Source organism: Psammomys obesus, unplaced genomic scaffold (assembly GCF_907164565.1).
Source record: "Psammomys obesus unplaced genomic scaffold, mPsaObe1.curated_primary_1811, whole genome shotgun sequence".
Classification (NCBI taxonomy): domain Eukaryota; kingdom Metazoa; phylum Chordata; class Mammalia; order Rodentia; family Muridae; genus Psammomys; species Psammomys obesus.
Window position 1 is genome coordinate 15527207 of NW_026596109.1, and position 67520 is coordinate 15594726.

At 40.8% G+C, this 67520-nt stretch overlaps 1 long non-coding RNA gene across 1 annotated transcript; it reads right to left on the bottom strand.

Annotated features, from left to right (window-relative positions):
* Window positions 1-31984: 31984 nt before the first annotated feature.
* Window positions 31985-55025, bottom strand: LOC129692568 (uncharacterized). Its single transcript, XR_008722721.1, has 3 exons — window positions 54947-55025; window positions 49630-49704; window positions 31985-32658 (listed from the first exon to the last, which is right to left on the bottom strand). It is a non-coding gene; the product is annotated as an uncharacterized LOC129692568 (long non-coding RNA).
* Between the last annotated feature and the right edge of the window lie 12495 nt (window positions 55026-67520).

The window sequence follows — 67520 nt, forward strand, 5'->3', positions numbered from 1 at the left end:
TATAGCTGAGCTAAACAAACTTTCTATTTAGTTACCCATCATAGGCTTAACCATGAAAACATGAAACTAGAGACTAGACAAAGCTTAATCTTATAATTAGCTGCATCAGTTTTTTTTTTTTCTTTTGGGGGGGGGAGTGATGGTTATTGTTTAAAAGTTATATTTTTATTTTATGTGCATTGGTGTTTTGCCTGCATGGAGGTCTGTGTGGGACTGTCAGATCTTGGAGTTACAGACAGCTATGAGCTGCCTTGTGGTTGCTGGGATTTGAACCTGGGTCCTCTGGAAGAGCAGTCAGTGCCCTTAACCACTGAGCCATCTCTCCAGCCTCACTGTATCAGTTCTTGATATGATTTTATTATAAATATATTTGAATATATATTTTTGAACTTATTGATGATCATCCATAAGGTGACTGAGCATCAATTTGCATTTCTTAGTTATCCTCAACAGTCTGCAATAAATAGTTATTTGTCTTTGTTTAACTTTGAAAACAAATATAGGAAGCCAAATGAAGTCAATCCTCGCACTCAGTCCTGACCATAAGCATAATCATGGATATTTTAAAGAATACAATAATTTCCGAGGCAGCTAAAAATCAACCTGCATGCCCAATCATCTTTAACAGTCCATAATAAAATGACAACCGTTGAACTAAGCTCCTTGAGCATCAAGATCTCTAAATATAGAAATGGGGACTTTTTTAAAAAAAACTTTTTATAGTGCAACATTATAGACTATAATAGTTTCTTGTATGATTTAGTTTGTAAGAAAAGCTACAGTTTAACAATGCTGGCAGAAGCAAAGTTAGATATGTATCTTTAACTCAGCCGCTGTTAGCCTGAATAGGACTTATGAGCCAGTGATTACTATTGTTATTTTAATGTTGTAGCTCTTTAATATACATTCTCTGTTGTGGTGGTGGTAACATCAAATACCTGATTTGCAGGCAATCCTCAGCTAAAAAAAAAAAAAAAAAAAAAAAAGTCTTTTGACCTCCCCCAAAGGGTGGAGAAACTGTTTTAAGTTCTTTGTTAGACTGGCCAAGGTAATTGTTTATTATATCACAGCGTATAACTCTGTAGTCTCCTGTGTGTAGCTCCAATCTTTAGCTTTTTATCTATTAGTGTATTAGCATAATATATTAATAAAGACATTATAATAAAATATTTCGTAAACTTTAAATGTCTCATAACCTTATATATTTAAAATTTTTAAAAGCTATTTTGCAATATTAAGCTAACCTACCTTTTTAAATAGTAAAGTCATAGTGCATAATTATAATTTTTAGAAGACAAAACCAAATTTCAAAAGTGTACATAATTTATTGTTTCTAAAATCAATACCAATTATTTTGGTGTTACAAAGTTTTGCTGCTAACAAGAAAAGTTCTTGAATATGAACACATGGAGGTGCAGTTTTAATATCTCATTAATCAAGCATAGTTTTAAATCTTATTTTTTATAAATCTGATTTCTCTTAAAGACAGGACTGTAGACATAAGGTTATTGTGTAATTCAAATGTTGATTTCTGTACCCCCATGTCTGGCTGCAATCCTTGTTCTGAGAATCTACTCTCTCAATGTCGTGCAAAAACTGCTCCCCCAAATGTCCCCTGATATGCCAATAAAGCAGCTTATAGCCAATCATTGAGTAGGGGATAGAATAGGGATAGAATAGTCAGGGGAGGAGGAGTTAGAAAAAGAAGTTGGGGATTCATTCATGGGCAGATGTCCAAGAGGGACCAGGGAGAGAGACCTTATCAAGGAAAGCTATGCAGTGCAAGTATCTCTAAGATATATGCTGAGAGGAAACCAGATTAGTTTAGAGGATTAAGAATAAAGTTGATATTGATCAGGATTGTTCTCTAAAGCTTGTTAAAATATTATAATAGAGTCCCAATTATTTGTGTGATAGTCAGGTTAAGCCTCAACTCTTCCCTTGCAGGAGTGGCCAGTGTGGATGGCTTAGTTAGGGTGCATGTTCCCTTCTCATTAACTGAACTTTCTCCGGTAGAATAGAATCTAGGATCCTATACCTCCAATCCTTCTTTCATTAAAGAATATCATTATCTCACTCATTTTACAGTCTTAGATTCGATGATATTCATACATATATATGAATATACATCTATTTAGACGTGAGGCCACATCCAAAATTCCAGAAGGAGGGACATTGGGGTGTTGACTGCCACCATTTCTCTCATGAAATGGGGGCATCACTCCCAGATCACCTTCTGGCCGAAATCCTGGGCCTGGCTATGGATGACTGAAGGTGCCGGGTTCCCTTGACCTGACCACTGCCATCACTAGCAGGGAGCCACAGGTAATTATCATGGAATTGGTGCAGCCCATGTCCTTCCTTGTGGACACCTGAGCCACTTGCTCAGTCCTGATGGAGTATTAGGGACCAACCTCTCCTTCTAGTTCCTCTATTGTCAGGGTAGGGGACAGCCTTGCCATCCTTGCCGGACTCCACCACTTAATTGTATTTTCAGGGGTGTTCCCTTGACTCATTCCTTTTTAGTGATGCCAACCTGTCCAGTTCCCTTACTGGGAAGGGACTTTTTAGCCAAAGTGGGAGCCTCTATCTCCTTTACTCCAACCATTCACCTGACCCCAAGCTCACCAGTGTTTTCTCTGCTCCTCCTCCTAGCTACCGTATCTATCAGTTGTGACACTTTGCTTCCTTTACCAGCCTCTTGGTGCAACCCCAAGTCTGGGATGGCCAAAATCCCTGTGTTGCTAGGCACCATTACCCTGTGGTCATTCAACTACAGGATCCCACTGTAGAGAGCTACTTGTTTGTCAAGCTGCTTTGTTATTTATTGAAAAATGTGTTTTCACCCTGGCCTTGTTTTTTGGATGGTCTTTAATTAGAGACAGTCTGTATCTATGGCATGAGATAAGGAAAGTGCAACTTTCAGGGTCAGAGAGAGAAAGGAAAGAAAAACAGGAGGCTTTGAGACAAAATAAGACTAAACCACCTGCTCCTCCCAAAGACTTCTGTTTCCTCTGATGACAATAATTCTTTGTTAAGAGAAGACTCTGAGGATGACTTAGATCCTGATGAGGTTGCAGAGCTGGAGTATTCTGAGAGATATCCTCCAATTCAGGTTATGAGTGTTAAAAAACACTTGGCAAAAAGAAATTAAGAAGTTGGAATGGGGCTTGGAGGAAGTAAACAGAAAAATTGGAGAATTAACAGTTAAGGAAAATGAGGCTCAATCCCCCACTCTAACTCCCTCATTGATTACAGACTTGGACCCTCCTCCTGAGATGGCTACAGCTGCTACAGCTCAAAACACGAGTGGGCCTTTTCCTTTGTCCACTGTGCGGGCACCTGTATCCCCGTTGCAAGCTTCTTTACAACAAATTAGGCAGAAAGGAGAAGATATAACTGAGTATTGTGGTTTTCCGGTTATAGAGCAACCTGATGGACCAGGTAATATGGTGAGAGTCCATGCACAATTAAAAGAATTAAAAACTGCATGCTCTCAATATGGTCCTACGGCACCTTCTACTTGGTTGTTAGAGTCCTTGTTTACTGAGACCTTTTGCCCAAGGAATTGGAAGAAATTAGCAAGAGCATGTTTATCATTTATTAGGGAGTCCAAATGTGCTGAGCAGTGTCAAGCTACAGCTAAAATCACTCAAAAAAAAAAAAAAAGACAGCTTCTCAGTTTTTCTGGGAAGAAAGCTAATAGTTAATCCTGTTACAAAGCCTCTGTAGTCATAAAAAATTGGATTCAACAAATAGCAAGATGTTTTGCCTGTCTGTTTCATATGTATAAGTTTATCATGTTCTATATGTCTTGGTTATAGATTATTGGTCACTGTGTATGTTTAAAATCTGTAACATAAATTTAACATACTGAAAAGCTAGGGTTAGAACCATTTCAAACAACAAATGTACATTACTCATCCCCAAATTTGGAAAACTAACATATGTTCATGTAACAATTGATACTTTTTCAGGATTTATCATGGCAACTTCCTTAACAGGAGAAGCCACCAAACATGTTATAAGTCATTGCTTAAAATGTTTTGCTACAATTGGTATTCCTTATAAAGGCTGATAATAGCTCGGGATATACGAGTCAACCCTTTCAGCATTTTTGTGCACAAATGATTATAAGTCATAAAACAGATATTCCATATAATCCTCAAGGCCAAGAAATTATGGAGCCTGTCCATGGATCTCTTTAAGAACTAATTGCAAAAAAAATAAAAGGGAAAGTCATATCCTCGAATATTAATCATGTTCTTTTTATTTTAAATTTTTTGAATGTGGATCTATAAGGCTGTTCTGCGGCTGATTGATGGTGGCACCCTAATACCAAAGATAATTATGCCCAAGTGAAATGGAAAGATCCAATTACTGGAATGTGGCAGGGCTCTGATCCTGTGTTAATATGGGGAAGAGGGCATGTCTATGTTTTTCTGCAGGGTGCAGAAGGAGCTAGGTGGATTCCAGATGGTTGGTGTGATTTGCAGGAAATATTCCCCAGAATGGGGATGCTGTTGCTGCAGACCATGGTGAATTCTGTCCTGATGGTGACAGAGAGCTGCATTGGGCTTATGCTCCTGACTCACCTTTGCTACATTCTGCTCACGGGAGAAGATATAGTGCAGAGAAACCTTTTAGATACAATGTGACTGGACTTGATTAGTCTGGTGTTCAGGACAATTCTCAACAAAATTGGGAAGACTGGGAAAGAGGACTGACTACGGGACTTTGGTCTGATTCTGGTTTTCAGCAGACCTATATTTGGAAGCTTGCCACAAAAACTCTCCAGAGGCTCTGTAACTGCCTATGTATATTATTGGGATCCGTAAGCAGGCATCTCTACAGCCAGCCCCAAGGGACCTGACAAACCGGATATCAGGCATCTATGAAGCCACCTACAGACCACCTGGAACCACCTGTGCATGCTCTGGGTCATCTTATAAGAGAACTCGAAGCTCCTCCTCTCTCTCTTTTTTCTCTCCTGCCCTGCCCAGAGACAGTCTCTGTGACCCCTTCCCCCTTCCCCCTTCCCTTAATAAGCCTCCCTTGTGGAACCAGATGCGTGGCATGGTTTGTGAACCCACCATGTAACACAATCCTAACATATATTCTCCTTATGTTTTGTTGTTTGGGTATGTTAACATTGGTATTCTGATAAGGGATTATAAGTGCCAGAAGCAGACCTAAAAGAATGGTTGGGTTAATTATTGCAGGTATTATGGTCCTCCTGGTCGTCTTTTCATGTCAACTTTATAGGACTTGGCTTATTAGGAGCATGTCTCCTACAAGGGATAATTAAAACCTTCATCAAGGCCTTCTGGAATGTTAAAGCTGATCTGCATAAGATTAAACTCCAGTGTCTACCCTAGTGGAGGTTGGTAGTCAGAGACTGGTAAGATATCCCTGAGGTGTATTCAACCTAAGACAGGGAGGGCATGAATGATGGAATTCATGTACCAACGGTGGATAAGAATATATCTTTCAAGAGAGGCAACCTAAGACAGGCACAATCTTCTGCTCCACAGCTCTGAAGCTATGGTCTTTTAAAGTATAAAAAAGGGAGACCTGTGGAGAGCTGCTTGTTTATCAAGTCGATTTGTTATTTATTGAAAAACATGTTTTCACCTTAGCCTTCATCTTGAGACAGAGAAAAGAAATTTTGCCAAGTTCTGTAAAACTTGTTCCAAGTTCCTTAAAGTTTGTTTGTGTGACCTTGGGCCATATCTGCTATAGGGAAGTAGTTTTAGAAAAGAAGTTTGGCAGTTCCACAAACAAACTTCTTTATGTATTGGTGTGACTTGTTTTTGCTTTGCCTATAAAAAATTAATCGTGGAATAAACCCATATTGCAGTGTTACTGACAGTCCTCTCAAGCTGATCTGGTGTGCACTGTGATTTGTTTTAATTATTTTAATCCTCACTACCCACTCAGGAACTGTTTGGCTCTGCCAGTGGGCTCCAGCATTCCACCCAGTATATTACCTAATCCCTAGGGATGGGAGAAGTAGAGAAGATAATTAAATACTCCTGTAAGGTCATTGCCTCTCCTACATCTCCTCTCCTAAATAATATAAACCTGTCATTTCATCTCCTCTTCTAGCTCTGACTTTGGCCTACAAGCTCCTTAATGTGGCCCAACTGGTTTTAAAGCTTTCTGGCTGTGTGTCCCATCTGGGACCAACTCAGAACTACCACTAACAGCTTCTCTGGTCAAGTAACCTGACTTCACTATTCCCTAACTGCCTTGACTCTGATGTTGCCACAATCCCCTATCCTTTTCATATCACCCTCTTTGGCATGGCAAACTGTTTCAAGGCATCCGAGGTCACACTCTGTAGGAATGCTAAGTTCCTTAGACTGTAATAAAACTATAATCCTTGATACCTCATCTCAACCCCAGTGCCCTACTGCTAATAGCTGGATTCTTTGTGGCACTCAGGTCTACCATCGTCTGCGTCTGCCTGCTGGTTGGTCAGGAGTGTGCACGCTGGGGGGTGATAAATGGAAAGGAGCCCCTACCAGTCCCGGTCATGGACTCAATAGCTGCCCAGCAGGATAAAAAGGCAATTCAAATCTTGCCCTTCTGGGCTGTTGCAGGAAACATGGCAGCTGTCGGAGGAGGACAGCAAGACTAGCCACTTCACTAACTTTGTATTATCAGCTTTCTTTCCAGTTCATCCAGGACCTCCAGCAAGTGGCTCAGACAATACTAACTCTCCAAGGACAGACTGACTCGCTGGCAGCAGTAGTACTTCAAAACCGACGTGGATTGGATTGTTATGGGAGGATCATGGGACCCTCAGAGACCACCAGGAGACGACTTGATGCAAGAGCAAGAGAGCTTTAGTATGAGAGCAATTGAACTCTGGACCCAAGTCTCAATGACGCAGCAGCAGTAGAGAAATGGGACCCCAAGCCCTGAGCGAGCAGGGTTTTTAAAGGTGAAAGATCCCCGGAGGGTATCTTCCGTCTGAGAGACCCCCTCCCAAGGAACAACGAGGCCATTCGGATGTAAACAGCAAGAGGCTTTTATTTTGATACACGGGTACCCAGGGCAGCAAGGTCATTCGGATGACTTTGCGCGCCCCCTGGGTGAAAAGCTGGGGTTTTTATAGGGTTTTAGAGCAGAAGCGTGGGTACAGAAGCGAGAAGCATGGTTACAGGGGGCTGATTGGTATGTTTACATGAGACCACAGTTTTCGTCAAAGTTTGGCAGGGACACCAAGATTCTAGGAACTGGGTGGTCGAAACAATCATGATGACCCCTTGACGTGGCCCGCCATCTGTTGTTTTCCTTAGGACCCTTATCTTAACTGGAACACTCTCACAGATATCCATGAGGGTGATTAACACAAACTGTTTTTAGCTCAACTGGGGCAGCCTGACCGCAGATATCCCAAGTGGGTGACACAGCTGGGTTTCTTAGTAATTTTTCAGTTTCCCATTAGCCTTTAGAGTTTTACAAAACAGTGGTGTCCCACAAAATGGCGTTAGCTATGTTTAACTTAGTGTGAGGCTGGGGTCTTTCAAAAGGGAAAGACTGCAAGCAGGGGGTTTCCATGACAGCAAGCAGGGGGGGCACATGCCTTGGCATTACAGGATTGGGTAAAAGTCAGAGGGGCAAGGTGACCTTCTCTGAGGCACATAATCACAATTGCTATTCTTCTAAACTATATCTGGAACATTGGGGAGAATTTTCCCAACCGATTCCCAACCAATTCTCATTGATTGCTGCCAGGGGAAATTGTCTCCATTTTTTACTAAGTATTTATTCTGTGATATTTCCTGGAGACTGTTGCTAGGAGAGGTAACTTTGTTTTCTGCCAAGTGTACATTCTGTGATATTTCCTGGCACCTGATTTCAGCTCCCAGTCAAGATGGCTTCTCATTTCAAAATGGAGTTATACCCAGGCTAACTTAAACTCTTCAGGATCTTCTTATAGCTAAAGAAGGTGGCCTTTGCATCTTCCTCCAGGAGGAATGCTGTTTTTATGTCAACCAGTTGCGTATAGTAAAAGACAAAATCCAACAACTCCAGACAAATCTACAAAAGTGAAGGGAAAAGTTCAAGGCCTCTAGCTCTTGGGCCTTCAAGAACCCCTTATGGAAATGGATTCTGCCCTTCCTCACACCTCTCCTGCTCATCTTTTGCTTTTGCTTTTTACACGCTGCTTTATTAACTTCCTTTCTACATTCTTCCAACAACAAATGCAAGAATTCTCTAACCAAACTATTAATCAGTTACTCTTACAGTACTATCAACCTCTGCCCACAGAACCAGATGACCATGACCTTCCAATGCATTCTGATGGTGAGGACCAGCTGTACCCTGAGAAAGACACACCCCTAATCAGCAGGAAGTAGCTTGAAGAGCAAAGGTCGCCCCTATGCCCTCCCTACCATCACCCCTTCTTAGCTCCTCACTTTTTAATAAAACAAAAAGGGAGGAATGTTGGGATCCATAAGCAGACATCTTTATGGCCAGCCCCAAGGGACCTGACAAACCGGATATCAGGCATCTGTGAAGCCACCTATGGACCACCTGAAACTACCTGCGCATGCTCTGTGTCACCTTATAAGAGAACTTGCACCCCCACTCTTGCCCTACCCAGAGATGGTCTCAGTGACCTCTTCCCTTAATAAACCTTCCATGTGGATCCAGTCATGTAACTTTGCTGCACAATCCTTACATTAGCATGTCTAAACATTGCTAGAAGAGCCCTCTCCTGTTTCAGCACCAAATGTTAGTATCTATTTAAAAATGATGCCACATACACAACAGGTATTATATGAATAGAGATTTATTGGATGGAGGTGGAGAGATAGAGAAAGAGAGAGAGAGAGAGAGAGACATGGTGGTGGTGGGGACAGGGCACCCTGACAGAAAGGGGAGAGAGCAAGAAGGTAGGGGCAACAATGTGGTGGGTTGGTCCTCTTATAGCCCCTGCACAACTGAACCTCACCTAAGTGTGTCTACCTGGTGGGATGACATCATAGGTTAGTAGGCAACCCAGAGGCAGGCTGCCTAAATACTAACACTTTTTACCCGCAAACCTTTCAAGATTCGAAGGGCATGCACTCTAGTTTCACGCAGGTAAGTCCGTGAGTCAAGGGATTTCACAGGCATTTGGGTGCTATTCCTGGCTCAACTCTCACAGAGCTGCTGTGAGCAACTGCAGAGACATGACAGGTTAGAGAGGTGGACCTGGGAAGCTAGCAGCCTTCTAGGTCAAGCTAGGGAGTAGAGTTGACTGACTAGATTTACAAATGAAGGCTACTATTGTCTCTCTTGGACCAAAGCCTAAAGGCACAGCTACAGGATTAAAAACATGCTAGAGAACTAGGCCTAGAACAGTGCCCAAGATAAAAAGTGCCATGGAAGGGAGTGCTTGCATCTTTTATGGCTTTGTTTTAATTTTTTAATTAAATTTTTATTTTTTATATTAATTACAGTTTATTCACTTTGTATCCCAGCTGTAGCCCCCTTCCTTATTCCCTCACAATCCCACCCTCCCTCCCTCTTCTCCTTCTATGCCTCTCTTCAAGTCCACTGATAGGGGATGTCCTCCTCCCTTTCCATCTAACCCTAGCCTATCAGGTCTCATCAGGAGTGGCTGCATTGTTCTCCTCTGTGGACTGGCAAGGATGCTCCCCCATTGGGGGTGGGGGAGGTCAAAGAGCCAGCCACCGAGTTCATGTCCGAAACAGCCTCTGTTCCCCTTGCTAGGGTACCCACTTGGATACTGAGCTGCCATGGGCTACATCTGAGCAGGGGTTCTAGGTTATATCCATGAACGGTCCTTGGTTGGAGTATCAGTCTCAGAAAAGACCCCTGGGCCCAGATATTTTGGTACTGTTGCTCTTCTTGTGGAGCTCCTGTCCTCTCCAGGTCTATCTTCCCCTTCTTTCATAAAATTCTCTGCACCCTGCCCAAAGTTTGGTTATGAGTCTTAGCATCTGCTTTTATACATTGCTGGGTAGAGTTTTTCAGAGGCCCTCTGTGGTAGGCTCCTGTCCTGTTTCCTGTTTTCTCCTTCTTCCAATATCCATCCCCTTTGTCTTTCTGAGTGAGGATTGATCATCTTACCCAGGGTCCTCCTTCTTGCTTAGCTTCTTTATGTGTACAGATTTTAGTATGATTATCCTATATTATATGTCTAGTATCCACTTATAAGTGAGGATATACCATGTGTGTCTTTCTGCTTCTGGGATACCTCACTCAGGATGAGCTTTTCTAGTTCCCACCATTTGCCTGCAAATTTCATGATTTCCTTGTTTTTAATTGTTGAGTAGTATTAAAATTTTATTAGTTTAATTGTGTAAATATACCACAATTTCCATATCCATTCCTCCGTTGAGGGACATCTGGGTTGTTTATAGGTTCTGGCTGTTATGAATAAAGCTGCCATGATCATGGTGGAACAAATGTCCTTGTTGTGTACTTGAGCCTCTTTTGGATATATGCCTAGGAGTGGTATAGCTGGATCTTGAGGAAGCGCTATTCCTAATTGTCTGAGAAAGCACCAGATTGATTTCCAGAGTGGTTTATATTCCCACCAGCAGTGGAGGAGGGTTTAGTTTTCGTTTTTGCTGGACCTGGTTACAATGTATTCAGTGGTGATGATGCTTCTCTATGTCCTCACTAAGAAAGCTCAAGGATGAAGTGAGGTGAAAGCCAGGAAATGCTAAGTAACTGGCTGTGAAAATGGAGGAAGAAATGATTAGAGCTCAGAGCTTTCTAGGAGTGAGATGATTGTTGAGTCTTCTGGAAAGGGTTGACGAATACATTTTGGCATTGCCTAGATTCCAAGGAATGATTGACAGGGCTTCTCCATTGCAGCCTAAATTGGCATAACTGGCCCAAATCTTGAGATGAAATATTTAAGCAGGGTGGGGATGACTCATGCCTTTAATCCCAACACAAAGGAGACACAGACAGGCAGATTTCTGTACATTCAAGACCAGCCTGGTTTACACAATGAAGTCAGGATGGGACCTCATGCTGATAAGATAAGCAGTCCCACTAAATTTAGGGACAAGACAAGTCTGTCCACTCTCTCCATATCTCTTCAAAATAGTACTTGAATTCTAGCTACAGTAAAAAAGACAACTGAAGGACATCAAGGGGATACAAATTGGAAAGGAATAAGCCAAAGTATCCCTATTTGCAGATGATATGATAATATACATAAACAACCTCCAAAATTCTACCTGAGAACTGCAGCTGATAAACAACTTCAGCAAAGTGACTGGATATGAAATTAACTAAAAAAAAAAAAAAAAAATCAGCAGCCCTCCAGTATACAAATGACAAATGGCCTGAGCACAAAATTAGAAAAACAACATCTTTCAAACGGCATAAGTAATATAAAGTATCTTGGTGTAACTCTTACCAAGCAAGTGAAAAACATTTATGACAAGAACTTCAAGTCTCTGAAAAGAATTGAAGAAGCTATTAGAAGATGGAATGATCTCCCATGTTCAGTGATCAACATGAACTAACCTAGCAAAAATGGCCATCTTACCAAAAGCAATCTTTAGAGTCAATGCAACTCCATCACAATACTAACACAATTTTTACAGACCTCAAAAGAACAATTTTCGACTTCATATGGAATGATACAAAATCCAGAGTAGCCAAAACAATCCTCTATAATAAAAGAACTTCAGGAGGTATCTCCATCCCTGACTTCAAGCTGTTATACAGAGCAATGGTAATAAAAACTGCATGGCACTGGCATAGAAACAGACTGGTGGATCAGGCCTGGTGGGACATGGCTGGGTGGGGCATAAATCTCAGGCAGCTATGGTGGCAGGCTGATGTTGTTATGAGGTATGCAGCACCCAGTATATTTATTTGAAACTAGGGATTCATAAACCTTGGGCAGTGGGAGGGACTTTGAGGGTGAATGTGTTTTATTCAACAGGGTCAGGGGTTCTTGATTTACATGTGGTGGTACAGCACCTCATTTACATGTAGTAGCACAGTCCTATCAGAAGAGAGCACAGTACTTAATTATCTGATGGGAGGGAGACTCTCCAAGTACAATTGAAGGACACTGCTGAAAACTAAGATCTCCGTAGCATGGTAGGACAGTTCTAGGGATTCCCAGATGCTTGCTGGATGGCTTTTCTTATCAGGAAAAGGTCTAGCCTGTCATCTTCCCTGAAGGCTATGTGATGCTTCTTATAAAATCTGGGGCTGCTTAGATGGGGAGGGGGACCCCACTGAGCTCAGTTTGGCAACCAGGATGCATCAGACTTCAACCTTATCCAGCAGAGTTCCACACCTATTCACCTTCTTTTTCTCCTTCCTAAGGTCGGTGGGTTGGGAGGGAGGGAGGTAGAGGCATTTAGGAACCCAATGCCAATGACCCTAACCAGCAGGAAATAACTAAAGAGAACTTGACCCCTCTCCCCACTAATCTTCTTTATCTCCTACGTGGTGTTGGGGTATTGGAAGGGATTGCAGTGGAGAAGGGAGAAAGAGACATAAGGAACCCCAAATAAGGTAGCTTTAAAAAAAAATCAAAGCCTACACTGGTGGTTCTGGCTGAACTCCAATTAACTAAAAATAACTAGGAGGGGCCATGGGATGTCTCCCTTTGTCCTGAACAGGAGCATAGACCTTGTAAGATCCTCTCCATTCCCAGATCAGTGTACCCCATCACCAGAATCCAAAAATGAGGCAGGAAAATGTCATAGGAAACTTAAAAAGACTCTGTGACTCACCAAAAAGAGGCCTTTATAAGAAATAATTATCTCCTTTTTCAAGCAAGTCTGCTTACTGTGGTTTCAGGAGTAAGGGGTTGGGTGGGGGTTCCCTGGAGCCAGAGTGAAGGGCCCAACTCCATAATTTGGGGTAGAATGGTCTTATCTTGCTAAAGGGTTCCAAATGTTAATCCTGAGATTCTCAAGAGAAAAACCAGTTTCACAATATTGAGCTGAATTTGAAGCAAGCTGATCAGGATAGGCTCTGGTCAGGTCCACTCTCTGGGACTTCTGTGAGTGACAATGAGAACTTCATTGTAGGGACTTTTTAAGGACAGAATCACACAGCCACAGAATTTCCCTTGTGACGCTGTTATTTTTCAAGAACTACAATTCCCAGCATTCCAGGAAGTTACTTGTTCTTTGGGTAGGTAGGATTTACAGATTAACTTTGGCTCTTACACATAGAGGAATTTTAATTCGGCATATGACTGCTTTGTGAGAAAATCACATCCGAAGACCTTCTAGGTCTGTGTGATCTGGCTAGAATGCAAACATGCTTTTAATCCAGGAGACAGAGGCAAGTTCAAGACCATTCTGGTATAGAACAAGTTTCAGGTAAAGAAAAGCTTAGTTCCAGGCATGGTGCTACATGCCTTTAAGCCCAAATCATGAAGACAAAGTTAGTTTGTAGCAGGAAGCACGCATGTTTGAAAGTGATGTCTAATTGAGTTGGCAAGAAAAGTGATGAATTAGAAAATGATTTGACAGACTAGATTATGTCCAACTCTTATGAGAAGAGAGAAGAAAGGGAGACTACTTAAGGGGCAATGCAAAGTGAGAGAGAGAGGAAGAAGAAAGAAGAAGAAGAAGAAGGAGGAGGAGGAGGAGGAGGAGGAGGAGGAGGAGGAGGAGAAGAGAACAGGCAGTTTTATCCAGAGAGCTTTACAGAGAGAGAGATTGAAGGCAGAAGATTAGAAAAGATTTCTGAAGTTAGTTTGAAGCAAAGCAGAGCAATTAAGAGGCTAAGAGAAAAGTCAGAATGAGTTAAATCAGCTGGGCAAGAACTCTGAGCCAGAACAGCTGAGTTGAACCAGCCAGCCCAGAGCTCAGTAAGAACAAGAAAGGGCGAGCCTTATTAAGCAGTAAGTCTCAGAAGCTGAAAACATTCTAGAACTAGTTTAGATTGTATGGAGGCTAGAAGCTTCCAGGACTAGGTCTAGGTTAGCAGAGGCAATTTGCTTCAGAGACAATTAAAACAGGCAAATAAAAGTCCTCTTATGGGGGCTTAGAGAGATGGCTCAGAGGCTAAGAGCACTGGATGTTCTTCTTGAGTTTAATTCCAAGCAACCACATGGTGGCTCACAATCACCTGTAATGAGATTTGGTGCCCTCTTCTGGCATTTAGGTATACATGCAGACAAAAGAATTTTTTTTTTTTTTTTAAAGTCCTTTAACATTTACACAAGCAGGCTGCTGAAGAATTGACTGGCCTTCTTCGTCTTCGTCTCTCAGATTCGTCAAACATAGGAATCATATTCAGGGTGTGGAATCAGAAGGCCAATACTGGCCTGTGTGGCAGCGAAAGAGTTAATGCTGTCCTGTGTGTTGTTTGAAGACTGTTACTACCCTGGGAACTCTGATCCCGACCGAACTAATTGAAACTATTAACATCACCATAGAGGAGCCTAGGGTAACTGCTAGGTAGTCTTTATCATTTTAATTGACTCAGCTGTATTCTGGTTTGTACTTGTTGCTCAAATTTATCTTTCTTAGATCTCTGATGACTGACTGTAGCTTTATCGGTTTAACAGTAGCAAGCACCCAGCTTCTCCCTGAAGGCTGAACCTGCCAACTTTGTCCATTTCAAATGTAAAAACCAGGGCTTGCTTTTTCCAGAACTACTTGGACTCCTGCTAAAATAAAGAAGGCAAACACCACACTAAAAGAGATAAACTCACAAAACAGGTTTTAATATATCTTTTAGTATTTAAATAAAAAACAACTTAATTTCCAATGACTGCTCTCAGTACTTAACTATCTATGTCTCATGGTAAATGCTGGATGAAAAAAAAGACTTAACGTTTATAAAAGCTTATGAGGGTGTGGGGAAATGATTTGGGGTATGTAAATGCAACTTGTGAGGATCTAGAAAAATGATTGGGGTATATGCAAGATACAAAGGTCTGAAAAAGTAATTTAAGGTATAAAAATGCAAGTTATAAAGGTCTGAGGATATGAAAACTTTAATAATTTGTGAGGATCTGAGAATTCGATTTGAGGTATCTAAAGGAATTTTAATTCAGAACATGGCTGTTCTGGCAAGACCTTCTAGGTCTTTGTTATCTGGCTGGGTTATAGACATGCCTTTAATCCCAGGAGATGGAGGCAAGCAGATCTCTGAGCTCAAGGCCAACCTGGTATAGAACAAGTTTTAAGTAAAGAAAAGCTTAAGTCCAGGCTTGGAAGTACATGATTTTAATCCCAGCATTTAGGAGACAGGCATGCAGATCTAGGCGTTCTGTTTAAGCAGTTCAGTTGAGTCAGGAATTGAGAGGCAGTCCAGTGGAGCTGAGTTTGTGTGGGGGGCTTGCTAGCTCCATGCCAAATCCTCCAGGGGTTTGTATGGTCTGTGTGGGACACCAGGGGTTTGGCATGGAACTATTGAGATAGAGCGCGTTCAAACCCCAGAAATCTCAAACTTGAGATTTAAAATCTCTTCCTGAGAATGGAGGGTGTGGGACAAAGCTCTCTCTCTCTCTGTTTCTGTACCTGCCTCAGGATCACGTGACACAGCCCCAAGGTGGTTACAGTTGGTCAGTCGCTTAAGCTTGTGACCCTCTAACTTCCCCACCCTAGTCTGAGCCTAAGAAATGCACTCAAACCCAAAGGGCCTCCTTCTGGTTTACTAGTCCCTGTTTCACACACTATCAAGCGTGCCATCTACGTAACCAAAGATCATCTGGGACTGGCTGTTTTCTTCTGAGTTATAACGTTGGGGAAAGAAGGGCTCCCCTGATCCCTGAAGATTTCATTGCTGGACCCCTGGACTTGACTTCCGGCCAGACTGTCCCTGTGGGACTGTCAAAACCACTGTAGAAGCTCATCTTGTCTCAAGGGCGTCAGCTGTACAACAGTGAGTCGGCGCAGATTGCTGCTGCCATCTTTCGAGCCACTCTGCTCCCAGCAGCACCCATCTGCAGTAGCAAGCTGTTGACTGTTCCCAAAGCAGCCGTTCTGTTCACTCGAATCAGGTCAGGCTTCCGCTGCTGTCTGGTGCTGGCTGTCTAACTAAAAGGGCCATAGCACTTTGCTGCAGAGAAATCGTTTTCTCCTGCGTCATCAGCCAAACCAGAAATCCTGCAGCACAGACCTCGTTCCGTGCTCCACTTTTCCGCAGCTAGAGCTCGCTGTTCCTGAAGGAAGTGAAACCCTCTGGTGCTTCATCCTTTTCTGCCTGGAGACAGATGACACTGGGGCGCCCTTCTGTGCCTGGCAGCGTCTGGGCATTTCCGGGGAACGCAGAACCCCATTTGTGGCGGTTCACTTCGTGGAATTCAGAAGCAAGTTTTACTAGGAGAGTTTTACAGAGCGGTTGAAGAGAGATCAAACTAGACACAGGTGTATGCAGAACAAGCCAGAGAATGAGAAGGAGTCAGAAGATTAAAACAGACTTCGGCCACTGCCCTAACAGCCAGTACCACAGACCTGGAAATTTCACAGGTATACCCAAAATAATAATTTCCCCCCTAAGTTCTTTAACTATAACTTCTATTCCTATACCTGTTTCAGCAAATATCCAATCAACTGAAGACTACAAACTGCTCTAAACATGCCAGCTTCAGGTCCTTTGGAATCAGCAAGCCTGGACTTGAGAAAAGAAAAGAAAAAAAAAAAAAAAAGATGGTGTAAACCAGATGCTTCGGATTGAATTTCCTGTTAGCTTGAGCCTCCACCTTGGACCAGCATTCCAGACAGCCCCAAAGCCACTTGCCCTTCACTAGCCTCAGGCGCCAGCAGAACCTACAGGGCAGACTAGATGTACCCGTCCCCTCCCAGCCTTTGAATGCCAGTCCAGCATTCCCAGGCCCGGACAACATCCTTATTTCAGCTGAAAATCAGTTACGAAAGAGAATAATGCCCCTTATCATTAACAAAAGCTGCAGTGTCGACCCCAAAGAAAACTAGTTTCTTTCTACGAAAAGGAGCTGCTTGTCCTCTCTCTGGCGGAAGCTACTTGTGGAGCCTATCAGCATACCTAAGCTCATGCTGGCCTCCAGGCTCCTAAGCATCCAAAATACCTACTAAAGTCAGAGTTAACAGAGCACTTACAAAAAGATTTGCTTGAGATGGTGGCTGGCGTTGGTTAAGTGGATCTTATTAATTTTGCACGAGTAAAGCAAATGTTTATTTTCTCTGTCTCCCCGCTTTATGTTTCCTAATGCTGATTTATAAATGTCAGTGTCTACTCCTTTGAATTCCCTACCTCCTTCCCACAGGCCAATCAGAAAAATTAAATTCCTCAGCTCATTCCCTTAGAGGCTGTGGGGAACGCGATGTGCTAAAAACACTCTCCTTCTGTAACTTCTGTGTGTTTCCATTGTCCCCTGTATCATAAACTGGCTGAAAACATCATCAATGATTTCCTTCATAGGATCTAAAGCCGGTAGAGATTGTGATGACTAAAGAAACTCCATTTTATGCTAGACATCGCTTTTTGTACAAGTTTCCAGTAACCCTGACTCAGTGACCTTGATCTGGAAATGTACAGCGTGTTACTACCTGCTTTGTTAGGATATGACTGATGGCTTTTTGGCTTTTATAACCAGCTTACACAGATATTCATGTACTATTTTGAGGTCATCTTGACCATCTAATCTTGACAGAGAAAAACAGCTCCTGGTTCGCTTGTGCAGATACTCAAGGTTGTCCTGTGATTTTTACCTTTATAAATTCTTCCCTCGTCCCCCTTCACATGCAGTCTCTGTTTGGTTCAGAGATCATGGTCCTGCTAGCAACTTCATTAAATTTAACTAATTACAATCTGGATTGAGTCTGTGGTCTATTCCTGGGATCTCACTCCATAAGAAAGCTTCTTTGATAATGGTTGAGCAAGGCAGTGTTTTATGGGTATAGCAGAATATATTTAAGAGTCATTTTGTTGCTATGTTCCTTACAAAAATGTAATATTTGATTTCGCCTAAGTCCCTGGCCTGTCTAGTCCCACGATCTTGGCCACCCGAGCAGTGTCGGGCACGGGTTCATCTCATGGGCCTTAAATCCAATCAGATATTGGTTAGCTACACCTACAGGAGAAGCACCAGCAGCATTTTTTTTTTTTTTGAGCTCCCTTTCTCTCTCTCTGGGCTCTGGCCTTTATTCCCTCTCAGAGTCCTCAGAATTAAACTGTCTGCAGCTGGCAAAGAGCACCTCTCAGAGCCTGCATGAGGCAAATAGTCTGCTGCCGTGGACAGTCTGAATCAGTCCCATATCCCACACCTGGGATTAAAGCAAAACCACGTTTATATATCAGAAACTCAAACTTTCACAACACTATGCCGTCCTCCTATACTCATGTGCACACAACCACACACATGCACGCAAAATTAAAATAAACTTTTTTTCCTTGTGAGCCCTTATGTTTATACAAGACTTCTATAAATTAGTATTTTTCTCTTTTTTTATGTTCTGGCTGTTGAACTAGGGCCTTACACGCACTATTCATGCTAGCTGTACACTTGAGCTATATGTTCAATACTTTCTTTTAATTTTTTTTTTTTTTTTTTTTAATTTTGAAACAAAGGTCTTGCTTTGTTGCCAGTTTTGGCCTTGTACCTGCAGCTCTCCTTCCTCAGTCTCATGAGTAACTAAGATTACAGACATGGCCCATTAAAACAAAATTGAATAAAGTTTATAAATGAAGAATTGCCAGGGAGAACATAGCCCAGTGGTTAAGCACTTGTCTAACACACAAGATTCTGGGGTTGATCTTCATCATTGCAAAAGTAAAGGAAACAAATAAAAATAAAAATTCAGTTTCACATTCAACATGGGCACATTAAAAAAGAGTAGCTTATAGAATATGGTCCATTGTAAAATGTCTCTTTAATATATATGTTATACATACATATCTATCTATCATCTATCTATCTATCTATCTATCTATCTATCTATCAATCTATCAATCTCTATATACTGTCTAATCTGAGGTTTTATATTGGTAGTTTAGGTTGGAATTAAAGAACCTGTGTATGCCATGGCTACCTATCAAGGGAGATAAGGACTACTTAGCAAATTGCAGCCGGTGAAAATAATGTACCTTGTGAATTTATTATTATTTAATACGTTTTGACATTGTGGAAAGACACAAATAGATCCATTTATACTTCTGACATACAGTTCCACTTTGACCATGAACACCATAAAGACAAGGGACAGGACTTGATCCAAATGCATGGAGAGATGAACAAAAAGACAGCATTTCCAGATGTATGAATGCACAGCTGAGGAGCAATTAAGTATCAAACAGGCCATACCAATAGTGAAGACTGAGTTGAGCTAAGCCTGTGGCATAGCTGGTAGTTACCTGTTTATTCTTTGATGTACACACTGTAGTCAGGTGACAGGCTGGCAGAGGACACAGCCACAGAAGTATTAGTTGTCTTCATTTATATGGGTCCAGAAGAAGGTGCTAGGCCCTTCCTTGGTCTGGTGTGTTTATTAAGTTCTTGGGCCTAGTTTTTTTTTTTGTATGATTTTAATATGCCCACATGCTCACATGATCTAAATTTACTTAGATAAATTTAGAAGGTGATTTTTTTTCTGCTTTTAGGAATAGATTATATATCAACCTGAGAGTTATAGATGGTACTGGACACAAAGTTATTTATGTACTGAACTGTGGAATACTCCTGTCTCTATATTTAAATTAAAAATAACACCCAAGCTGGACATGAAATCCCTTAAGGCAAATCATAGCTTGCTATACACCATTTTTCATAAAGCAGAAGTCCCAGAACAGCGTATATAGCTTGATCTCAACATTGTAGTGAGAATTTTGGTTTCTTTAAAAACACAGACATGTTATGTAAATACATTTTTTGTTTAATCCCAGGTGTAGGATATGGGGCTGCTCCAGACTGTCCACAGCAGCTACCTATGATTTGTTTTGTGCTCTGGCAGGGGCATGATTTTTGTCAGCTGAAGATATTTTACGTTTGGAACTCTGGGGACCTGCAAACGGTATGTAAATGCCAGAGCCCCGAGAGCCACAGCAGCTGCTGCTCCCTCTGCAGGAGCATGCCGCTGCTGGTTGCTGGATCACTGCTGATTGGCGATATCCTGACACTGAAGATCAAACTTGCCCCCAGGAGCTCAACGCCCCTACTCAGGATATTAATGCCCCCTCTGTCCTCTAATCTTTTTTCTCTCCTATCTAGTGTTGGGAGGTTGAATGGGATAGAAGTGGTATAGTGGAGTAGGAAAAAAAGAATAAAGTGGCCAAAAGTCCGGCTATACGATATAATCCTCTGCCTTACCCTTCCAAATTCTGGGATTGCATCTAGTTCTTTGACCACAAATACATCCTTCACTCAGATTTTTGCTTGCCTTGAAACAGGCCCTTAGCCGTTGTGAAAGGACAGGGGAAGAGCTCCATGCTGTCACTCTCACTAGCCTAAAGAGTTTGCCTAATTTTTTAGGGACCTTGGCTAGGGCCAAACTAGGATCCATGGCTTTGATAAAGGGGATACTTTCAGGACTAAAAATATGAAGCCTAGTTAAAAATACAATGAGCAGTACTCAAGCAAAGAGTAAAAGCAGATAAGGGCATGGCTGTGGGCTTCTCAAATATGCAAGTTCAAGGGGAAAAGGCATTTCGGGGGAGGGGGAAGTGTGCTGATGGACTCCTCAAGGAGAGTCAAAGTTACCACTTTGGTTGCTAAAGAAACTTTTTTTTTTTCTTTTATTTTGACAAGTGAGATTACAGGGTGCATTCAGAAGTACCTTGTATGAAATTACAATTTGATAAGGTAAAAATCAGGAGCCACTAACATTATATCAAGGGTTTCTTGTAAGGTTTCTAGAAAATTGCAGTGTTTTTTTATTTAAAAAATTTTAAGCCCAGCCTAATCTATGTAGAGAGTTCCAGGATAGCCTAGACATAAGTTGAATCATTTTTTAAAACACTTGTCTGCATACTGACAATGAGGGACCCTAGGTGTTTTGTAACAGGTCTCTCAAGTATGATCAAGTATGATTTACATTTCTTGTGACTTGACTAGGGGTTGTGGGACTGGGAGAGAAAAACTTCAGACTGTCCCACTTTTAACCCAGGGGTACATGTTAGCTACATGACTTATAGCTGTTGTTTACTTTGGTGAGGTCATGCTTAACAGGTTTCTTACTGGTCATTATTTTCAAAACATGTTCAGTATTTTTTTTTCATTTCTTATACATTTCAAAATTATATGCTTATAAAAAATTAAGGTTGGAAAGATGGTTCAGTGTCTTCATTGTTTAGAGGTGGCTGGGGGGGTTGATGTGGGGGTAGATTTTGGCAGGGGCTTGGAACTCAACTTCTGGACAGAGAATGGGGGTTCTTGTTTCTCTCAGGAGCAGCTCGAGTGCTTTAGAGAGAGGCCGATGCTCACTCAGCCAGGGTGTGCAAAGAATTTCTCATGGAGTGTCAGAGATCTCTTTCAGAATGAGATCTCTGGTGTTAGTGGAAACTCAGGTGTTCCAAAGCCTATGGAGACACCAAAGTGTTACAGCTCTTGGTTAAGCTGCTGTATTAAGCACGGCAGAGGTTTGGATGAAAGCCCATGCCTGGTGGGCTTGTAGCTGAGACACAGGCCTGGCAAGGCCCAGGCCCAGTAGGCTGGAGGGCAGGCTGGGTTAGACTTGGCCAGGCAGGGGATAAATGACGAGTCTCGGGTGGCCATGGTGGAAGGCAGATGGTATCATGAAGTGTGTAGCACACACCCATAGCATTTGTTTATTTGAAGTTGGGGATTTATAAACCTTTGGGCGGTGGAAGGGATTTCTAGGGTGAATATGTTTGATTCTTTGTGGTCAGGGGTCAGGGATACTCGGTTTAAATGTGTAAGGTGGTACAACACCTCTTTTACATGCAGGAACACTGTCCTAGCATAAGAAGGAGAACAGAGTACTCATGTATCCTACTGGTGGAGGAAATCTGTAAGTACAATGAGAGTCACTGCTGAAAACTAAGATCCTTAGCAGAGTGGAGCATTTCTAGGAGCAGCATTCTGACGCAGAGTCAACTTCAAATCTAGGTTGTTGCTGAGGAGAGAATGCAGAGAACACTGAAGATCTTGATATTTGGGCCTATATGTCAAAGATTTGTTATGGTAGCAGATTTGTGGCAGTAGATCACGACTGTGCCTTTTGATTACGCATGACCTCTCCTTCTCTTGATATCAAGGGGAAAATACATTATACAAATGAGCATCCCCTGTAGTCAGGAGTAGAGTTTTTATGTCTGCTCCTGTCTGTCATGCATGTGTCAGTCTGTCAAGACCTACTCACAGGACATTAGCAAAAATGAATTGCTGGACCAGATTCTGAAAACTGGAGATTCATTTCTGATGTTCTGTTCCCTGACCAGCTCCTGCTGCATTTGCTGGATGAGAAATAGCTGTTTCCCTGCCAAGTCCCCATTATTGTTGTGATATAAAGTGTTTTTCCCCAACTCTCTAGCTCACCAACTAGTAGCACTGCTACTAGAGAGGAGACTGCATCAGGTCAACCCACGGTTGAGTTTATGCTGCAGGGCTAGTAAGTAAGAGCCAGAGCCCGACTGGAAGAAGTATGTCCCTGGGTGTTTACCTTTGAGGGGTGTCTTAGTTAGGGTTTTATTGCTATGGTGAAACACCATGACCAAAAAGCAAGTTGGAGAGAAAAGGGTTTATTTGCCTTATACTTCCAGATTAGAGTCCATCATTGGAGGAAGTCAGGACAGGAACTCAAGCAGGGCTTGGAACCTTGAAGCAGGGGCTGATGCAGAGGCCATGGAGAGGTGCTGCTTATGTTATGCCCAATTTGTGAGATCCCCAAAAGACCACCAGGGAGTGGAGTCTGCTGCAAAACACATGAGGATCTTTATTCGAAGCTCCAGCTGGACTCTCACAGACACCAAGTCATTGGTGTCCACCAGAGAGCTCTGACCTCCAGACTGTGGGTGATTTACAGATCCCAGTCCCTCCCAGCATGCCTAAAGCAGGGGATTCTAGCCTGGCAAGCTTCTATTGGTTAATACAGAAAAGGGGGATGCTACATTTCAAAACTATTTGCATTGGGAAAGTGCCAGAATCATGACTGGTTCTGGCTTTCTTTATCCTCCGCTGGTATAATGTTCTTTTGGAATGTATACAATTTACCCTTGTTCATTCAAATGCTGATTTCTCTACCCCACCATCGGCTTTCAATCCAGATATTGCATTGTGATGCTTATTGTAAGCATCACCTGTCTCAAGTTTGTGTAAACATGCCGCCATTTGTTCTGTTCTCTAAATTGTCAATTAAACAACCAGCCCCAACGCTCAGCAATGCAGAGAACAAGGTGGGACATCCTGGTTGGGAGGGAAGAGGAGAAAGTTAAGGGAGGAGAGTGGAGAATCCAGAGGAGAGGTCTTGGAACCATGTGGAGAGATGGACTGGACCTAAGATATGACTAAAAGCAAGTAGAATGGGTGAAATCTGAATGTTAGGAAACCATGTGGGCTTGGAGGTTTAGGATGGAATAACTATTGCCCAGCATTGTGCTCTAGGTTAATTAAATACATCCCAGTCTCTGTGTGGTGATTTGGGTATAGGACTAACCGCTGCTTAACTAAAAGATAAATCAATAATAAATATTAATGCCCACAACAGTTCTCTCTCTTGTTAAGGGTGTGTGTGTGTGGGGGGTAGTCTGTGCTATTTCCAGGAGCAAGGCCATCTGGGCCAGTTTCCTGGCAATAGTACCTCTCATGGGCAGCAAGGTCAGCTCTTCCCTGCAGTTGGCTGCATCTGCCTAGAAGCAGCAAGGTCAACTGTCCTGATATGTTTTAAACTTTTTAGCTCAGTACCCCCAAAACCTAGTTTTTAATTCTTTGGTCTCTCACTTACTGTCTTGCTTAACATCGGTTATTCAGCCCTGCTTTCTGACAGAACCCGGACCACCAGCCCAAGGATGGCTTCACCCACCATCGACTGGGCCCTCCCCCATTTACCACTGATTTAGAAAATGCCTAACAGATACATGTCACGGAGGCATTTCCGAAACTGAGGCTCCTTTCACTCGATCTGTGTCAAGTTGCCACACAAAATCAACCAGCCCAAGAGGCATATCTTGTTAAGTTCTTTCTGTCTCCACTTTCCAAACACCACGAGAAAAGCAAAACTTCTTAGTGCTTTGTTTTTGTTTTTGAAACAAGGTCCCATCCTAACCCAGGCTGGCACAGGTTGGCTTGGAATATCATGTTAACTTTTCCATACTGGACCCCCTTAAACTGAGATTACAGGCAGAAGCCACCTTGCCCAGCAAGTGAGTAGGTTTTCTCTGCCATCTGCTGCCATGATGTTCTAGGTGTAAATTAGATGGAGTAAGATGCCCACAATGAAATCCCTGGAACCATGAACCAAAATAAGTTTTTCTTCCATTAAATTGTTTGCTTAGACATTTTGTCACAGAGATGAAGGGGCTACCACAAAAATTGGTACAGGATATAGGGTTGGAATCTGGAGGAAAATCTGTGAAAGGTTGATGTATGAAGTCATGTAAGAGGGAAGCCTAAGATGCAGTGGAGAACAAAGGAGCATATAGATTCCAGGAACATGGAATATCTTCTGGGAAGATTCACAGTCATCAAGCTAATCCAGTCCGGAAGGAAGGCTGAAGGATGGGGATCATATCATGTTACTATGTGCTTCAGATAGGAGAGATAGAACTCAGGCTTTCTGATTTGCCTTGCTGAGCCTTGATCTTATTTTGAACTCACTCATTTTTTTTTTTTTTTTGCTACTTTTTCTATTTCTTCCTTTGGAAATAGGTTTCTTCTATTGTCTGTTAGAAGTATTTACCTTATTTTTCAATTTACAGTCTCAAAGCTAGGAGTTTTTCCTGACTCTTAGAAGTGACTTTGAATTCTGACTTTGGAGATATTCTGTAATTGTTGAGACTTTAGGGACTCTTGGTTTTTCCTTGAGAGATGGTATCATCTTGGAGGGGTCAGAAATGAAGAATTATAGTTTAAATTTGAAGTGTGCCTTGCCAGAGGGTGGACTTTTGGAAAGTAACTGGGTCTTGAGAGCTGTGACCTCAGCAGCAGGTTATCCTCTGATAAGTTCATACTTGGATAGCATTATTGAGAGATGGTGTCAGTGAGGGGATGAGGCCTAGATGGTGAAAGGAAGATGTTAGTACATGCCTTTGAAGGAATCCTTGTAATAGACCCCTAGACCTTAACTCTATAATGGAAGTACCATTCTGGTCCTAAACCTCAGCATGTAGATAGCACTACCTGCCAAAATGAAAACAGAAACCTAGTTCATCATCAAAACCTGTTCTGCAAAGGTATCTAAATGTACTAACCTTACTTCTTGGCTTCTATAGTTCTACTTCTGGCTGTTTTTGTTAACTGAAGTACGTCAACCCAGGATATCTTTTTGTTTGTTTGTTTGTTGTTGCCTCCCCCACTTTGCAAGCTCACTTTGAGCCTCTGCTGGTACCCTGAACATTCAGTAAAGTCACCAGCCAGCTAACAAAGACTTCCTGTTGGTTTAAACCCTTGCCCAAGTAGTCTTCTCTGGTGGGTATCCTGCACCATCTTTTCTTGGCCTCCCACTATTTCTGTCAGTCTCTCAACATGTAAACAATCTGCAAACAGAAGAGGTATGGTAATGGGGGAGGATTCTTACTCTTTTAGGATCATTGTTTGGCCACAATTTTGTATTCAGCAAGCAGAAAGAGAGGTAGATAGTGTTATCTGTATTTTGCCTGAGGAAACATACTTATTAGAGACTTTACTCTAGCTAATCTTATGCTGGAGGCCAGTGAGAACCAAGAAACAGAGTACAGGATCAGCAGCCAATCTATGGAGCCTACCAACACCAGCACACCCATCTTTTCTACCTCCCCAAAACTTAAATATAGCAGACAGTGTTTTGCCTACCTCACTCTACTAACAGTCCATGCACATCATGACCACGACCTGACCAAAGCATCATTCTATGTGGTCATGAACCTTAGTGAAAGTGGAGTGTGTGTATGTTTGTGTGTGCTATTTTAAAACTAGTGACCTAAAAATAGATGTGTACAAATAGAAAATACATACTTGTTGAATTCAGGCTTGCCAAGTTCTGAAACTCAGCTGAGAAGAGAGCAAGTATATCTTGTCCTAACACCAGGTAAAATGACCCAAGAAGAATCAAAGGGAATCTAGTGTGTAAGCAAGCCTCTTTTCTTCAGACCAGTAGGGTTGTATGCCTTTTTTGGCTGTTGTTTGGGATTGGTGGGTGTATTTTTGGTTATCACGATGATTGAATGCATTTGAACTGGCATTTGGTGGCTGAGGGCCAGGACTGACAGATGAGTGGAACAGTTCACAGAACAAAGCTCTCCTGTCTGACTTTCAAATGCCCTGCAGGGTGCTGATATAGCAAAGAGTCTGTAATTATTTCAACATAAACCGCGATTCTAATTTTTCTTCTCCTTTATATTACACTGACAGCATATATTATTATATTTTTTTTGGCCTGTGTGTAAATAGATCATATTATATACTCATTTAATTCCAGGAAAATCAGGAGTATTTATTTTAGAACTTTATTTTTAAACTGGGTCTGATAGGATTGAGAACTACCGTCCTTGAAATTTGCATGTATATAGGTATCCGTTCCATGAAAACTTTGCAGGTCTTCTGTAAACTTATCTAATCTTAGCTGTTGATGAGGTATAGAGTCACGCTATTCCCAGCAGTCCACATTTAAATCCTAATGTGTGAATAGTCTCAGTTTGGGCTGGCTGTGATTCCTTCTTAACACACAGGAGGAGGGAACCAAAAATAGGAACCACCAAGTTTCACATGGAAAAGGAAACCACAGTGTGTGTGTGTGTGTGTGTGTGTGTGTGTGTGTGTGTGGGTGGATGCGTGGGTGGGTGTTTGGATGGAAAAATAGGGTATGGGAAGAGGAAGAAGGGGAAAAGAGTCTGGGTTAGGCATCAGGTTAGGCCAAAAGCGTACTGAAACACAGGCACATCTGTTTGCAGTGCAGACCTTCACCAGCACAGAGGTTCACACAGAGCTTGTTCTGGTCTCCAGAATGTAAACTTCATGTCACCATTACTCTGAATACCCCACAAACAGCCTCCTTTGTTCTCAGGATATGTGCTGAATGGAAAAAGGTTTACTTTAGGGTATGTCATCCATTAAGTTCAGTCTTTCACTCACCGAAGTGCTAAGTGAAAGGCTTGGGAAGATCTCCAAAGGAAAATGCAGAAAAGTCAAGGTACCTGCGATTGCAAGCATCTGAGGCCCTTTTTCATCGTCAGAGTGTAACAGCTCAGATAGTCCCAGGAAGGAGCAGGCCCCAGGAGATGCTTAAAAATTCACTGGTAAAATGATTGAAGTTTGTTTTGACGATTTTCGAAGACAGGATCTCATTCTGCAGCTTAAGCAAGTATACAATGTGTAGTAATCCTCTTGTCTCTGATAATAAGATTGCAGGTATGGATCATCATTCCAGACTTGTTGTTTATTTAAAAAAGGAATCAGACTAAGAGCAGAGAAGGCTTGATATTTAGAATTTATTTAAAATTATGGAGACACTTTGCTACAGAGTGTAATAATAAAGTTTAATTTGATAATTCCAAGGATTAGCTGAGATGTCTCTGTTTGTGTCCAGGCTTCATATACACAGGACAGTAAGTAAGATCATGGCTTGGACAAAATACTTACCGAATTAGGTTGAAACATGAGAATAAGGACCTGATAAAGGCAGTCAATTTGGTGCCAACATTAAATAAAAACTCATAAGAAAATACTTTGTTTTGAGTCAAATACAAATGGCCATGCCCTAAGAGCACACAAATTCATGTTGGCCTGAACAACCTTGTTTCTCAATAGGAGTTACAGAAAGCTTTTATAGTTATAAAAGTAAGCTGATGGGGGCTCGAGGATGGAGCCCAGTTGGTAGCATGCGTGAAACTGTGTTCAAAAGCAAACAAAAATAAAGCAAAACAAACAAGAAATCAAGTGGAGGAGGAGGATATAGAGGTGAGGAAGTCTCTTCTATGAGAGAAGAGAATCTTTTTCTTTTTTGAGATACCGTTTCACTTATACATTTCTGGCTGTCCTGAACTCACTACATGGACCAAGCTGGCCTTGAACTCACAGAAATCTGCCTCTCTGGTAGAGAATGTTTTATAAGACTTCTTTTATGGAATTTGGATTCAATTAGTTTTCTCAGCTTTAGGGTTGGCATAGGCCAGAGCTCTGTGAGATTTAAACAGTAAAGAGTCTTATTTAGTTATCACAAAATGCTGTTTCAGATGTAGAGGTTGTTAGCACATGACTATAAAGGAGACTAAAAAGCCCAGAGGGGTAGCGTACTCCTGTAACTCCAGTACATAGGTTGGTGATGAAGAGAATGATTTGGAGACCATTCCGGACCCCACACCAAAGAGCAAAGGGCGGTAAGCACTGAGAAGGGGGAGATGGCACAAAATAACTCTTGGCTTTTTTTTTCTTAAATATTTATTATTTTATTTTATGTGTAACGTGTGAGTGCCTGAGTGTATGTCTATGCAGGCCAAAGCCTAGTGAGGTCTGAACAGGCCTTGGATCAGCTGGAATTGGAGTTAGAGGTGGTTAGGAGTGTCACGTAAATGCTGGGAACCAATCTCGGGCCTCTTAAGACCACTAAGTGCTCTTAATCCCTGAGCCATCTCTCCAGTTCCAACTTTGATTTCTTGACCTGCAGCATCCCCTCTTTCTACAGTCTTGAGCCTTTGTCCTTTTTCCTCCAATTAGTCTGCAGGCTCTTGAGTGGCTGCTGAGGGGAACTTTACCCAGCTCACGCTGGTACGGAGTATGTGACTGCCCTGAGCAGGGCTCCACTCTCTCTTGATGTTATCAGTCAGCGTGTGTGGTACTGGGAACCCAACCCACAGTATGCATACGAGGTCAGAATTCTTTCACTAACCAGGATCCCCCAGCCTTGAAATCATTAATAAGTTTTTTGAACAAGAGGTCTTGAGCTTTCATATTGCACTGGATCCTTCAATTATGTAACCAGTCCTGGTCTAAGGAATGACCCTGAGTCTTTGAGACCTGCTTCTAATCCATATTCCACCATTAGCCAGTTGTATTATCTTGGGAAATTTATTTAAACTGCCTCCATTTGTATAATAGGAGCCATAATCAGACTATTTTTAAGACAAAAACAAAGTGTGGAGCAGTTTTCAGTAGGTATTTTTGGTCTTGTCATTAATGACAACAATTTAGAAGAATTTGCAAAGTCCAAGAATAGAGCCGTTTTCAAAATTCATTTTTGCTAACACATTTATGATCTGGATATGTAGACTGACATCACCATCCTGTGGTAAGACAGGAGAAGATAATTTTCTGAATTGCAGGCTTCACTGATACATTTTGTGCTAGAACCGAAGGAGAGTAGGTATAATTTCAAATCTGATTAATCATCAAACATTCCTGCATAGCATATTTCTTATAGACTTAAAAGAGCTGGACTGCAACCAAGATAATGAAGACATTATTTTAGAATATAAAAATATGCCCTTATATAAAGGCATTTTGCTATTAAAAATACTTCCTTGACAGTGCGAGCCAGTCATTTTATTTGCCATGTAATTATTGGCCACAATATTCTTAACCAAAGAAGATACAAATAAAAAAAGTATTGCTAGGCCCATTTTGCTAAGAGTGAATGCTAATTATTACTTCGCCGTGAATAAAACAGTTGGGTTCTTTAGACTTTGGCTTGGACTAAGTTAGGAATGAAAAATGGAGGTAAGGCCAAGTGGGATAATTTTCTTCCATTTTTACTGAATGTGTTAGCTCCTTGCTCATTATTCTTGGGAGGTGTTTGTCAACAACTATTTCTGAAGTTGATACCAAGTTTTTAAAATGTAAAATAGATATTTTAAAAATTCGCTGGGGCTGGGGAAGGGCTTAGCACATTATGCTGATCTTGCAAAGGGCAGAGTTTGCTCCTAGCACCCACTTCAGGTGACTCACAACGTTCTGAATTACCAGCTCCGGAGGATCTGACATCTTCTTCTGTCTTCCTCAGGCACTGTGGGTGCATATACCCACACACAGACACACATCCATAGCATAAATTAGAAAAAAAAAAAAAAAAGAAAAGAAAAGAAAAGAAAAAAATAATTTAAAAATGAGCATGTTGGCATGTGGTATTTTTTTTCCCTGTAATATCCCAGTACTTGGAGGCTGAGGATTGCTGTGAGTTCTAGCCAACCTGAACAGCCTGAGTTATACAGTAAGACCCCATTGAAAAGAACAGTCAAAAAAATTGTAATACCGTATTGTTTTAGCTTTTGCTGTTGTTGCTGCTGCTGTGTTAAAACACTCTTGACCAAAAGGATCTTGGGAAGAAAGGGTTTACTAGGCTTGTATTTTCAGGACACAGTCCATCACTGAGGGAAGTCAGGCCAAGAGCTAACAGCTAGAATTTGAAACAGAAACCATGGAGGAGTGCTGCCTGGTGGCTTTCTTTCTGCTTAGCTAACTGTTTGTTTGTTTCTTAAATATATAGGACCACTTTCTTGAGGAATGGTGCCGCTCCCAAAGGGTTGGACCCTCCTACATCAATTAATAATCAAGACAACATCTCACAGGCCAATCGGACCTAGGCCATTGCTTAATTGAGGCTTCTCTCAGCTGACATTAGGCTGTGTTAAATTGACCATTGACGCTAACCAGGAAAAGTCTGTTTAATATATCAGGATTGTTAGTGGAATCAGCTTGGCTGCAATATTATGGTAAGAAAACCCTCCCTTAAAGAGTTGAGTCATAATTCAGTAAGAAAGCTCTTCAGTGGTTTTAGAGACAGAGTTGATCTGTGTTTTACAACATGAGTTCAAGGCTGGTTCCCTGGGAAAATCAAAGTCATTTTCAAGGCTCCAAGCATTCTAACTTTGGTGGGCCAAGGATATAGCTCAGTGGTATAGCACAGGTTTCCTAAGCCTAAGGTCCTAAGTTAGATTCCCTAGAAACACACACACACACACACACACACACACACACACACACACACTATAGTTAATTCATTAATTAAACTTCACCTTGAGCTTTATATATCATCATTTTTTTTTCAAGACCAGTTTACAATTCTTTTTCTCTAATAACAGCTGTTCATAGAATGAGATGGAATTATGAGCTGTAATCTGACCTAATCCAGAGAGGGGAAGGAGGAAGATTACAAGGTCCAGGCCTGAGCTATCAATGAGTTCAAGGCCAACATGAGACCCTGTATCAAAACAAAACATAAATAGAAGTTTGGGAAAATAGCTCTGTGGTAGAGTGTCATTACTCTGGAGGCAGTGGGGCCTGGGAGAGTGGAGCCAATAAAATCTCATACAATAGCCAACTTTATTCAGAGCCTCAAAAAAATTTATATTCTGAGGGTTATGAAGGGCCACACTAATAATGTTATCCTGAGTTCAAGCTGTGCATAATCACAAGGATGAGCCACACATGGTAAAACCAGTTTTTTCATAGAGGCATAGAAAGGGATAGTTTAAACAGTTAATTGAATAGCAACAGCACGAGATAATGAGTGATCAGAAGTAAACTCAGTCCTATCTGCTACACCTGGGAGCAGCAGAAAACACATCTCTGAAACGGTCTTTTGTTTTGAAGAAACTGAGGCCACAAGGCTCTTGCCTGGTTTTCTTGGAGTGTTCTCACAAGCATTCAGAATTCTCCTCAGATGACTCCATTCCCTGACAAAGTTCTAATATCTCTCCTACCCGCCCCCCCCCTTTTTTAATTTTGTAAACACAAGATATTCAGAGTGGTTTTGAGATATTGTAGATAAATTTAATTATCATTTGAAGCATGATTATGCTGTAAGCAAGCAAACTATAAACATAAAACAGTGAAAACATTGTATGTAATAATACTTTGCCACCGAGAATAGGGCTCTAAACTATGTCCAGTAATATTGGTTACATTATTTATCAGAAAAAAATAGAGAATAGTTTGAAAAAAAGACCCATATAATTATTAGATCTGGTATCCTGTAGAACATAAGCCTATATTTGCTTTTAATAGGAATACAAATGTAATGTCCAGTGTTAATAGGAAGTGATTTAAATACCAACAAAAAATTAAACACACTCCCTTCTCCAGATGAATGAATGAGTCTGTTGTTGTCCCAAGGTCAAATCATAAACACAGAGTCATTAATAAAGGTAACAGGAGTTACCTTTATTGGGTCCGTCCAATCTACAAGTTGAAGCAAAGCCTCCTTTGCTTTAAAAAGAATGTAAGATTAGTGCCCGTGTTCAGAGGCACTCAGCACAGATGCACAGATCAGAGCACCTAACATCACCAAAAAGACATTCTCATGTGACATAGGCTCTGTATATTTCATAGAATAACTTCTCCCTTGGTGCATAGGGCCTTAACTTGACTCCATCTGGGCAGACTTGACTACTTACAATGTAATCAATAGCTCCTTTTGCCCTTTGCGACTCTCCCTATCTCTTTGCCCTCCACCATTGTACCTTGGTGTTCAGGGGCCAGAGAAGCCCAAGAGGAATTCATAATGTTTCAGTAGATCCGTCTGCAATGACAGACACATACAGCTTCCCAATTTTCTTCAGCCAACCAGGCTTCCAGGTCTCAAATTGTTTAAACCACAGTCTTGTCTGAAGGCAGTTCGGAGTGTCCTGTAGAGAAATGTTTATTGTTTGTTTGTTTGTTTTAGCTCTCAAACATAATATATCACCTTGAGGCAAATTTTAAAAATAAAGAATAGCTAAGAAAAGTGCAATCCCCCTTTTTAATTTTTTTTAATAATTGTTTAAATATTCTATGTGATCTTTCAATTATATTCTGGTCTTGAGGATTATAACGAATGCCTGCAATATGATTTATATTCTATTCTTTACAGAAGTTCTTAAATTTTTTACTATTTTAGGCTGGTCCGTGTTCAGTTTTTATCAAAGTAAACACTTACCTAACAGCAAAAGTTTGTATAAGAGAAGAGCATACTACAGAAGCATTCTCGGGGGACTGAGGCACAGACCAAAGACATTTAGAACATGCGTCTATGCAAATGTGCGGGGATGGTGTCTGAGGCACCAGAGCAAAGTGAGTAACATCCATGGACCATAATTCATCAGTATTTTTACCTCTGGGTAAACTCCAGCTATATGACTATGATGGAGTAAGAAAGCACAACTTTTATAGCTTGTCTAAGTGGCATTATACACGAAGTCTATTAGTGTGTGTGTGTATTGATCTTCTTGTCCTGGAGAAGTAGAAACAGAAACAGGGCAGGTTAGTGCATCAGCTTGCTTATTTCCTTATGCAATAAAACCAGAGGGGTTAGAGTGTGCATAAATATTAGTAACGAGCAAATGATGTGTGTGAGCTTTAACTAGGTATGGTAGTTTTTGTAGTAATGGGAGCATAACTGAATAAAACAGTTTCAATTGTTAGAACTAACACTAGAACATATGCAAAATCTGAAACAATATGAATTAACTATAATAGATGATTCAAAACAGCCAGTTCCACTTGTTAGGCTGAAGAGAAAAAAAAAAAAAGTATTCATAGATTGATGACTGTTTGGACATGAATCCCTACTATACCCTTAAATGAACCATCAATAAAATAAGTATCTGCCTGTGAAATGGGAGAAAGCTGGACAACTTTTGTAATCACAAATTCAGTTTTATGAGAAAAATCCCGTAGTTTAATTAGTTGGATAATGAATTTCTATCCATAGTAATTTGCAAATGAAATCTGGAAATCCTTAAAGTTTTGAAACAATCTTAAAAACTGACTGTCAAATAATTGTAATATAATACAGGAGGGATCAAATCCATATAATTGTTAACACCAGGTCCTCTCCTAATTTCTAATTGAGCAAGAAGAGTAAGGTAAGCAATTAGTATTTTATGGCGCTTATGGTATAAATAAATCCATCCAAAAGTTAATCCTCTTATGCTATCATATCTGTAGGAAACCATTTTAGTGGGAAAAATAAGTAAGTTTAAGGAGTCACAGGATACACAAATGACACTTTTGGTCTGGATTCAAATACCTTTAGTTCTTTTCTTGTTTTTCGAGGTAATATTCAAGGACTATCCAATGCGGTCTCCTCTTCGAGAGTTTTAAATTGATTGGTTAGTGCATAAGTAATTTCTAAAGTTGGCTATGGCCGATTAATATCCCATAATAATTTCTAAAAGTCATTAAGCATTTTTAAGTTTTTTTTTTCTAATGGGCTTTTTTGTGGTTCAAACGTTTTGATTTTGTTGGAATTCTACTGGAAATAACAAGCGCAGCTCATAAGGCCAGGAGGAAGGAGTCCTCTTCTCTGCAGTGCCCTCGCTAGCCTACATTGTAAAGCCAGCATTTTCATAGGCTCTCCTAAGTCTTCATGTGGAGAGAATTAAAGATTAGATTGATTATCAAGTTCCTCACTCCATGCTTTGGGATAATCTTCAGGCAATGGAGATATGTAACTAAAGGAGACAGCTAAGGGAGTCATAGTTGGTGGTGGTCATGTTTTTACTTTTGGTTTTGCCTGAACAGGGAAAAATCTTTTTTTTTTTTTTTTTTTTTTTTGTCTCGTTTACCAATTTTAATGTTTCATCATCCAGTTTATGTGCATTCTAGGAATTAGCCATCTTTTCCTCACGAACAATATTCTCCTAGTCTTTCCTTTCTTGATACCTTTTTTTCTCACTCCAAGCCCTGTTTAACCACCTGGTTGCTCTCCCAAGCTGTGTGGCTAAGCATGCAATGGTCAGAGCCAGACGGGAACCGTTACTGCTATGCACACCTGCTCCTGCCAGGGACGGCCTCAGACCAAGTCTCAAATTTGACCACTGCTGAGGTATGTGTGAATCATTTATCTGTAAATTTGATCCCAAATTCCTGATTAAGAGTCCAATTCCTCCACATGGTTCTCAGTCTTGACCTGGCCACTGGAACCTACTTACTCCTCCTGCAGCTGGTCTGCAAGTTCACGCTTTCCCTCCCTACCCCTCCTTCAACGAACTAGCTCTCTGTTACAGGAGCCTGGCTACATTCAAAGCTTAAAAGTCGGTGTACCAAATTTCCAAAGTCTTACCACCATAATAATTATAGGGCTAATAATAAGCATTATTAGACCATACCATTACATTAACAGCGACTTATTGGAGCCCAACTAATTTAATGTGTTCACACCCTTTAAAATTATATATTTTTTTCCATAGTTTGGCAGGGGAATAAGCTTCCAGAGATACAACCCAAGCTTCAAACCTGCTGCGGACCGACAGGAGACAAACTGAATGGACTTAGCAGAGCAGAGCTGGCTAATGCAATCACAGCTGCCTCCGCCTCTAACGGATCCTGCCACACCTGCCCAGGAAACACCAGCTGTTTTCCACGCTTCAGCTATTGGGAAGGTGGAGGGGAGGAACGGTTCCTTAGCAAGGGTGCTCCGTCCTTCTCCCTCCCCCCAAATCTTTCGCGGTTTGAAAGGCATGCACACATGCCTTAGTTAACACACATTCATTCATCCATGGGTCAGGGCATTTCACAGGGGCTGCTCCAGGCTGCTGCTTGAGGCTCATCTCTCACAGAGCAATGGAGGCTGCAGAGGCATGGTGGGTTAGAGATGGAACTGGCAGGCCGGCAGCCTTCTGGACTGAGCTGGGGAACTGAATTAACCACATTGATTAAAAAATAAAGACTGCTATGGTCTTTCTCCAAGATGCCACGGCAGAGGGCTCTTGGACCTTTGATGTCTTTGTTCTTTTTTGTTGTTGTCATTGTTATGTTGTGCAAGCAATTCAGTTGACCTTCCCTTAGCTGTCTTTAGGGTCCTGACAATGTTCTGTGTCAGTGCCTGATCCCATGACATCATTTGGGCCAGGTACATTGTTACCTGTCGGCCGCTCCCCCTCTCTCTTACTCTTGGTCTCTTCCCCTCTCCTGCTCTCTCCCCTCTCTCTGTTGGGGCACCTTCTCCCCCCACCAGGTCTCTTTCTTCTTTCCCCTCTTTCTCTCCGTCTCCATCTAATAAACCCCATTGGGTTTAAGATCGGTTGTGTGCATGGCATTTTAGAATAAATGCTAACATTTGGTGCCGAAACCTGGGAGTGCTCTTCTAGTAACGTTTAGACAAGCTAGAATCCCTCTTCACATGGCCGCCCACAACAAATCTTTCTTTTGCACCCTCATCTCTTGCTCCTTTCATGATCACTTAACCTGCCCCTGCAGCTGCTACACGCATCTGTCACGCTTCTGGCGGCTGCTCAGACGGGCTCAGACGGGTGTGCAGCCCACAACAGAACCTTTTCTTGCTGATACCCTCATCAGCTCTGGGCTTTTACGATTGCTCACTAGCTCTGGACTTCACTGTTAGGTAAGCCAGGCCTCGGGACCGGCTGCACAGCACTGAGGGTTTTACAACTGCCCTCAAACAGCTTACATTTTTTCCAAGTTTAGAACTGCTGCCAGTCGGGGACTGCCATGCTGTCAGCAAGGCCCTGGATCCTGCAATCTCAGTTGTTGGTCTGCCATGTTGATTTTGGGATAAAGAGGGTAGAGCCACAGCTTCACTGCCATCTCCACTAAGGGCAATCACATGGTTTCACAGCCATCTTAACTTCAGGCAATCAAGGGCAGTCACATGATTGGCAGCCATCTGCTTATAAAAAAAAAAAAAAGATGTGCTCCCTACCCCTCTGCCTTACTGCTGAGAAAGCCCTGGTACCAGGCACCAAGGTTCTCTGTCTTACCCAGGCTAAGCCCTTGACCTGCTGTGCTATTTGGTTGACAAATCGCTAGCCATATGGTCCATTTCCATTTCCCCTTTCTCATTTGCAGGAATGGCTTCCTCATGTTCTCTCCTCTTTGGGAAACCTCTGGTCTCTACACTTGTATTTGTCCTACTCAAATTTCTAATATCCAGTAACACTATGAGCAATCAGTGACATAAAGAGTGATTCCCTATTTCTCTTTTTTCAAAGTCCTGTCTGTTTCTCTCTGCCTGCTATCCCCCTAAATAAAAATACTCTCTGGTTTCTTTTTATACTCTCAAAAATAATCTTAAGATTAAACTGTAAACCTTAAGGTGACCACAGGGTATGAACTATTTTAATCATGATTAATTCTCTGTTTATTTTATCTCCTTTTAGACTAAGACAGCAACAAGTCTCATTTTAAATGGGTATGGATTTTTAAATTCAAAGTTTTTACAATGTGCTACATGCATAATCCAACCTGGTTCAAAATAATTTTTATGTGATGCTGACATTTCAAGGTTATAGAGATCTATTCAAATTAAGCTAATTTATACATAATACGTAATTTAAAATGTCTGTCTAACTGCCTATGTCTTTATCAATTCCTAAATTAATAAATAAATGCTGTTTCTCTCATCACAAGCTGCCTGTGATCTGGATTCACCACTAGGCTTTCTGGCTAATAGATTTGGCATAATAAATTCAAATGTAACTTTAAATTGTTTTATACTGTTCTATATTCATAACTTGGGGGTTACTAAGTAAAAGTTTTTTCCTAGATACTTTTAAACTATATGATATAATTCCAAGGATACTCTAAATTAAGCTCTATTAATTTTAGAGGCATTTATTTATTTTAAAACTTAGCCATTGTGCTGTATCTTCACTATCAAGGTTAAAATATGCTTTGTCTTGTTTTCTAAACCATACAGAAAACTGTTATGCTCTCTTTCTTTATGGACTATGTTTATGACTTAAGGCTCCAAATTCACAAGAATGAAACCTGAAATACTAATATATACTGGTTAACAAGTGCAAGTTAATAGTCATCTTATACATGACCAAGTCCTTTAACATGTTCAAAATATATTTATAGTCCTACAGATGCAAACATGGTCTCACTGCTATCTTAATTATACAGTTTAAATAATTAAACAGCTGATGATGGTCCCTGAGTCACCATATAGGAGTTGGTAAAAATAATGAGAGGAGTCTTCCCAAAGGCTCATTTACAGCAAAAACTATGCTCCAGACCTCGGCTGCTGCTCTGAGGCTGTCAGCATTCCTGCAAAACAAAACAAAACAAAACAAAACAAACAAACAAAAAAACAACAACAACAACAACAAAACAAAACCAAGAGGTTTGCAATGCCCCATCCTGCCAGGGTATATCCAAAAGTCAACTCTGCTAGGTAACAGTTTCAGATGCAGCAAGAAGGACTGGTCCCATGACTGCCTCAACAAGCCACACCCTGCCTGCTGCCAGACTGGCTTCTGGAACTCAAAATGCTCCCATTCAGGCTTGTCTTCTTTGCCCAGCCATGGAGCCACAGACACCTCCAGCCTTCGAGCTCCTTGGCCTGGTGGAGGACAAATGATGGCTCCTAGATTCAGCGACCTCTGCTAGTCTTGCCAAGCCCAGATAAGGCTGTAGGTCTGTTTTAAGTTCACACTCGGGTCCCAGGGACATATTGCCAACTTCTGTATTGGGAGACTTCAGATGACTTCTCTTCATATGCAGGAGACCAGTATTTAAGCAGTTAACTGACAGCCTGCTTTGTTGCCAGACTCAAAAAACAGGCTTCAACTGAAACCTTTTACCATCCCTTTAAGTAAAGGATAATAAATGTTCATAGCAGTCTCTCCTATGTCTAATGGTAAATAACTAGATACAAAGGCCTAAAGAAAATGTTAAGGGTCTAAGAAAATTTTTTAAGGTTGATAAACACAAGTTATAAGTGTATGAGGGTCTAAGAAAATGTTTTAATACAAAAGTCTAAGGAAAATATTGTTTATGGGTCTAAGAAAGTGTTGTAAGTTTGGTAGACACAGGTTATAAATGAGGGTCTAAGAAAGTGTTTTAAAGTTGGTAAATGTAAGTTATAAACGTTGCAAGGCCTAAGGTGATTTAAGTTATCCTAAATAGGTAAAAATGCTTAATATTTACTTCTGTTGCTATGCTACTGTTGTATTGACTGTCCAGAGCTTTGACCTTTATCAATAAAGCTCTGATTTATTAATCTAACTCTAAAAAACCCACATTCCACTCTACCACCCACTATCATGGTTCCAAGCTCAAGATTTTAAATCTCCTTTGGTTTGTCTTTTAAGTATAGACTTAAAAAATGCTTCTCATTATGCTAGACTTATGTACATACAGTTTTTTCTGGAGAGAGAGGAAAAAAAAGCCTCTCTTCTATAATGTGTAATCATACTAAAGGTTAAGCTCAAGTGAGCTTTTGTCCCTTCTACTTCACAGAAGGCCTCTGCCTTTCCAGAGGACACCTTAAAGAGTGTTGATACTGTTAACACAAATGTGTGTGTCTGCTGTCTTTTTCCATAGTGTAGTTTCACTGCAAATTACAATAGTGAGGCTACCATGTCTAAAGTTTTATCTCCTTTGTAAAACTTAAAAGGGATTCTTGGAAGCTGTAGGAAATCCATCTGAATCCACCTCTCAGGTCAGCTGGGCTCCAGATAAGTACTACATCTATTGCCTATCTCAGAGGGTGGCATTTCTTTCCCTTCCCTGGTTTTGGGACTTCCCTTTCCTGGCTACTTAATTGCCATATTCCTATACCCAACACCACCTGATTGGAGACTCTTCACTTCTGGTTGGCACAAATGCTTTCTTCTGCTCGCCAACCTACATCCAAACCCTTCATCTAGGACCTTCTTCTCTCCTGGGTAAGATTTTCTCTCTACCAGCACAGTTTTGCTCCCTCCCCCTCTTGCTTATCTATGCAATCTTAGCTAGGTAAACCATGTCTGCAACGGACAACTGTACCTCTGGTCTTTGGCCAACGCTGATGAGCTGTTGGAACAGATTGTACGCTGCTAATCTACTGAGTCAAACCTTGCTCTTGGGGCGCCTTGACAGGTCACTGACTCCTACCTGTCCAATGGGAATAGCCATTCATCCATTCCTCCAGATTCTCCTCTGGGATGTCTTCTGGAGAATTTCAGATTTCCACACCTAGCACCCGCTTTAAGGGCCTCTAAGCTTACACACCTCTCGTAACCAAACTTGGCCTCAATTCCTTAGATGACAGATCCAAAGCAAAACCTTTTTAATTACTGTCAGCAATCGGGTAAATGGAGGTTCCCATGTTCAAGACTCTTCTTGATCCAAACCTTTCACTTGTGTTCGCTCTCCCAAGTTTTAAATGTACACCTAAAGGAATTATCTCCATAACCAACCTAAATTTGTCTTCTGCCTATATATATGTTCCAGTATCCTGCCAGATCCAGGTGTTTCCTATATCCACGACAGTGCCAAAGCAGCTACCACAGGTGTTCCAGTCTGACCTCGCAGACTTCTGTCAAGCTGGACCTGCACTTTCCCTCACTGCCACAAATGTTCTCACAGACCCTGGACAGCATCAAAACAGCCTGTTCTTCCTGGACCTGGCCAGCATTTCAGCCTTTGACCTCCCTACAGTGGCTCCAGTGTCAGCAGGAAGTAGCCAGAAGAGAATCTCTGCCTGTTAATCGCTTATTATTAACAAAAGGCTGGAATGGTGTGCTTCAGGCCCAGAACAAGCAGCTCCAGGTTCTCCCAGCATTCCTCAGTCCCTATCTGCTTCAGTGCTTGGCTGGCAAACTCTACCCTCTGTCCTGAACTTTCCAGGGCAGGGGCTTCCCCTCCTCCCCTCTCTAATTTCAAGTCAATTTTTATTAAATTAAATAAGAATACGCCTGCTTATTTCTACATTATTTACTTATTTGAAAAATAGTATCTTATGTGTCGTGCCTGAAAGGGTTTTAATTGTCAGTTGCCTCCTTCTTTAGCAGCTCTCTAATACATTGCCTATAAAGAAGCAGTGTGAGATAGTTTACCAAACCCTTCCTTAGACTAACATTAATTCCATTTGCAAAAATTAAAAGGTTATTGACATTATTTAAACACACATAAAATAGTCTTCTGGTATGCTTTCACCAAGCATTTATGTTGATGAGAAAGGAATATGAGTTTTGATTGAAATGATAAACTCGACTATGTAGGTTGATTTCAGCCTATTCTTTGGGTTTCCTGGTGACAAATTTTTCTCTTGTAAAGAAATGACTTGGGGGCTGGAAAGATAGCTCAGAGATTAAGAACATTGGCTGTTCTTCCAAAGGTCCTGAGTTCAATTCCCAGCAACCACATGGTGGCTAACAACCATCTACAGCGAGAACTGGTGCCCTCACACATGCAGATAGAATGGTGTATACATAATAAATAAATAGGTCTTTAAAAAATAATAAATAATAATAATAAAAAGAAATGACGAGGACTGCAGAGATGTCTCAGTTGCTAAGAACATTTGAAGAACTGATTCCTAGAGACCATGTCAGCTCACAACCATCTGTAATTCCAGCTATAGAGAGAACCAAGACCTCTGACCTCTGAGGACACCCACATATATATATATAATTAAAATATTAAAAATAAATGTCCATTGAATTTATTTTTGACTAATTCAAGTCTAGGCTAATTGCTCACTCTCACATAAGCACAAATGGACTGGATTACTCAACCCACAAGAAAAGTACATTTCACTGGATATGTTGTAAATGTGTTTGTGTTAGTAGGTTCTGAATGTACAAACTGTGATACCCATTTGTTAACAAAATACATACAATATTGATAGGGAGAGTGAATATTGACAGTTTATAGGGTAAGATGTGGAAATTATTCAAATGAGAAATCAGAGCCGAGAAGGCAATGAATGATGTAACAAGGTCACAGATTTGGTGGGGATTGTGTGACAACTGGCTACAACAGAACAGAGCCTTTGGAACTTCTGGTTTGGCCATCAGGTAGCAAATGTGGTGTAGTCAATGAGGAGAATAAACGAATATGTGGAAAACCAACCTGTTAAACTTCTACTTCATGCTTTGGGATATTCCCTTATGCACAGAGGAAGCAGGAAAGAATGTTCCCCTAGTGAGGATTTCTTTAAAAATTCAGATGTCAGTCCCTGGGAGACACAGTGCCAATGCAGCACTAGGCAAATGTTGGGTGTCTGGGGAGAACTCATTCTAAGTGGACGGTTAGCATCAGACCCATGAGGAAAGCCAAACTGTAAAGGGTATCTGGGTTCGTTCTCACTTGTGATTTTAGGGAGAGAAGCTGTAAAATAATTTTTTTTTTTCACATTTGAAAGTACTAACACTGAATTTATTTTAAAAATAATTTTTCAACCTTTTTACTAATTTATACTGATTTTCTTTTCTTTTTCTCCATTGCCAGTTCTTAGATGGAATTTTTAACATTGAAAAAATATTTTTCAACTATAATACAGTCTGATTATGGTTGCCCTACTGCAGCTCCTTCCGGATTCTCCCCAGCTCCCACTCATCTAAATCTATAAAATTTTAAAACAGAGTCATGCACAATATTAAATAGTACTATAAAGCCTATTTTTTTTCTGGCTCCATATTATTCTACTGAATGCCAGGCTTACTCTATATCCCAAGATTTCTTAGAATTCATTACACAGTTTGGCTTTAAATCCCCTGTGAGTTTTGTGTTTCAGACTCTTGATTGCCGGGATTACAGGTATGTGATACACACCCAGCTCATGAGTGTTATACACTTCGTTTTCTTTTTCCTGGCTTTTGTATTTTTCTTCTTTTTGCATCAATCATTCATTGTACCAGGAATTTCCTTTAGCAATGTATTGGTGAGTTGGTATGAGGCAGGAAAATTGAGAGTGTGAGGCTAGTCTGGGCTACATAATGAGAACTTTTCTCAATAAAGCAAAAACAAAAACAAAAAGTGTATTAGCCTATCACTATATAAATAGCTAGGACAGCTTTGGAGGTCAAAGGCAATGGGACTTGACCTAGTTCTTTTTACAATTTCACACATGTATGCAATGTTCTGATCACTCCCCACCTCCATCTCCATCTTACCCTGCTAGATCCAATTCTTCCATACAATCTATTTCCTATATTTATGAATTTGTTGTTGCTGCTGCTGTTGTTTTATCTTCCACTGACTTTAACTAGGGCTGTCTGTGCTACCTTGGGTTTAGAACTATGCACTAGAGCTTGATGGGCTCATCAGCAGGTACAAAAGATGACAATTTCTCTAGGGATGTAACTATTATATAGGTTAAAGGGAGACAACATTACTTGCTGGGGAAATTTCACTTATTTGAAAAGTCCTATTTCACATCACAACACTGCTCATTGTATTGAATCTCTAACAGAAATATATAACACTATATATATGTAGTCATAGCGGCGGTTCCATTCAGTGGTTCTAGCCCCAAATAGAGCCTCAACAACTGAGACTTTACATTTTTGGTAGCTATTACATCATAATGTATACTTTGTTTGTTTGTTTTTGGTTTTTTTGGAGACAGGGTCTACGTAGCCACAGATGACCCTGGGCTTCTTATCCTCCTGCCTCTACCTCCAGAGTGCTGATATTACAGCCACGCCCATCACTGTTTGTAAGTATAATTTATTTACTCTTTATTTTGTATTCTTAGATCTTAATATTAGTTTGGTAACATTTTGTTAAGATTCCATTACTTATTAATTCCACTTCAAGTCAGTAAAGGAGGCACTGCAACATATTTTACACAAGACTTTTGGTTCAATACCTAGTACTAAGTGTTTGTGTTTGGGCGAGGAGGTCATTGGCCTGATGGAGTCTGTGGTGGTTTGGATGGAAATGGTTCCCACAGGCCCACAGAGAGTGGCACCATTAGGAGGTATGCCCTTGTTGGAGGTAGTTTGTCACTGGAGGTGGGCTTTGAGTTTAAGAAGCTTAAGCCAGGACCAGTCTCTCTCTCTCTCTCTCTCTCTCTCTCTCTCTCTCCTGCTGCCTGCCTGCAGATTGAGATGTAGAATTCTCAGCTACCTCTCCATCACCATGTCTGTCTGTGTGCTACCATGCTTCCCACCATAACAACGGGACAAACCTCTGAACTGTAAGCCAGTCTCAATTAAAAGCTTTCTTTTATAAGAGTTGCCATGATATGGTGTCTCTTCACAGCACTAAAACTCTAAGACAGAGCCATAGCTCATAACTATAAGACAATCTACAAGGCTTCTAGAGTAACACTGTGTGTATGACACATGAAGGCATGAGTTCATTTGAGCTTGAAGCCTTGATGATGCTCAGAAGCTGTTTTATGAGAGTCATTGCCTTGACTCTAACTTCCCGCACCAGGCATCTCTGTTCAGCTTCTATCTTATTCCCAAGGTGACATTGGGTATGAGTATTTTTAGATGCTGATACCAGATAAACATATTAAAAATGAGTCTGGTTCTGCTTTTCACTTCCTGTACAGGATAACATTAGCATATCTTCCATATGAATAGGGACTGCTGTGTGCCATATGTTCAGTACCATATGGTGCTGTGCCTATTTGAAGCCTTTAAAACAGTACAAAAGCAAAGTGGCTTGGACTAAAACATTTATTGTGTTTTGTGGCTTAAAGTTTCTGGGCATTACGGAGCTTAAATTAGCTTTCTATATATATGTCATGAAATGTGCTATTAATAACTAGAAAGGCTAACTGAGAAAGAGCAGCTTTGGGCAAAATAAAAGTAAGTCAGTACAATTTAAGTTAAATGTAGGCAAAAATCTGAGAGGTCTTGAAATCAGAGGTAATTTTAGTGGGTAGTCAAAGAAGGCAAACTGGGAAACAACAGGGCTAACAAAAAATTAGGGAATATTTTCCCCCCAAATGGCTCAAAATTAGATGCTGTCAATTATTAATATTTACTATTGATTTATCTTTTAGTTAAAGAGCAGTTATTCCTAAACCAGCTGTATACCCAAATCACCACACAGAGACTAGGAATTATTTAATTCACCTAGAGCAAAATTCTGGGCAATAGTTACTGCATCCTAAACCTCTAAGCATGCAAAGTTTCCTCCCAGTCAGATTTCACCCATTATACTTGCTTTGAGTCATATCTTAGGTCCAGTTCATCTCTCTTCCTGGTTCCAAGTCCTGCTCATCTCTGCTCTCCTCCCACTCACTTTCTTCTCTTCCCCTCTGGACCAGAATGTCCCACCCTATTCTCTCCATTGCTCAGCTTTGTGGCTGGTTGTTTTATTGACAATATAAAGAACAAATGGTGGTATGTTTACACACACTTGAGACAGGTGATGCTTAGAATAAACATCACAATGCAGTGTCTGGATTGAAGCCAGATAGTGGGGGAGAGAAATCAGCATTTGAATGAACAAGGGTAAGTTGTATGCATTCCACAAGAACATTATACCAACAATTAGATTTGGTGGAAAATACTTTTGAGACAGGGTTTCTCTGAATAGCTCTTGGTAACACAGAATTTACTATGCAATTTGGGCAGCCTTAAATTTGTTGCAATTTTCCTCCACTATGCTTGATTAATTTCTTTTTTTTAGATCAGGTTATACTGTATGGACCTGGTTGGCCTGCTGTGTGCCACTTTACCCAGCAAGTGTCAGAGCCCTTAAGCACAGCGCTCCACATTGAACATACATGCAGGAATATCAGTTGCGGCTATTTTACCTTATTTTATCTGTGTTTTTAGTGCATGTATATATGTGTGTGCACACACAGGAGTCAAAGTTGGAAGTCTGATGTCTTCCTCAGTCACTTCTCCACCCTATTTTTTTTTCAGACACTAGTCTCTTACCAAACCTGGTACTTGTTGATTTGGCTAGACTAGCTGGTTAGGCTCCCCAGTCCTAGAATCTGAATTGATATCCTTGTACCTATGTGACAATCACTCTACCCACTGAGCCTTCTTCATAGCCCATTTTATTTTCTGATAAAAGGTCTCCTGTTTTCTAGGTTGGCTTTGAATTTGGTATGTGGCTGAAGATGACTTGGAGCTTCTGGTCCCCCTGCCTCCACCTTCGAGTGCTAGAATTACAGGCATTTGTCACCAATCCTATTTATGTGATACTGAGGACTGAAACCAGGGTATCCTGCATATCAGGCATGCACCCTAATAAACTGAGCTATATCTCTAGCCTAAACAAAGTTCTTCTACATATCAGATATTATGCTGGTTCCTAGAGAAATAAGACTAAGAAACCACAGATGAATGCTTGACCTCAATGGGTTTACAATCTAGTGGGGAAGGAAGACAATAATTTTTAGTTACTTATGATTATAAAGTTATAAGTAGAATCAAATACTGTTAAAGAGAGAGGTGTAGCCCATTAGCATCATGGTTGGAAGTATGGCAGCATGCAGGCAGGTATGGTGCTAGAGGAGCTGAGAGTTCCACATCTTCATCCACAGGCAGCAAAAGGAAACTGTGTGCCACACTGGGCATTAGCTTAAGCATATATGACCACAAAGCTGGCCTTGACAGTGACCCTTTTTCTCCCACAAGACACACCTACTCCAACAAATGCCACACTTCTTAATAGTGCCACTCCCCATGGGCCAAGCATTCAAACACACAAATCTATGGGAATTAAACCTATTCAGACCACCCTATACATGGCTGATGAATAAAGCATTTAAGAAGCAGTGGCTGGAAAGGGGACATGCAATGTCTCCATCTCTGAGAAGGCTCTTTGTTTTCTGTTGAAGGTCTGTTGTATAGGATTATAAGCCAAATAGCTGCCATCTTTACTTCTGCTGAGTCTGCTCACAAAAGAGCATCACAGCTAAGCCTACTAACTATTTAACTTTTCTCATAGAAGAAAGGGGCAGGGAAGGTCATGGGACTCTTACTCACGTAGCCAGTCATCTTCCCAAACAGCAGAATGCAATTCTGTCCTATTGCACATGGTCTTGAGGAAGGGGCTAGGGGGTATAGTAGGGATGGATGAGGAGAGCCAACATTCTTGATGGGTGTAGACCTTCCAGTGTGGCTGCTTCCATGCTCCTGTCCTTAGGTTTGTGAGTAAGCATAACTCATTGGTTCCTCTGGATGCACCTTGGAAGAATCACACCTTAGTTTGACGTTGAGTCTTTCAGAGTAGAATAAACACTGCTTACATCTTCCAGTGAAAAGGGTTCTAGTACAGGCTATTGCTTCTTCGATGAGCAAACTTGAATGAATTTTCATCCAAGTTCCATGTTGTGAGCTTTTAGGCTAGAATTTAATATCCAAAAATTATAAAACTAGTGTTTTCTGCTTTCTGGTGTTCACAGCCTCCTCAATGTAAGTCAAACTGTATTTAATTTTTTCCAAATACAACATATTTACAGCTTTCCCTAGCCAATGCCATGAAGTTTCCATTTAGTCTATGTTTATTTCATATTGGTTACTTTGTGAACCAGTAATACAACACACACACGCAGAGAGTTCCAAACACATGCTGTCCATCACCCACATGTTAATATTGATTTAGCTTTTTTACTGTAATTTGTGAAATTAGTAGATGATCCCATTTTACACACATGAGAACTGAGGTCCACATTTAGAAGTCCTAAAATGAAACCAGTTATATTTTGCTAGACCTCTGCCAAACCACTGTACCACAGAATCACAAACCTGACTTTCATTTCTCTACTTTACTCTGTGTTCTTTCAACTGTGCAATGCTTCCACAGTATTTTGAAATTAAAGACATCTTTATTACATGGTAACAAAAGTATAAATATATAAGAAATAATAAGGCGAAGTTGTAATTAAAGAAATGTAAAATTTAAGTCACTAAAGGAAGTTATTGACATCTGATCTATTTTTATTTCTTAAATGTGTATGGCTGTTTTGTCTGCATGTGTTTCTGTGTACCTCATGGGTACCTGGTGCCTACAGAGGCCAGGTAAGGGTGTTGGATCCTCTGAGACAGTTTTGAGCCACCATATGGGTGCTGGGAACTGAACATGGGTCCTTTGGGAGAACAGGCAGTGCCCTTAGCCACTGACCAATCTCCCCAGCCCAGCCAAACACTCTTCAACGAGTCTTCTATTTAAGTCCAATATTATAAATTAGGGTGTGGAGCTCAACTGATAAAGGATAAGGAGATGGCCTGGTGGTTAAGTGCATTTCCTGCTCTTCCAGATGATCAGAGTTCAATTTCCAGCACACAACTACCTGTAACTTCAGCTCCAGGCAATCTTAAACTCTCTTCTGGCCACATGTACACACAAAGACACAGAGACATATTAAATGAACCCTTAAAATAAGGAACTGGATTAAGAGCTTTTCTAAACATCAGAGGTTTGCTAATACAATAAACTGGACCCCATGTCAAAAGGTAGGATTTGAATCTAAGTTTCAAATCTTGTTTTTTTCAAGGCTGATGTAGTGGGATCAGTGAGTTTGAGGCCAGCCTAGGCTATATAATAAGTTCCAAGATAGCCTGGGCTATGGAGTGAGAATATCTCTTAAAATTAAACAAATGAAAAGAAAATAAAATGCCAGCTATTTGAGCATTTGGCAGGTAGAGGCAGGATGATCAAGAGTTCAAGGCTGAACTCATTTCTATTTTTTATTATGAATTGTGTATATTTGGGTAAATCATTTGACTTCTTAGAACCTTCTTCAGTGGTAAAACTTTACTATATACAGCATAGAAAACATGAACATTTCTGGGGCATTATAGAAGTACAGATATTATTAACTTACTTGGGGCCCTAGAGGAGGCCAAAGCCAAAAGAAATAATGCTTCTGACCCTATAAGCAGACCCTTATCAGAACAGCAGTTATATATAATGGAAATTTTTTTATCTGTTGAATTTTCACATTTTTGTATCGTTACAGGTTGTGACATCATTGTATACTATCAATACAAGAAACTGAAATGAGTTGTCCATGGTCAGAGATAATAGAGATAACATTAAAATTTATTTCTACCCTGCCACATACATTTCCCTCTTTAGAATACCTTTGTTTAACATCATTTATGGTGTTCAACTTCAAATTTTTATCTGTAAGTGACTTAGTTTTTCTTTCTATTCTTACAGGTGCAACCACATGGTAGGCCAGCAAGTCCTCAGGAGACAGTGGAGCCTAAGAACACAACAAACGGGACAGTGTGGAGGCTATAGGAAGTCAGTATCCAAGTTGTTTGCCTCTTCCATATAAAGCTAATGACAGGTGTGACTTTAATCCCAGCACTGAGGAGGCTAAAGTAAAAGGATTGCTGTTTGTCTGATGCCAATCTGTACTACAGTGAGTAAGCCAATCTGTACTACAGGTACACAGATACTACACTGACTGGGTTACTTCCAAAAAAAAAAAAAAAATTAAAGCAGGGCTAGAAAGATGACTCAATAGGTAAAGGAACAGAAGAACACATTGTCAAGTTTGACGTCCTGAATCCAATCCCTGGGACCCATATGGTGGAAGGAGAGAACCCACTTTGACAGGTTGTCCTTTGAAATAAATAAATAAAAATATAATAAAAATTGAAAAAATAATAACAAAAAGAAATGAAGACTATGGGAATAAGTTGATTAAATGATTTTGGTTATTTTAAGTATAAAAGAGTTTTAGCCCTATTTGCAAAACTCAAAGGATTTAAGCAAAATATCAAGAGCTAGCATACTTAGTATTAAATTTTATTCTACAGTGTATTTTGTTGTTTGTTTGTTGAAACAAGATCTCATGTAGTCCAGGCTGTGCTCAAACTTTCTATGTAATCTACAGTGGCAGCCTTGATCCTACTCAAGGGTTGATAGTCATGCCTAATATGCCTCACTTTGCTATGTATTTTGGCAGGGACGCCCAGTGAGACGCATTATTGACAAGATAGCTAACTTACTGTTTCCTATTCATGGTGAGGACCTGGTGTTTTTTAATAGCTTGAGATTTTGTCTGCTCTTCCAGTTACTTCACCCTAGAAGAGAAGGGATGATTTGTTATTTTATTGCATGGGAGAGAAGAACTGGGTTTGGTGGTCCTAGCTATTTGTGGTAGGTATTATTTGGCACATCTTTCTAACCACCAAAAATTAACAAGGACGTATTTACTTGAATGCTTCCTTTTTACTGGCATAGACTGTAGGCAGAAGGCTGCTTATGTCTAGTCTCAAGCAGACACATGATCCAGTTGAGCCAATAAGCCTTTTCTCTTTTTAAGGATTAAGAGAGAAGAATAAAGAAAGTCAGTCTAGACAGGAGGCATTATTTGGAGATGGCCATTGCTTTTCTCTGATGAGGACAGAAAAGGGACAATCATCCTGCAGAAAGAAAAATAGAGGTTGAGTCTAATTGGAATTTTTTCAGTTTTTCACGACTTTTTGGATCTCATTTTCAGTCTTTTTCTGGGGCCTAGTGGACATTCTTAACTTCCGTATTATGAGATATCAGTGTATCCTCGTAACAAATGCCCTTATTTTGTTTTTACTAAAGGGAGCATTTGTTTTCTCTTGCATTTATGAAGCATTTTAACCAATACCCTGTTAGTTGTGGTTAATAAGTGTGTAGTGTTGCACAGAAGAACACATAAACTACATGAGAGTCATTCCGCAAGGTGATTTGTTTTTGTTAAAAGGGTGTACGCGACCCCAAAACAAGCACACTTGGCTGAAATGGCCTCTGTTTTTTTTTTTTTTTTTTTTTTTTACCCCTGACACAGTGGGATGATGACTGCATATCATCCTACTGGTAGGAGCTTGACTTCACAATCTGACATGATTGGTTAATCAAAACAAAGAGGAAGGGGGAGGTTCAGTAAAAGAGACTCATTGGTAGATGAAACATGCTGGGGACTGGGAAGATCTCTCAAGCTTGTCGGGGGCATTGATAAACTGCTTAAATCAAGGTGGGGAAAGTGTGAGGATATTTATGCAAAATGGAACAAGTGTGTGTCTCAGTCTTTGTGTGTGTGCGTGCGCGCGCATGCACCTGTGCTGGGAATTCTTCTGTAGGACTTGCTAAAACTCAAAATATGATGTATTTCTGAAGGAAAAAAATACACATGGGAATCTTTTCTGAAACAGTCCTATCATAATTAACAAAAGTCTTGTTATTAAAAATTTTAAACCCCAATTAGAGTTAAACCACTACAAGGATTTAAACTGAAGCCAAACGTTTGATAAGTGATTTCCTAAGAATGAATCTAAGACAACACGAGATCTGCTGCACTTGGCACTTTAAATTGTGCTTCTAGAAGTGATGATCTGTCCCCACTTCTTAGTTCTCCCACGCATCCTCAGTCCCAGGATGTGTCATATACCATTTGAAAGTCGATAAAGACTACACCATTAAGCGCTCCGAGTTCCAGAGAAACCTTTTAGTAAGCCTCGTTACTTTAGAAGCTGGAGTGTAACTTTAAAGTATATCTAAGTGAAAATAAAATATATTCCAGGAGCTGGCTGTGGTGGCACGTACCTGTAGTCCCAGCACTCAGGGAGGCAGAGATAGGCAATCTCTGTGAGTTCGAGGCCAGCCTGGTCTACAAAGCAAGACTAGGGCAGCCAAGGATACACAGAGAAACCCTGTCTCAAAAAAACAACAACAACAAAATTATTCCTGGTCACTTTAAGAGCAATTCTTAAGCTGGTGAGACGGCTCAGCAGGTAAAGGTACTTACTGATTAGCTTGATGACCTGAGTTCAGGGTTAGAACTTACCTGATAAAAGATCCAATTCTTGAATGTCCTCTCACCTCCACACAAGGGCTGTGGCAAGAGCAGGCACAGACACACACAAACACATGCATGTATGCACACACACATACAACAAATTAACAATACATAAATGGGTGCATGTGAAGGTTTTAAAAAAGCTGTTCTTTGAGAAACCCAATATCATAACATGTAATGAATTAGGGAAAGAAAAGAATTTTCTCAACCTAACAGAAGGCCTCCTTGAAAGGCCACAGAGAACTTAATACTTAATGGCAGAGGATTGTAAACTTCTTTCTGAGATCAGGAAGAGACACGATGTTTGTTTTCTTCACTGTCACTGAAAATTGTACAAGATATTCTAGTCAAACCATTATGTAAAAAAAAAAAAAAAAAAAAAAAAAAGGGATCACAACTGAAAAAGGAGGGCATAAAACAATCTCTACAAACTGCATAATCTTGTATGTAGAAAATTCAAACAATTCAACCACAAAACCTCCTGAACTTGTATGAAAGTTCAATAAGGTTCGCACAAAATCAGTTCCCAGCTGGGCATGGAAGCACACGTCCCTGTGTGCTTCAGAAGGCTGAGGCACTAATTTGAGGCCAGTCTGGGCTGCATCTCAAGACTGTTCAAACCACGTAACCTCCAGAAGAAAATCATCTCCAGCTGGTCTAAGCTCAGCGACAGAGCCGGCCAGGTGTGAGGTTCCACGTTCAGTCGTTAGCCCTGAAGAGGGAAAGAAAAGATAGAAAAGAATTCCCCACACAGGAGAGATCTGTCTCTTTCTGGTTTTGGTTCTGGAATGCCTGGGATTGCGTCTGGGACTTGCTTGTGTTCAGAAGTACCGGATCTCTTGGACCTCCTCCAGCTGGACTTACAGGCAGCTCTTTCCTTCTGCCGTGTGGGATCAAAGTGAGGAAGCTTGGGGAAAATCGTTCTTACTCATAACTCATCAGATCACATTTCCCTTCTTGATGAAAAACAAGAGTAAAGGGCTCAAATATTCTGTTTTGAGACTTTTTACAAAGGTGCATTGATCAGAATAGTGTGGCACTGGAGATCAATAGGCGAGACTTGAGAATTCAGAAATAAATTATGTATGGTTCTTGAATTTTCAACAAAGTTTCTGAGACAATTAATTGGGGGAAATAATATTTCAATAGATAGGCTGGAACAACTGAATATCTATTTTCAAAAGAATGAAGCTGGATTTTTACCTCATTCCATATATAAAAACTAAAAAGCTGGGGCCAGTGAAATGGCTCCGCCAGTAAGGGCTTTTGACATAAGCCTGACAACACGAGTTAAATTTTTAGAACTCAAATAGAAAGGAGAGAGAAAAGGAGAAAGCCAACTCCTTCATACAAATTGTCCTCTGACCTTCTACCCATGTGCTGAATACAAAGTGAGTTCAAGGCCAGCCTGGGCTTCATGAGATGCTGCCTCAAAATAAATTATAGCAGTAAGCTAAAGATGTAAGATTAATCAAAGACCTTTAAGAGCTGAAAGATACAAATTCTTAAAAATAAACCCAAAAACCCCATAAGATTTCCAAAGTATGAAACCAAAGCACAAGCAAAAAGAGAACAATAAATAAATTAGATTTCACCAAAATAAAATGGCATATGTGCTGCCAAGAACATCAAGACAGTAAAAAAAAAAAGAGTTCACAAAGAATTATCTAAATCTTAAACATAGAATTATCTAAATCTTAAACATTAAACATTATAATGATATACATAAACATTAAAAGCATAAACATTAAAATGATAATCAGAACTACAAAACGATAATATTTCACATTAAGATGGCTATAATTAAAAACAATGGACAATACTGAGCTGATTTGGATTGAAATATTAGAGCCCTAATACTCTATTGGTTACAATGTAAAATGATGCAACTCTTCTAGAGATGGGTTGGTGTTTCTTGATGAGGTTAAACAGAGCAATTTCACTACCAAGAACATACCAAAAAGAAATTAACACAGACAGACATCCATATACAGCAACACAGACACACAGCACACATACACAGACAGATAGACACACACACACACACACACACACACACACACACACACTTTCATAGCACCACAATAAAAAGTATAGATCAGCAGTGATAGCATATGCCCCTCAGGAGACTGAAACAGGAAGATGGAGAACTCAAGGACCACTTGAGTCACAATAGTGAGTCCTGTCACAAGGAAGCAAACAAGCGTAATCCTATGTGCTACATTGTTTACAATGACATCACAAACAAGATTATGTGTGAAGTATACATTTTGCTATAGGGTTACAATGGCGACAGCGTCATAAGGGAATAGGAATCTCTCAGCGCTTGTATAATCTCCTGGGACCTCTCTTATTTATGAATCTCGTTATTTGTATTTGACTAAGTAGGCTGCAGCTGTGTTGATGCTTTAAGAAACAGAACAATACATTGTTTTTATATGTGGAAAGAGTAATTAAGTAATTAGATCACATGATGAAGGAGGCTGGCTAGTCCAGAATCTGTAAGAGCAGGCTTGACACCGAGGGATAAGCCAAAGTTTTAGACAAGATCTGAAGGCAATTAGCTACAGAATTTAGTCTTGCTTAGAGAAGGTGAGACTTTTTTTTTTTTTCTTCAAGTTACACTTATCTGGGCTGGGGAGATGACTCAGCAGTTAAGAATGCTTGCTGCTCTTTCAGAGAACATAATTTTGGTTCCCAATACCCATGCTAGGCAACTCTCAACTATCTGTACTCCAGCTCCAAGTGACCTGATACTCTCTCCTACCCTCACTAGGCATCTGCAAACACATAGCACACACACAGATGGAGATCTGGCTGCCTTTGACTCTCAAGTACTATGATTAAAGATATGGGCCACCATTCCCAGCTTGCTGTCGATGTCTAGAGACAGGGTCTCACTATGTAGTCCTGGCCATCCTGAAACTCATCCAAGAGATCAGCCAGGCTGGCCTTAAACTCAAAAAGATTTGATTGCCTCTACCTCCCATTGCTAGATTTAAAGGCACACTCCACCACACTTGACAAAAAAATTTAATTATAGAAATTACACTTTTGTGTACATATGTGTGTGCACACTCACGTTTTCTTTTCTTTTTTTCCTTTTATTGAAAATAGAGTCTTTTCTCATACAATTTATCTTGGTTGTAGTTTCCCTTCCCTTTACTCCTCCCAGTTGCTCCCGATATCTCCTCCCCTTTGAATCCGCTCCCGTACTGTCTCTCATTAGAAAAGAATGGGCTTCTGAGAGATAACAATCAAACATGACAAAATGAAATGTAAGGCAGAATGAGACCATCACGTTGAAACCGGACAACGCAATCCAACACAAGGAAGAGTCACCAATGACCAACACAAGAATCAGAGAGCCACTCATTTATACACTCAGGAGCCTCATAAAAGATACCGAGCTGAAAGTTATAACACATATGCAGAGAACAAACCCCCGTGTAGGCTCTTGCTTGCTACTTCAGTCTCTGTGAGTTCATACGAACCTTGCCTAGTTCTGTTCTCCTGGCATCCTCCGTCCCCTCTGACCGATACACTCTTTCTGCTTCCTCTTCCACAGGCTTCTCTGAGCTCTGAGGGGAGGGATTTGACCAAGACATCTCATTTAGAGCTGTGTGTTCTGAGAGGTCCAAACTTTGAAATTTAATTCCTGGGGCAACATGACTGTGGTCCTGGTGTAGACAAAGAAGCGGGCAAGTTGAGACAGACCCGCCCTGCTGCAGAAAAGTAACCAGGCTTGCCGTTGAGAGTTACCATTGTCTGGCAAACCACCTAGCTAGATGGCCCCTAGCTGGTGACCAAGGCCACATGGTCCTGTTACTAAGAAATAAAAATCACAAGATGTGCTAATCGTTCCCCCTCTCTGACAGGAGCAGATATCCTCCAGATGGACGTACCAGGACCATTATGGCCTTGGTGCCTAAAATAAACGAAGGCTTGGAAATTCCCTGCTTGAGTTTTGCCCTTTAAAAACCCTGTTCCCTCAGACCTCAGGGCCGCATACCTCTCTGTTTCCACAGAGAGCTTGTGACCTGTACTAAACCCTCATGTGTTTATAGTGGAGACAATTCCTGTTGGTCTTTGGGGGGGGTCTGACGAACTAGGCATAACAGTTCCAATGACCTCCCATTTAGACTCTGTCTTACTTCAGGAGGAAGCTTTTCTGGTGATGGCTGAATAAGGCACTGATCTATGCGTATAGCAAAATATCATTAGAACTCTCTTTATTGCTACTTTTTCTTTTTAAGGCAACTAGTATATGGTTCTATGCTAGGTCTCTGGGCTATCTCGTTTCTGGTTCTTGGTCACCCAGACAGTGTCATGTATGAGTTCTATCTCATGGAATGGGCCTTAAGTCAAATCAGACTTAAGGGGTTGGCAGCTCCCACAAGTTCTGTGCTATATTTGCCCTCTAGTAGAGCAAAGTTTTTATGGCTGGAATGATGTTTACATTTCTCCTTTGGCAGCCTGCAGTATCTTCCCACACCAAAGACAGTAGAAACTAGGGGTAAAGGCTCCATGTAAGTACCAGCTTTTCTTCTCCATGTACATTTGAGTTGTGTGGGTGTTGCCCTTGGCAGTGGGGCCTCACTGTCGGTTTGAAGAGATCAACCCATTGTCTTAGCAACAGTCTGTGTTAGTGTAGTTTTTAAAAACTATTTTATTTGCATCTTTTATATTTTTTCTCCCTATCCCACCCCACCCCCTTCCAACCTTTCAACACCGGGTAGGAGAGAGAAAGGGTTTAGTGAAAGAGGGGGCGCAGTTCTCTTTCTTAGCTGCGTCCTGCTGGTCAGGGTCATTGGGTTCCTTGGAGCCAGTCCAATCCTCATTTCAGGAGATCTCCATCTTCTTGTCAACAGCAACTGGGAGCCACAGGGGGAAGCAGCAGCAGCTTTGTTTTTTTCTTGTAGCTCCTCCACAGTCTGGGCTTTAGCATTCATTTTCTTTTCAGAGTCCTCAGATTTAAAGTATCTGCAGCTGGCAAAGAGGTACTTTCAGAGCTGCATGAGGCAAATGGTTTGTTGCTGTGGACCATCTGAATCAGTCCCACATCCCACACCTGGGATCAAAACAAAAACATGTTTATAGCCACAAGTCTGTTTTTTGTTTGTTTTTATTTGTTTTTTTGTTTTTGTTTGTTTTTTTGTTTTTTTTTTTGGGGGGGGTGGATTTTCATGAGACCCTCTTGGCGAACAACTCAATTTAATTCAACCCCAGTCCTGCTACTAGAAGCCTTATTTAGTGATAGGAGATGGCTAGTTCAAACTCTGTTTTTCCTATTATTAGGAGACCCTACTAGGATTGCCTTCATAAATTTTAGGAACTTTTCATTCCACTAGATTTCAACACCATCCCTCAAATGCACTCAATTCCAGCTGTCTCTTCCCACATTCCCTTCCCCATTTCCATCTGATCCTCCCATTTGGTCCCCACCTACCCCCAGTCTACCTGGAAAACCTATTCTGTTTCTCCCTCACAGGGAGATCCTTTTTTCCCCCACCCAAAGTTTCTTCCTCTATACCTAACCTCTTTGGGTTATGGACTGTAGGTTGGTTATCATTTATTTAATTCTAATATCCACTTATAAGTGCATAGATACCATATTCATCTTTTTAGTTCTGAGAAACCTCACTCAGAATGTTTTTTTCCTAGTTCCATCCATTTGCCTGCAAATCTCATGATGTGATTGGTTTTAACAGGTGTGTAATACTCTGTTGTGTAAATGTAGCACATTTTCTCTTCAGTTGTGGGATATAGCACCCTTTTAAAAACTATTTTATTTATGTTTCTTATCTTTTCTTCCTCCTTTCTCCATGCAATTCCTTCCAACACCCCAACACCGGGTAGAAGAGAAAGAATTAGTGGGGAGAGGAGGCACAGTTATCTTAGCTGCTTCCTGCTGGTTAGGGTCATCAGGTTCCTTGTGAAAAGTCTAATCTTCATTTCAGGATATCTCCAACTTCTTCTCATCAAACGGCATCAACCACAAGCAGGAGCAGTTGGGGGAAAGCATCAGCAGCCTTCTTTTTTCTCAGAGCTCTCTTTTTCTCTCTGGGCCTTAGCATTTATTCTCTTTCCAGAGTCCTCAGATTTAAACTATCTGCAGCTGGCCAAGGGCACCTCTCAGAGCCTGTATCAGGGAAATAATTTGCTGCCGTAGACAATCTGAATGCCACACCTGGAATTAAAACAAAAACATGTTTACATTTACAACAATGAGACATTTAGATTGTTTCCAGGTTCTCAGGATTATGAGCAAATCAGCAGTGAACATAAATGAGCAGATGTCTTTGTCGTATGACGGAATGTCCTTTGGCTATATGTTCAAGAGTGGTATAACTGGATCTTGATGTAGATCGATTGACAATTTTTTAAGAAACTGTCATATTGATTTTCATAGTGGCTATATTATTTTGCATTCACACCAGCGATAAATGAGTGTTCCCCTTATCTCACAATCCCACCAGCATAAGCTGTCACTTGTATTATTGATTTTAGCCAATCTGACAAGTGTACAGGGGAATCTTGAAGTAGTTTTGATTTGCCTTTCCCTGATGGCAAAGAATGTTGAACATTTTAAAAAAGTGTTTCTCAGCCATTTAAGTTTGCTCTGTTGAGAATTCTGTTTAAATTTGCACCCCGTTTTTTTAAATTGGATTATTTGATTTTATGATATCTGGTTCCTTAGGTATTAGTCCTCTATCAAAAGTGGAGTTGGTAAAAACTTTTCTCATTCTGTAGGCTGTTCCTTTGCCTGAATGCCAGTGTCATTTGCCTTACAGAAGCTTTTCAGTTTCATGAGGTCCCATTTATCGATTGCTGATCTTAGTGCCTGGCTATCGGTTCGGAAAGTCTTCTCCTGTGCCAATGAAGTCAAGGCTCTTCCCCACTTTCTGTTCTATCAGGTTCAGTGTATCTGATCCATTTGGAGTTGGGTTTTGTGCAGGGTGATAAGTACGATATAATCGCATTCTTCTACATGCAGCCGTCCAGTACCACTTGTTGAAGATGTGCCTTTTTTCCAAGCACACTCATGTTTTTATGTGTGTGTGCCCAAGTGTGCAAACACATGAATATGGAGCTCATAGGACAACTTGGGGGAGTCAATTTTCTCCTTCCACCAGGTGGGTCTAAGGGATTAAATTCAGGTCATCAGGGTTGGCAGCAAGTACCTTTAAAGATGAGCCTTATTTTCTCTCCTGGTCTCCAACCGATTAGATAAGGCTCACCCCCATTACCCAAAATACTCTTACAGGAACATCCAGCCCCCTGACATATCTCTGTGTTCTTCTTTTAGCAGTAAAGGTTTTTTGCTATTGGTGTCATAGTCACTGTTCTATTGCTGTGAAGAGATACCATGACCAAGGCAACTCTAATATAAGAAAGCATTTAATTGGGAGGTTGCTCACAGTTCCAAAGGGTTAGACCACTATTATAATGGCAAGGAACATGGAGGCACACAGACAGGCATGAGAATTTCACATCTGGTCAGGAGGCAGCAGGCAGAGATAGAGGAGAGAGAGAGGACTGGAAGAATGACTCGGGCTTTTGAAACCTCAAAGCTCACCCTCAGGGATCTATGCCCTCCAACAAGGCCACATCTCCTAATCCTTCCCAACAGTTCACTCACTGAAGTCTAAGCATGCAAATATATGACCCTATGGAGAACATCCTTATTCAACCCACCACGGATGATATATGTTCTATGGTATTCATTTCTGTGATAATAATATTAGGGTCTGTGAATCACCCAAGAAAGATGCCAGACTCAGATGGAATGCAAAAACAAAGTGTTTATTCTGCAGAGAATTCCAGCATGCTGGGGTCACCACCTTCTCAACATGGTGGCAACTCTGAGGGGACCCGATAGGCTCCTTTTAAAGCCAGAAAGGGGAATTGCTACTGTGGGTATGTGACCTTGATTGGGATTGTCTAGTGTCCGTGGAGGCTACATGACTCTGATTGGGACTGGCTGACTCCTTGGAATTAAGTCCTCTCACTCCCCCCTCAAGTCAGATTCCTTTTCAAATCCTTGAGATGTGGCCAAGGGCTGGTATTGTTACTTTAACACCCATGAATTGGACTATGTAGACCTGATCATTAACAATTGTTTTTTTGTTTTTTTTTTTTATAATGCTAGACATAATCATGCAAGGGCACAAAGCATGACCAAGAGAAACAGAACTAATGGTCGATTGTCTGGCATGTCAATAGGAAGCCATTTGTCTCTTATGACAGAGTTTCTTTTGACTTAGCATTTCAACTGTTAGGTAGGACAATGGGCAACATATTCTCTTATGTAACTTCTTCAAGCCAACATTAGGCCTAGAAAAGCTGAAAGGTTAGTCAAAGGCTAGGCAATGGGCCACTTATCAGAAACATTTGATTAGCAATCCAGTTGAAAAGACGGGGGCAATCAGATTGGCTGGACTGGTTTATATCAGCTTCCAGCAAGTTTAGAACACAGAAGCTTGCAATCCACAGGCAATCCCTGAAGGGAGTCTGTCAACCAGGTAAAAATCTGCTGAGACAAATATAAACTAGGGACAGAAGTTGAAATTGTTTAGTAAACGGGGAAGTGAGGCATCCCAAGAACAAGGAAAAAAAACCCAATTTCAAGATCAGGCGAGCATACTTATCTGGAGTCTGATGTGTGACAGGTCTTATGACTTTTTGATTCCTGAAGGCTATATGAATTTTAGTTTACAAAAGGAAGTATATTAGTATCATCCTTGTATTCAGAGCCATATTTTAGAAAAAAGAAGTTAACAGGTGTCTGTGAGACAGCAGGAGTAGACTGATGCTGTTGAGACCTACTAAAAGCTATAGCTTTGGGTTAAAAAACATAAATACTATTTTCTCAGTCTAGCAGGCTGTTATACAGTTTGGACAGAGATATTTTTAGCATAATAAGAAGCACAAGTCTATATTCAGAAGACAACCAAAGGGAAATTAAAATCTTGACCTTGTGACTGAATAGTAAGCAGCTCATGCTCCACCAGCTTATTAGAATTCCATTGATCAATGTTAAAATTATGAACTTCTAAAATCTTATAACAACATAAGGCAGCATAAAGGGGGGGAGAGAAAATCTGAAAGTTTTCATTTATGCCATAAATTACTTTCTTATGGCATTACAACTTGCATTTGCGTACCTTAAAATACCTTCTTAGACCCACAAACACCTTTTTAAAAGATCCTTATAACTTAAACTTTTGTATCCTCAGAATTTACATAAACTTTATACTTTTTTTTATCTAGTTACTCACCTCAAGACACAGGCAATTGATTACTGGAGCAGTAATTTAAATGATGGAATAGTAAAAAGTTACACTGAAATCTGTTTACCTTTTAACATGAAGTCTATGAGCATGGCAAGCCTGTATCTAGCAGTTTTAACTAGCTAATGAATCAACTAATAAACTAACAATGGATTTAACTGTCTATTCTCTGGCTGTTAAGCTCCTACTAGGTTAGCCATCAATGTGATCAGAGGCCTGAGGAGGATAAATTGTAACCTAGATGAATCTATGTACCAATCAAAATGACAGAGATGACTAGTCAGTCCACCATCTAGACAGTTGTCCTCAGCTCTTGTGGTTTCATGGCGCATGGGCAGAGGCAGTCTGGCTATCAAGCACAGAAGATGAGAGGCTGTTTCTGTGGAAGAAGAACAGGAGAGACCAACCTCACCTTGTTTTCAGCAATGTGAGACAGTGACTCTCTAGGCATCCAGTTTTGTCCACAGTTTAGCCTGGGCCTTAGCAGTGGGCCAGTTGGGGCAGTCTTGCCCAGTGGTTAGCATCCCACAATCTAGAGTTGAAGTCATCTGTCATTGTGCCCAAATCTTATTGGAGACCATGGGGAGCTACTGTTAGGATTTGGGTCTCTCTGTCTGTCATAATAAGCTTACACATGTTAAATGCCATATTCATCAGATCTCTGACAAGCTTGATGGCCAGCATATCTGAGCTAATCTTTGTCTGTCTTTAGTTATCTGCTCTATGTTGAATCCTGTCAACATACCTGATGAGCCCCCAAATGTTAGAGTCCATGAATCACCAAATAAAGATCCAAGGCTCAGATGGTATGCAAAAATAAGAGCATTTATTTTGCAGAGAATTCCAGCATACTGGGGTCATCACCTTCACAAAATAGCCACAAACCCAAGGGAGCTCGAAGTCCCCTTTTAAAGCCAAAGGGGAATTCCTATTGTGGTTACATGACCTTCATTGGGATTGGCTCATGTTCTTGGAGACTAAGTGACTTCAATCAGTACCAGCTGGTGCCCATGGAGGCTATGTGACTCCAATTGAGACTGGCTGGGTCCTTGGAATTAAGTCCTCTTATTTCTAAATCTATATTGTCAAGACTAAGTGTAACACTGATAATACCTTTGAATTTTAAAATAGAAATCAATTTCAGTGTTTCTATTTAGTGTCAGAATAGTTTGTACAAGTGTGAGTTCTTTCATAATCAAATAATTTTTATTAAAGCATGATGACTTTCTTCCAATAATAAAATTAAGTATGATTTTCCTGCATTTTTATAGCCTTTCATGTCTTTAAACTTGTTAGTTTGCAATCTAAATCTACTGCAAATTGTCCGACACTAGCAAACTTATTGTAGGTAAGTTATGGGTTGACATTCATGATCTTATAGGCAAAACTCAAGTTCATAGTTAGATTGATAAGCAATTCCTCATGTGTTGAAAAGGAATGGCCCTCATGGGCTCATTTGAATGCTCATTTGAATGCTCATTTGAATGCTTGGTCATTAGGGAATGGCACTACTTGACAGGGAGTAGAAGATGTGGCCTTGTTTCTGTAGGTGTGTCACCGCGGGTGGGCTTTGAAGTTTCAAATGCTCAAGCCAAGCCCAGTTTCTTTTTCCTTTCTGCTGCTTGCAAATCCAGATGTAAAACTCTCAGGTCTGTCTCTGTGCAACAGACTTTGACTAAACCTCTAAAACTTAAGCAAGCTCCAATTAAATGCTACATTGACTAAGACACCTATTGTGTAAGGGAAATTCCTGAGGGAACAAGAGACTTCATGTTGCATTATCATGAGAACAATTACCCATGTCTTCCCAGCAATAGGACCTGTTATTGTTAGATGCATTCATAAATGTTTGTCTTTATCCACAACCCAGGAAGGAGTCAGCTTGCTCATGTGTCACTGCTAAAGGCTATACAGTAAGGATTTGACAGACTACAGCCACAGCAAGCCATGTGAATTTTGCAAGTCGCCTGCTTTGCTACTCTACTTTCAAGACCACAAATCTCTTTCCATCTTATTGGTGATTCAGAAAGAGTCTAATTCCCATTGCTGACCTAGAATATGAGACTGAGACAAGTCCAGCGGGTTGGTACATTCAAGACAAGGCAGGCCTTAGTTTATTGAGAAGAGCCATCATTGGAGTGATCACTGGTTAACAGAGTGATTAAAAAAAAAAAAAAAAAGTCGTGATTCCAAGACAACGGAATAAGCTCAAACACAAAGTGTGGACATCAACTCTCTTGACAAAGGTGTGATAAGAGACTGAGTTGCCATCAAGAAGCTGACAACAGGCTTTATTATTCTAAAATCTTGCTGGTGACTCTAGCCTGTGTCACTGCAATGACACCATCTGGACATTATACTCCCATGGCTTCCTAGATGCTAGGGGCAGGAATACTTTTAAAATAGATTTTAAATTCTACCCTTTAGGCAAAAAGCAGACCAGATGAACAAGGGTTGCTATTGCCAAAATATAAGAAATGTCATATGTCAGAGTCTGAAGAATGTATTCTAGTTAGGTCCATCTTCCCAAGGATTACAGTAAATATTAGTGTCTAGTCTGTCTCTTACAAATAAAACAGAACTGATTTTTGTCTTATGGCTCACTGAGAGTACAGCTAACAGTCATAATCATTAAAAAAAAAAGTCTAACTGCTCTCAACCTAGTATTACTCCATAGGAAATGAGTAAACTATGTGAGTGAGCAAACAGCCCCACTTTGCTGAGGCCTGGTAAAAGTGCCCTTATCTTGTCTTGCACTGCCCTCTTTCTGCTCTCTATGTCTAACCACAGCAAGAAAGTCCTCGGAAACTGGATATTTTGGGAATTTACTCACTGGGGAAATGTCAATGTCCACTCCAGAGTAGACTATGCTATAAAATTTAGGTCAGAGGAAAACTTGGAGCGGTTGATTCTCGCCCATTACATGGGTTCTGGGAATCAAACTCAGGTCATCAGGCTCGGCAGCAAGTATCTTTACCGCTGAGTCATCTTGCTAGCTCTCTCTATAGATTCTTATCTCTTTTCTCTTTTAAATCTTTTGAATTCATCTCTTTCGATAAATTCACCCTCTCGAATTTATCTCCTCTAATTTTGCAACACTGGACACTAAACCCAAGCCCTTTTATATTTTCAGCCCATTATTATTTTAAATGGCCCTAAGTAGATCCATTTCCAATTCTAGACTGTCTACTGTGTTTTGTACCTCTGAGCCATCAGTGGGAGGCTAGTTGGTAGAGAAGGGATGAGTCTGAACAAGGCAAGCAACTAGGCAGCAGGAGAATGAGGGTGAAATTAAAGGTTAGTGGGGACATAGAAGTCCATAGAATTTGGTAGCTATGTAAGATGAGAGAGTAGACGGACTTAAGCATAACCCGAGTTTCACAGCACAGTTTTTTGAAGAGTAAATGAAGAAGATCTTCTTTAGTTCCCACCATTTGCCTGCAATTTCATGATTTCCTTGTTTTTAATTGCTGGGTAGTATTCCATTATGTAAATGTACCACAATTTCTGTATCCATTTCTCAACTGAGGGACATCTGGGTTCTTTCCAGCTTCTGGCTATTTACAGATAAAGCTGCTACAAACATGGTTGAGCAAATGTCCTTGTTGTATACTTGAGCACCTTTTGGATATATGCCCAGGAGTGGAATAGCTGGATCTTGAGGTAGCACTATTCCTAATTGTCTGAGAAAGTGCCAGATTGATTTCCAAAGTGGTTGCACAAGTTTACATTCCCACCAGCAGTGGAGGAGAGTTCCCCTTTCCCCACATTCTCTCCAGTATATATTGTCACTTGAGCTTTTGATCTTAGCCATTCTGATGGGTGTAAGGTGAAATCTCAGGGTTGTTTTAATTTGCATTTCCCTGATAGCTAAGGATGCTGAGCACTTCTTTAAGTGTTTCTCTGCCATTATATATTCCTCTACAGAGAATTCTCTGTTTAGCTCTGTACTCCATTTTTTATTTGGATTACTTGATTTGATGCTGTTTAACTTCTTAAGTTCTTTATATATTCTGGATATTAGCCCTCTGTCACAGCAAGCCTATAGCCAACCTCAAACTAAATGGAGAGAAATGTGAATCAGTCCCACTGAAATCAGGGACAAGGCAAAGCTGCCCACACTCTCCATATCCCTTCCACATAGTTCTTGAAGTCCTTGCTAGAGCAATAAGACAATTAAAGGAGATCAAAGGGGATTCAGTTTAGAAAGGAAGAAGTCAAAGTATCACCATTTGCAAATGATATGATAGTATACCTAACTGACCCCAAAATTTCTGCCAAGGAACTCCTACAGCTGATAAACATCTTCAGTCAAGTGGCTGGATACAAAATTAACTCAAAAAAATCAGTAGCCCTCCTATATACAAAAGACAAATGGGCTGAGAAAGAAATTAGAAAAACAATACCCTTCACAATAGCCAGAAAGTACATAAAGTGAAAGACTTGAATGAAAAAAAACTTTCAGTCTCTGAAGAAAGAAATAAAAAAAGATAGCAGAAGATAGAAAGATCTCCCATGCTCATGGCTTAGCAGGTTTAACATAGTAAAAATGGCCATCCCACCAAAAGAAATCTACAGATCCAATGCAATTCCCATCAAGTTACCAACACAATTCTTTACAGACCTTGAAAGAAAAATTCTTAACTTCATATGGATTAGCAAGAAACCCAGAAATGCTAAAACAATCCTCTACAATAAAAGATCTTCTGGAGGTATCTCCATCCCTGATGGATCTCAAGCTGTACTATAGAGCAACAATACTAAAAACTGCATGGTACTGGCATAGAAACTGGCTGGTGGATCAATGGAATCGAATAGAAGACCCTAACATAAATCCACACACTTATGGACACCTGATTTTTGACAAAGATGTCAAAACCATACAATGGAAAAACGACAGCATCTTCAACAAATGGTGCTGGTCTAACTGCATGTCTACATGTAGAAAAAAATGCAAATAGATCCATTCTTATCACCCTGTACAAAACTAAAGTCCAAGTGGATCAAAGATGTCAATGTAAAGCTAGACACACTAAACCTGTTAGAAGAAAAAGTGGGGAAGAGCCTAGAACTCATTGGCATAGGAGACAACTTCCTGAACAGAACACCAACAGCACAGGCTCTAAGATCAATCAGCAAATGGGACCTCATGAAACTGAAAAGCTTCTGTAAAGCAAAGGACACAGTTGTCAGAACAAAACGACAGCCTACAAACGATCTTCACCAACTCTGACAGAGGGCTAATGTCCATTTTTATGCTGATTACAAAGCCCTCCTCTGAAGGCGTGTGTATCCAGAGCGCTGTTTCTGTGTCAGCAGAACTCATTCTATGATAAAAGTCACTGGTGCTTTACTAAAGAGATTCACTTTTCAATATAGTCCCACCTGTAGCTTTGTTGTCATAATTTTCAGGTGGACACCTTTTCCCAAAGTGTATTGAAATGTGCAAGAAAAATAAATCTCTTTGTCAGACTCCAAAACTTTTTGACCCAGCACTGGCTCACTTTTACCTTCACTGGATCATGTCCCTTCTAGCTGTGATGCTTGTGGGGTAACCCACAGGCAGGAAGTGGTCCTTGGTAACACAAGGAAGCAGTTGCAGTGGTTTTGGCACAATCTGCTCAGCCCCCACCTCTGGACAATATGATTTGTTCTTCAGCTTCCTGAAGTATGAACTCCTGCTGCGTCTTTCCTCCAGGGTTGTCTGCAGCCGAAGAGAAGTGTCTTGCCTTTATTTTTGTCCCCTAGTCAAAGGAGGAGAACAAATCCCTGGCCCATTGTTTTCACCCAGGACTGCTCTGGAACGTTCTTTGAGCTCAGTGTTTCCCCCAGGACAAACTGAAGCTTCCGCTACCATTGCTCAATAGGACAACTTGCCACCTTCACTACTGCATGGTTGTCACCCAGACCTCCAACACGTAACCCTCTGCCTCCAACACACTGGGAAGAGATCCTACTCTAAGACAAGAAGGCATTGCACAGAGTTTCATAGGAGGAAGTCAGCAGATGCTATTTATAGGTAGTAAAATCAATGTTTAAATATATAAGCATATGTCTAGAGTTACATAATCATCATATGAACTAAAAATAGAAATGATGAAAACACGTTTTGTAAAGTGTGACAGAGAATTGACTAAGTGTTAGTTATTTATATAAAAATGCCACACACACAACTGATCTTAAATCCAGTGAGGTTTATTAGATGGAGAGAGAGAGAGAGAGAAGGAGAAAGTGAGACATGAAAGGGAGAGGGGAGGGGGCGCCAGAGACAGGGAAGAGAGCAGGAGTGAGGAAGAGAATGCAAGAGCAAGAAGGCAAGAGAGTCGGGGAGTGACCAATAGGTCACTATGTACTTGGCCTAGATGATGTCACAGGACCCAAGTACTGACATAGGACATTTTCAGGACCCTAAAGGCCCCTAAGGGAAGGCCAGTTGGATTGCCTGCACAACATAACACTAAGTAGGAATCCTGCTTTTCCTTTTAACATTTTCTACTTAATACCATATGGAAATAGTAAAATCTAGTTTTAGCATTAAAAAGAAAAGACTCTTAGAGCTGGAGATGTAGCTCAGTTCCTTCCTTCTTCCTTCCTTCTTTCTTCCTCCTTCCTCCTTCCTTCCTTCCTCCCTCCCTCCCTCCCTCCTTCCTTCTTTCCTTCCTTCCTCCTTCCTTCCTTCCTCCCTCCCTCCCTCCCTCCCTCCCTCCCTTCTTTCCTTCCTTCCTTCCTTCCTTCCTTCCTTCCTTCCTTCCTTCCTTCCTTCCTTCCTTCCTTC